Source organism: Solea senegalensis, linkage group LG6 (genome assembly GCF_019176455.1).
Source record: "Solea senegalensis isolate Sse05_10M linkage group LG6, IFAPA_SoseM_1, whole genome shotgun sequence".
NCBI classification, from domain to species: Eukaryota; Metazoa; Chordata; class Actinopteri; order Pleuronectiformes; family Soleidae; genus Solea; species Solea senegalensis.
Genome location: NC_058026.1, coordinates 909,682 through 979,019, shown reverse-complemented (window position 1 = coordinate 979,019; position 69,338 = coordinate 909,682). Strand labels below are relative to the sequence as shown.

The following is a 69,338-nucleotide window of genomic DNA, read 5'->3' as shown; positions in this document are numbered from 1 at the left end:
CATGTCCTCACACAGAGACACTCTACACAGGAGCTCAGTGTCTCTGCATGTCCTCGCACAGAGACACTGAACACAGGAGCTCAGTGTCTCTGTGCATGTCCTCGCACAGAGACACTGAACACAGGAGCTCAGTGTCTCTGTGCATGTCCTCACAGTGTCTCTGTGCATGTCATCATAGTGTCTATGTGCATGTCCTCGCACAGAGACACTGAACACAGGAGCTCAGTGTCTCTGTGCATGTCATCATAGTGTCTCTGTGCATGTCCTCGCACAGAGACACTCACTCACAGGAGCTCAACTTCGTGGCTGAGACACAGAGACACAGACAGATTGCTGCTGTTGTTGCGGGCAAGTGCGTCTGCAGTTATAAAACAAATCAATGATTATTAGACTAAAACATTGAAATCAATTCTGATATGATCATGTACTCAAAACAGACGGAGCAACATAACGAAGACAAGTTAGCTTAGCGTGTTTATATGATATGTGTGTAGTCGAGCTGTGATTTGAACATTTGACATGTTACATCAGGCCGCTGCCTCATGTCGTCGTCTTCCCTCTCTGTGATATCACAGTTGAGTGTCTTCCCACAGCATTGGTTAGAAAACTCGCTTTGTTCAGATAGTTTGAAGGAACTGAAAACCAAAGAACCAACTAAATATCTGTGGTTGGATTAACCGTCAGCCTCCAGATTCATGGTTTGGCCAGCGCAAATGAAAATTCACAGAAGCCTCCTTTAACCATAATACCATATTATAATAATAATATAATGATAATTATAATAAAGAATGGACCAACTAGTTATTGAAACACAATAGTCTCTCCTGTCGATAAACTAAATATGAAATGTATGAAAAAGGTCAGAAAATAACAACAAATTCACATTTTGATGAAAAGATAAAGTTTGAGTGACTCGGTAGCATTGATAAAGTTTCTGTGATTTGTAATTAATACAATGCCCGTGCAAAATCTGTTTTTCTGTGTGTTTTAGTAACTGTTGCTTTGATGTGTTTGAGTGTCACTTGTAGGTGACGGCTGCAGGAAAGAAGCCTCCTCTGAACCAGCTGGTTCAGGTGCGGAGAGACCTGTAACGCCCCCCTGAGGGGAGGGGGGGGGAAACAGTACTCACAGTGCTGTGTGAATGAGAGGGGGAGGGGCTGCAGTAGAGTGGCGAAAGCCAACGTAGCAAGACACCTGTCAACTTTGAAATCAATCGGTTCAGAGATATGGGAATCGGACAGTCGGATAAATAAATAATTATAAGCAAAATGCCAAACATCGTCCATGCCTCGTAAAGTCATTTTAATGCTGACACAAAATAAACCGCTCTCTTAACGATTGTCTCTTTGTTCTTTTTTTTTTAGCTTGAAGCGTTTAACCAGAGGGCAAAACAACAAGTCCCACAGCCGCCCAGACCTCTCACTTCTCAGACTGAGTGAGTAAACATGTTGGCTCATTTTCCACTGTTCCACAGGTAAACGCACAATGAATAAAGTTGCTAAGGTCTAGGGCTGCAATGATGAATGGATTATTAAGACTGTTTTGATAATTGATAGTTTTGAGTGTTTTTTCATCTTCATGAGAGGCTGCTTGACCCAACGGTCTCAGTGTTGTCTCTTTCAAGCCTCTTTCTCTACTCTGTTAATCTTATTTCCTGGAAGAATGGTTGACTTTGATGCTGCGGGCCCACGTGGGGCCATGTGGGGCCATGTGGGGCCAGATAGCGACAGAGATTGCCTGGCATCTTATCAGTGTGACACAGTAAATGCAACTCTCAGTCTCTTTGTTTCTTGACTAGTCTGTGTCTTCTCTCATCCAATCAGACTACAGTGTGTCTAGTTCCGCCCTGGACCACTGTACTAGGTACCTCTTCAGAAAGGTGACAAAAGTTTTGGACTAAATGAAACCCTGTGCAAATCTTAGAGGTGGACTTTTTTGACATTTCTTTTAACATTTGGCCGATTGTTATTACTCAATCAAACAAAACGGTTTTGGTCTCATACAAAAGTTTATTTATTTATTTATTGTTAGTTTTTTGATGGACCCTTTCATGTATTTACTATTTAGTTAATACATCATTTTTTTATTGAAAATAATTGCACTGTGGTTTTTTATTTATTCAGGGACATTGCAAAAAACATTGTAACAAGTTGAACTTAACACATCACAGATGCATTGTATGTAAGATTTCTATCTAAGGCTAATTTGCAATCTCTGTCCCTGGTTCAGTTTTTTACTGTACAATTATCAAAAATAACTCAATACATCAGTGAAACATGTTTACATATATGAATACACAGCATCAAATATCAAAGAGCGTGTGTGAGTCCATAATCAGGGATCACAGATGTGGTTTTGTTTCAGAACAATAATGTTGTTCAATAACTGGTGACTCAAGCAATTTTCGCAAATTATTTTGTGCTATTTTTTGTTGATGTGTTGGTTGTAGTTCCCAGTTTGTACACTGGGTGGCATTGTAATACCAGCAGTGTCTTTCCAGAAAGTGACTTTGACACATTTTATAATATTACTGAAGTAAAGGACATTTACTGTACTTAAGTATCAAAAGTCATTTTGTCATATTATATAAAATGTACCAAAGTTTTTCAACTGGAAGACGACCTTTCACCTTCCAGTTTAGTTCCTGGCTCTCCTTAACTCCATGTTGAGAGTGTGAACGGCTGAATGTGGTATAAAGCAGCTCATCAAGACTAGAAAAGCATCTTCAGAAGCTTCTTCTTCTGATTCTTATTTGGTAGTAATGAGCAACAAAGATCGTGGAACAACAACAGTAACTAAGTATTTGTACTTTACAACATTATAGGTGTGAAGGTGACGCGTCATGTATGACGTCAGTCATCTGTTTGGAGTGTCTTTTAGTGAAGGTCAAGACTTGTTTCTTGTAATGATTTTGAGAGGGTCATTCATGCGTTCATTTCTACTGCACTGGATTATCGTGTAGGGGTCAGCACTCTTGCCTTTGCAGCAAGAAGACCTGGGTTCTTGCCCCCCCTCGCAGGTTGTTCTGCATGTTCTGTGTGTGCGTGGGTTTCTCCGGGTTCTCTGGTTTCCTCTCACAGGTCAAAACCTTGCATTATGGGATTAGGTCATATGGACACTCTAAACTGACCGTAGGTGTGAGAGTGAGTGTGGATGTTTGTTTGTCTCTGTGTTGTGCTCAGTGTGTTGATCTCAGAATCAGAATACTGAATTAATCAAACCATTTGATTTGATTGTACTTGGTCTAAAAACATGTGAGACGTCACATGATACACTGTGTCCTCCTCTCTCTGAGTGTTTCACTTAGATACACTGTTTTTGAAGCCTTTGTGAAGTTTGTGATGATTTTACTGCCAAGTAACTGTCATGTGACTATTTTTGTGTGTTTTTTTGTTCATAGATCTGCGGATAATCTTCTTGAAACTCAGCCTTGACAAACCACATGGACTGTGACGTTACACACGCACACACACACACACACTTTCGTCGTGTTCCACTAAATTAACTGTTCAAAATTAATGTTTTTGTGACGTTGGTCAAGACATTTCTGAGCTCACACCATGTCTTTGTATCTGTTTGTACTTCATGCTGTTTACATTTGTTTAGAAAGAAAAATATTTAATTCCACTTTGAAATATTTTCGTTTGTTGTTTATCATTACTACATTATTATTATTATGCTTATTATTATTATTATTATTATTACATTATGCTTATTGTTCTTATTACTATTACGTGTATTATTATTATTAATAATAATAATAATAATAATAAGAAGAAGAAGAACAATTATAATAATTGTAATAATAACACCTGTTGCACTAAATAACGTTTGTGTTAAAAAACAGGATAAAAAATATTTCTTATTTATTGAAATAATTGTTATTGTCATTTATCAAAGTACATTTTCCAATAATCACAAATTTGAATTTTACTTCTTCATTTCTCAACATTCATCATAACTAATGCACTTATTACTACTTAAAAATATTGAAATACTTAAAATGAGTCAAGCCACTTTTCTTACCTTTACAGCGCCATAAAAACATTTAAATGGTTCTTTCTTCGTCACAATGATGTTTAAAGTAATGCACAGAGTAATAGAAAAACAGCTTTTCTTTCACTAGTTTGGACTTTCTTTTTAATTTTCTACACACTGGTGCTGAGAAGGTTCTCACAAGCTGCTGTTCCTCATGTACAAATATGATGTGTGGCTTATTGAGAAACTAAAAAAGTACTTTCATCCCTAACAGCATCTACTCAGACTGTATTTCATACAAAGCACTACTGCTTTGGAAGTTGGAAATGATGAAGTGTTGCTTTTGTGGCGCAAACCTTTTTTTTCTCTTTGTATTAGTAAGATCTCGATCGTTTGGCCCTAAGACTGTAGAGCAGCCATTCCCCAACGTGTGTGGTTGTGTGTGTGTAAAGTAACATTAGAACTCTGTACATCCGTTCTGTCAAAGTCATAACTGGGATGTTTGTTTTGCATAAAAAACAATTCAACTAACTTTGTTTAATGTATTGTTTGATTTTGTGAGATGAATTGAATTTGCTTTAATCAAACGTTTAACAATTACTGAAATAAAGTGAATGACAAACTTTGTACGATTTACATCGGAAGTCAGAACTGGGAGTGACGTCATTTCCTGAGTCCACAAAGTCCATAAAGACACCACATGGTGTTTACGGTTCAAAAGACTGAGGTACTGTGAAAAGAAAGTGTTTGGAATCCTCATGTTTGGAGTTGGTGATGTTGCTCTGTCGTTTGTTTCACTATAAGTCAGTCGTAGGAATAGTACTGTCCACTTTTATACGCTTACACTTAAGTAAGTAGCTCAATATACATTTGTGTCCAACTTCTCAGTGGAATGCAGTCGACTTGAAGCTGACGTCACTCCCAGTTCCGACCTCCAACTTCCAATGTAAATGGAATGCAGCAGTTGTTCTACAGTCAGCAGATACACAACTCAAGTGTGCGACGGAACCTTTAAATAGTGACACAATTTCACAGTGAAACAAAACCAGAACAAGCCCAAGTATTCACACAGGAGTCTCCTCTGAACCCCTGTAGTTAACAGGAGTTAACTGGTGTGTGTTTTAATCTCATTTAAAGTTCATCTTTCTCCTCTCCTTGACAGTAGCACGCTGACCTCTGGCTGTTCATGTACGGCCTGCAGCCCAGAGTCCACACTGTGTTGAACAAGGTGTCGGCGACAGTTTCGCACGCTGAAAAAGAGAAAGTGGGAAATGTGTCATCATGAAGGCAGTGTCATATCCAGCCTGCTGGTTTTACACGTGTGCTCTCTGACCTTCCACCTTTGACACAAAGCCTAGGCTCTTCTTGAGGTCGGAGCAGATGCTGTGGAGGCACCAGCGGAACTTGGAGTCGCAGCGGTACTTGTTGGAGCCGCAGGTGTCGTAACACATGTCCAGCTGATTGCAACACTTGGTCATCGCAGGGATTCCCATGTCCATCTGCCACAGAACAACAACTGAGGTGAGTGTGTGTGTGTGTCACAGTTTACTGGACCGTATGAAGGGAAACGGGACAGTTACGTTCACCTTGGTCTAGTTATATGGCTGTAAATTCAATATACTTCCCATAGTCATGTTTGAACAAGTGTATTATTGCTTTCAAATCAAATTAGAACCCTAGAATAAGCCTTTTACATGTGTTTTAGGCAAGAGCTTTGTCCTATGGAGGCCACCATCGAAGCGTGCATTCAGGCTTTTGAAGAGGCAACTTATTTATATTTAAATGCAAGAATCACATCTAATCACAGAAGTCTGCAACGTTTTGCTTCAATTGTGGCAAAAAAACAAACCCCTCCCACCCCTAAGTGCATCAGGGAAGTACGGTGGCCTTCACATACCACAGAGCACGTTGCTCTTCTTCATTTGAGTATTAAAGTGGAACTATGCAGGATTTTAACTGTCTCCCCCTGCTGTCTGTTAGTGGAAAACCAGCCTTATAAGATGAGGGCCACTAAACCGACATCAGAGGTCTCACAAGAATCACACACACACCATAGCCGCCTATAAGACCAAGGCATTGATGGAGCGAAAAAAGAAGAAGAGAAAACCGTTGTCAGAGGAAGAGGAAATGTTTTCAAAATGAGATGGAAAAAAATGGTGGTTATTACTAATAAATATAGCAAAGTTCCTACGGTCATGGCTGTCGTGGGAATATGATGGCATTAAGTGGCCCTTAATTAAAGTTTACTTAATAAAAGGGTTAGTTTAAAGCTACAAAACCAAAGAATTTAACAATCATACTGACAAACTTATAGGTACTCCTAAATGTTACACACTGGATCTTTAAGTGTATGTAATATATGTAAATATATATGTGTGTGTGTGTGTGTATATATATATATACACACATATACATATAAATTAGGAGGTTAAGAGGTTGTTAAAAGGGAAAGGCACCAATGAAATACCAAACTCTTTATTTCTACAGCAGTTTGAGCACAGTCAGAGAAAACGTACCCCATCTGGAACAGGAAGTCCAAAGAAGTAGGAGGTGCATCCATCAGGTTCAGGCATCTGGTATCCAAGACGAGGAAGAGGAGCTTTACCTGTGAGAGAATCAGATCAGATGGATTATGTTAGACGGTCAGAGTAATAAACATCTGACACGTTCTGTGTTGTCACCACATGACAGGTCACAGTCCATTTCCAGACCTGCACCTCCACGATAACAAACATGGCGATAAGTAAAGTAAAGTGTCTTAGTCTTTAAGTGAAGATTAAGATTATTAATCTATATGTTGGGATATCAAAGAATCTTGTGTGCACTCATGGTGTATTTATCATATTGTGAATTCCTGGCTTACGTTCTAGCTGTTTTATTTACTGTTTATTTATAGGTTAAAGGTTAATGGGTTAATATACTGTGACACAAGATGTCATTGACATTCTTTTCTTTTTCTATCGTATCACAAGATGGCGATGGTGGTTTGTGTGCTGTGTTTTTTTTTAACTTGTTAATTCTGTTTTCTGCAGACACGCTTGAAACAGAGGAAAGTTAAGGATTGCAACAAAATGTTATATTGTTTATCTTCACACATTATTATTATTTGTAATTTATATGTTTATATTGAATTGTTTCTCCAGCTTTTGGTCAACTGAGAAATAATCATGATGATAATAACAATAACACCATGTACACATTTTCAAGTTAAGAAAGTCAAGAAAACTGAGTCAATACATCGATAATAACATATTAAGTAATATAATATAAAAAGTAATGTGCAAATTTTCTCATGAAAAAGATAAAAACATCGACATAAAATTTAACTTACATTTTGAAAATAAATGTTTAAAAGAATGAATTAATAAAAATAAATGTGAAAGTGTGCACATTTAACAAAAGCAAATGGAATAATCAAATCTATTAAATAAATCAGTAACAGGAGATTAAATATGGGGGTTTACAGACAACTAAAAAACAAACTATAAAACCTCTTTTAAAATCAAAGTTAAACGAGAATTTGGGGTGATGGGATCAATTCAAAGGCTTACAAATATAAACCTTTTGCTAATTGTTATTTTTCCTTGATGTTAATTCAATCCAAATATTCATTAACTTTACGTTTAAGTACAGTAACAACATTGTTGTAATATTATAGTAATTCCATCTCATCTTCAGTAGCTTGGTAATCACATTGAAAATATTCAACTTTATAACTTGTTATTGTAGTTTTTGGTTCCTAAAGATTTGATAGTCTATAGTCATTGCAAAGCTATTGGCTATTATTAACATGTTATTACTGTCATGTTAACTCCTTATTACAACAATATTGCATGTTGTTGCTGTTCTGTAATGTAAAGTATTACTGTGTAGTATTCTTTTATATTCTGTTGTGAGTTTTATATCTGAAATTCTTGTGTCTCTGTCACTATTTGTACTATCTATGCTGCTTTCTTGATCAGGACTCCCTGGAAGAAGAGATCTTGTATCTCAATGTGACATACCTATGTGTATATATATGTGTGTGTGTGTGTGTACAAAATAAAATAAATGTAAAAGTACCACTCACCATATCTACAGCGGTACTGACACACTCCATCACGTCCACCCATGAACTCCAGCATAGAGTCAAAGTAGCTGCCGACAGCCTCAAAGCTGCCTCTGATTGAGCCCATTCCCCATTCCTCATTATCGTCCTGCGTCTGCGCTCCGTCTGAAGCCTGGCCTGATGATGACGATGGAGGTGGAGGTGCAGCAGAGTCCCCGGCCTCCTGACCGACAGCGCCGATGGTGAACAGCCCCAGCAGGAGCAGCAGAGGAGCGAGCAGAGGCCAGTGACGGGTCATCCTGGAGCTCAGCAGGTCAGTGTGAACACTGGAAACGCAGACACGCACGGACAACAGTGAAACTCTGAGTGACCTGAACTTTGAGCCAGGCACAGGAACAGCTTCACATGTGGAGGAACAAAGTCCAGCTTCTGTATCTCAGTAGCTTTTCAACATCACACAGTTTTTTATCGTCTTTCCTGATTGACCAGTGGCTGTGTTTGCTGACTCATACTAAGCCAATGAAGATTTACATTTATACACTTTAATCTCATCAGTTTCAGATTGAATCAGACTTAATCCGTCTTGTTTAAAGTACCTAAAGGGACGCTTGAGTAAAAGTACCAAGTATCATACCAGAAAATGACTTTGGTAGAAGTTGAAGTCACTTTTTATAATATTACTCAAAGACTTCCTAAGTTAAGTCTTTGTTATTTTATTACTAATAGTGTTAATCATCCGTTATAGAGCGACACGTGAGAGCTGTGTCCTTTTATATGGTCATTCCATACAATTACCATCTTCCGTGATCTCTCGCTAAACATTTACTCTACTTTAGTATCAAAAGTCATTTTCTGATACTTAAGTAAAAGTATGACAAAAGTGAGGAGTAAGGATTGAGCCATGGTGGCTCAGTGGTAGGGTGAGGTGTCTTTCAACTGGAACGAGCTGCGTTAAATTCCTAGCCCTGCTTGTCTTTATGTGTCTTTGAGCAAGACGCTGAACCTCATGTTGAAGCGTGTGAATGTGTATGAAATGTCATGTAAAGCAGGTCATCAAGACTAGAAAAGCTCTATATAAATACAGACCATAATACCAACTCTTCTTCTTTATTTAGTAACAAGTAACAAATATAGTTAAAGGAAATGTAGTGGAGTAAAAGTTGCTAGAAATATAAATAAGGTGAAGTACAGATATGTGAATTTATATTTCTAGCAACTTTTACTCCACATTTCCTCCAACAATCTGTGTTACCAAATAAAATAATAATAATAAAATAAAATCAGAAGAGTTGGTAATTGTCTGCAACATGAGGTTAATTGTTTTGCTGTCAGACGCAGGGCCGGGAATTGAACCCCCATCCATTGAGTTGAAAGACAACTTGCCCTACCACTGATCTAAAACGTCTCACTTTTTTAATACTTTGACTTCTTCTTCCTAAACTTCAGTATATTTTTATCCACATGAGGGAGCTGTTTAGTACATTTTATATCAGAAACTTTAGTACAGTAAGTCTGTTAAGATGCTTGTACTTTTACTCAAGTATTCCTTTTTAAGTACTTATACAGCACTGATAAAGTGTTGCTTGCTTCGTGAAAAGTGTTGTTTGATAACAATGACACAAACGGGCTGCTTTTTGCCGTGACGCATGCGCAGATACGACATAATCACAACATAGTGGGCGTGTTTGACCAGGGACGTCCTTTTTATTCAAGAATAGCAACATACAGACATTTAGCCATAAGGATATACAGAAATGAGTATATATAGATTAATACAAAGTGCATATCAGAAATACACGAAACAAGTAATACAAATCACATATATACCAAATAAAAAACATAAAAATAAATAATGCAATTTAAATGAATAAACACACAAAAAGAAAAGTATCTATGTACAAGTTGAATTCAACTGTGAAACTGTTAATGTTAGGGAAGGATTTACAGAATCCTGCTTTATCAATATTGAATTTGCTAATTGCAAGAATGAGATTTGCCATGTGATTTAAAGATTTGTTCAGTGACGTCCTTTCCTGACGTTGGTCCAAAACACGGAAGAAGAGCCGAACGCTGAAGTGACGTAGACAGATCCACGTGAAGTGACGTCACTCCTGCGGCTGACAGCTGGTGTAGTTAGCTTCTTTGCTAGCGTGTCTTTTTCAAACGTCGCTGCTTCTTTCTTTGTGTTTGGAATAACAGAGAACACGTGACAGGGGAAATAACATGGCGTTCGCAAACCTGTTCACTGGATTGTTTTCGGCCAACACAGACACGAAGAGCCAAGCAGCCATTTCACACAGGTACGGTACTTAGCCTATCGATAGTTAGCTTAGCATTTAGCCGTGGTGCGTTTACGGGCCAGTGTTGTCACCGTTGGATCTCGTATGTTTTCCCCCCCAGCAACGAGGTTAGTGATGGTGAACGAGGGAGCAACAGAAAGAGGAAAAGAAAGAAGAGTCAGACAGAAGATGACAACACAGTGAGTCAAACTGGACAAACTCTCTCTCTTTATGTAAACACCACTAACAAAGAGAGTTCAAATGTAGTGGAGCAAAAGTACAAGTTGCTAGAAACATAAATGACAAAGTCAACTACAGATACCTGACTTTAATATCAATAATAATAATATAATATCAAGGACTGTGACATGGGAAATGTTTTCACGGTAAAAATATATAGGGCTCAGACAATTACTCGAAAATTGATTGTCAATTCTTTTAAATAATCGATTAATCGGTTTTAGTGTTTTTTTCAGTAATTGAAAACATGTTTTCGGATTTTCTCTGGCTTCTTTGCTCCATATAACAAATCAAATCATTAAAACTGAATCATGGACAAAACAAGACATTTGAGTTCATCATAATTTCCAGGTGATGATCGACATTTTCTGAGAGAATCATTAGTTGCAGCTCTATTATAATTAAAGTGACGGTAAACTGAACAGAAAGAAAGAAACCGTTCACACGTCTGAGGCGGAACACTTACAAGTTATTTTTCATTTGGCAGAAATTGAAGATAAAATAATCATATCGGCTCATCCCTAATTTCTTCATGCATAGTGAATATGAATGACACGTTTTATTCTTAGCACTTGTTTGGCCTCTTAGAGTGGGCATTGTTCAATTTGTTACATTTCTTCCCACAGAGACAATGTTCTCAAGCACAGACGTGGCGACCTTACAATACCAGAAACTGTCAAGCTGGAAGTACTGACCTCACCAAGGAAGTGACCCGTAACAACACGAGCCACAAAGATCAGAACAAGCAGCAGCAAAATGACAAGGAGAGCCAGAATAATCTGCATCAACAGAATGAAAGAGGAAGAGGAGGCAGAGGAGGAAGAGGAGGAAGAGGAGGCAGAGGAGGAAGACGGGGTAGAGGAGGCAGAGGGGAAAGAGGAGGCAGAGGATATGGTAAACAGAGACCTGACAGACAGGTAAGCGGGATACGTAATCTTTTTCTGTTAAAAAGTTAGACTGAAATCAAAACGATGTGTTCGCTGTACCTGGGAACTTGGAGTGACGTTGTCACCTGTTCCAGTCGAGAAGTCAGAAATGAAACTGTATCTCAGGCTAGCTTTGAAACAAGTGCTGTTAATGGGAAACGTTGTGTGTGGAGATGTTTGATGGAGCAAAGATAAAAGATTAAACATTTCAAATGTGGGCTGTCAGCAACGGACGAGGTAAAGTCACATTTATCATCTGTTATTTGTTGAGATCCTCTTCATGCCTTAGGAGAAAAAATACAAAGAATCAAAACGAGTGGATGAGTTCATGCTTATGCTCATGCTTATGACCTCTTAGGATGTCCAGGTAAAATCAGTGAGATTCATGACTGAAGAGTTCAAAGAGCAGAATGCTTTGCTGGTGGATGGACAGCTTCTTTGTCGACACTTCATTTGGGGACGATGCATCAAGGTCAGTCTTTTGGCTTTTTGTCCACGTGAAAGTGACGTGTCGGGAACCCTGAAATACTACACTACATAGACAACAGTATAAGAACGCCTGACCATTACACCAACAGGCTCTGTAATGACGCCTTCAAATACACATATGGTACTTTAATATGGAGTAGTGTTTCTATGAGACAATTTGTGCTCATTGATTCTGTAGAGCATTTATGAGGTCACATCTCTGAAGGTGTGACCAAACACTTTAGTCCATATCGTGTTTTTGAAATACGTTCCAGAGTGAAAACTAAATGTCACGTTTTCAACTAATAAGGAACTTTTGGGGAAACAGTGATGTCATAGCCCCACTCCTCTAACCTTTACCCCCACTGGACACATTTCTTCTTGCCTTTGCCATTGTTGGTGTATTTGTGTAGCAGTGTTAGCATATTGTTTTTGTGTGGATGAAGACTTTAACCTGTTTGCAGGGTGACGACGAGTGCCAGCTGAAGCACATTCAGGGTTACAACGGTCTCATCAAGGAAGTCTGCAAATTTTACATCCAAGGATTCTGCACGAAAGGGGAGAGCTGCCCGTACATGCACCATATCCTTCAGTTCAGCTTCAATAATGTGTCCTATCAGAAAATGTAAATGCTTCCTTAATTCAACTGCACAGTCCTTTCCCTGCAAGTTCTTCCATAAAAAAGGAAAGTGTCTTCAGGGAGCGCAGTGCAAGTTTTCCCACGAGCCACTGAATGACACCACTAAAAGACTGTTAGATGAGGTGTGTAAACATTGTAGTTTCTGAATATTTCATAGTGCTTTGCATTGATGTGCTGACAAATATCGCCTCTCATCGCAGACACTGAAACGAGACAGTGAACTCTATGAACTTGCAAAAAAAGCCGAGCAGGAGTTGTCGGAGCAACCGGAAAAGACGACTGAAATTCCTGAGATCACCAGAGAAAAGAGAACATCTGATGCACTAATGCACCCACTCAAGTATGTTTATTCTATTTTTTCTGTTTAGTCAGCAAAATAACAAAGAGTATAAATAAGAGTGAAACTTCTTTAAAAGAACAAAAATAATGATTATAACATTCCTACCATGGAATTTATCTCAGAATTAGAAAATAACCTTAGAGCAGAATTAGATTAAAAGTATTCTAATTGTTGCAGTAGTTCTTACAAAGTGATGATGTGTGGATATAAGCTGTGATGCATCTGTGATTCATTGTCTTTTGATATTTGTCACTTTTCAGGCCAAACTTTTACAACAGTGCAGAAACAAACACTGAGGCAGATGTTGCAGCTCAGGCACCAGACAGTTCACAGCCTCACAGCCACACTTGTGCTCACCTGAATCCCGAGGAGCCAGTGTGTTATTCAGTGGAAGCAGTGCTTGGACCTCAGCTGTTAAAACCGTTCCCGAGTCTCTCTGCTCCAGAGAATTCCTCTGATTGTGCTCCCTACTCTGTTGAAGCCGTCTTGTCTTGTCAGTCAGCAGCAAGTTCTATACCCGCGTCTTCTCCTGCACAAAGTGTGTTATATACTCCACTCAGAGCTGATCCTCTGATGCTCTCGTATTCTCACAGTTCCAGAGGAAAAGCAACTCAATGCCAAGAAAACCTGTTTAAAGTTCCAGAGACTAAGCTCCCTGTGGACAATGAAGATCATAAAAAACATGTTGGGGCAAAGGTGGCGTCCATGAAACCTGCTCAGAGATGGTCTGATGAAGTCAAGTTGGACATGGCGGAGTCTGAGTCTTGCACAAGAAAAAGACGTGTTCAGGGAAGCTCTTCCCTCCCAGTCAAGTGTAAAGATGAAGCGGAGTTCAAAAGCACGTTATATTGTCCTGCTCGTCCCTCACAGCTGACGCCACGTGTCTCTGGTCAGACGTCTGACTCTCAGTCCTCACCAAAGCCTCACTGTCCCTCATCAGGGTTTTCGCAGTTTAAATGCAGAGCTGCTCGTCCCATTCAACCCGTCTCCAGCTACAAGGAGACGAGTGATTCTGAAACTCAGCCACAACTCAAAATACCCCGATACAGCGTCAGACCTGGCAACCAACAACAGGATTCTACTGGTGTGCTGTCAACTGCCTGTAATCAGACACAGAAAAGACCATTTCATAGCCTTTTTGCAAACCCCATCAATGACGGTCTGAAGCCAACTCCTCCGTCTCCTTTACGGTCCACACCCCCCAGACGTAAAGACAAAGGTGTTAAAAATGAGGCTGAACCCGTCCGATCCTTCCTGAGCACGTTAGCTGCTCCTCTCAGTCCTGCAGCGACGCCTCAGCGAGACACAACTCACGACAAACGCGCTCCTGAGAATGAGAGTGAGCTTTTGTCCGAGGCTGTCGGTCGAGACGCAGAGCAGCAGGTGAGTCTCACCTGTGGCTTCATGTCAGCTGCTCTCACTGAGCTGTTGCCCAGTTCTACGACGCAGGCTCAACAACACAAGTGTGACACAGGTGAGGTTTTAATGAAGCACCTGCAGCTTTGATTACCTCATGCGTTCGTTTGTCACTAAATGACATGATACAAGAACTGTCTCAGATTTTTGGTGTCAGGTCTCTGTGATGACGTCTCCTGGATTTAAACGCTGTGTTGTATATTTGTATTTGTAAAATACAATGAATATTATATATTGATTAGAAAATACATAGAATCTACAAAATTGTATTCAAAAAAAGTCACTTCAATAATTGTATTATAGCAGAATTTGACCTTATTTAAGTCAGTTCCATTGTTTCTGACCCCTGTAAATATCCTTCATCTAACATTAAAAAGCCAAAGAAATGAACCAGATGTGATCTGACATGATCACATCTGTGTCATGTGATCATCTAATGTCAGATAATTTTCACTCTCACTCTTTGAGAAACACAAACATCTCCAGAGAAGTGACCTGTGTGCAGCTTTATATCCACATTTATTTTAAATTTATCGGGATATAGCCGGAAATTATCCAGATATTATTTCTAAGCCGTATCGTCCAGCATGACCCCCTAACCCCTGACTCTTGGTGTTGTCGTCCTGGAGAAAGTCCAACCTGGTCATTTGTGGTTTTCTAGTCTTCAATTAGAGATTGTGGTTTTTTTTTATCTTTTTTTTATTTATTTATTGTTATTGTTATTATTATTATTATTATTATTATTAATAATAATAATAATAATAATAATAATAACAAATATAAAAATTTAATAAATGAGAGATTGTGTGTTTTATTTTTATTTATTTGTTTATTTAATTATAATAATAATAATAATAAAAATTAAATAAATAAATCAGAGATTGTGTTGACTGAGATAATAATAGAGGATAAGATTATTGGCCTTTGTAATGTGTGATAAATGAATCTTTACAATGCTCAAATTCACGTCGCAGGTCCTGCAGCACCTGCAGAACCTTCAGTTCTGAAGAGTCTCTTTCTGTGTCTGAGCCCTTTTGAAGACGACAGACAGCAGAACGTCCCTCCTCCAGGTTTGCTGCCAATCTTCCCAGTTAAAGATTTATCTTTTTGTAAATCCCTGTGTAAAATGTGATCATTGTTTGTTTTCAGTCAGCGAGAAGGAGCAAAACAGCACTGGTGAAGTCTCTGTTCAGCAATGACGGAAGAATAAGAAAAAGAAGAAAACAAAGGTCAGATGGAGGTCACGGCTTTTCTCACCCACCACACTTCATCAGACTCATTCACAAAAAAAAGTTGTAAAACATTGTTTTCCAGCTGGAAACTGAAGGTAAACTGTAAACTTGTAAACTGTTTTCTCTCCGTACCAAAGTCCATGGAGATAATCAGCGATTTTACATACGGCACAAAGGTGTCAATCCGCTGCTTCCTCCCTTTCAAATGTCTTATTTTGTGACTTTGGTGTTTGATTTACCTCAGACCTGCAGTTCCTGTGTCATCGTGCGCTAAAACACTGGTTTTCTCCATGGACTTTGGTGCAGGAGTGTGAGCGGTTTAAGACAGAAAAAGAGTTTGTTTGTTCATCATCTGCCCTTCAGCAGCAGACGTGTGACGGTGGGGTCACAGTGGGGTCAAATATCAGCAGGAGCGACGCTCGCACAGTAACACAACAGACGCAGAGACTGTCACACACCACAGAGAACGTGGAGGTCACGCCACTCAAAGATCTTTTTAAAACTGTAATTATTTTTGATTTGTCTCCAACACAATCTTGATTAAAGACTTTTACTTTGAAGTAATTATTTTGTTTGCACTGGTGTTGAAACCGTTAAAGTTTAAGTAGACGTTTCACATTTTATTCATTCAATTCAATCCTTTTTAGTTTTAGAGCGCCGAATCACAACATACATGATCACATATATTATCTAAAAGTAACTTCAAATAGCTCAAAGAAATCTCTTAATGGTTCACAAAGCCGTCACTGAAGGTGCTAATTGTGGTATTACTTATGATGGTGGCTTGAAAAAGCAATAGTTAAGAAAGTCACTAAATAAATAACCACATAAAGATCAATGAAAACCATTCAGAATGCAAAAATAAAACACATGTTCCTCACTTTATTTTTATTGGTAGAAAGCAGAAGCATTTAATAACAACAACAACAACAATAATAATAATAGTACATTTTATTTGTAAGCAGCTTTCAGACTCACACGGTCGCTTATTTAACAATATTTATACACATCTTAAAAATACACGACATCAGCGAACCAGCGTCAGCGTTTATCACACGATCAGACGCTGGACACCAAACCTGGACGAAGGTGAAAGCGGCGTCATCGACGGAATCTTCTCTGCTCAGATGTGGTTGCCTGAACCTAATGAAGTAGGTTAACTAATCATTAACTAATGATTACTCATTGACTAATAGTTTAATATTTGATAGGTAACCATTTTGTCATCATTCTCTCATGAAAACCTTCTTTAATGAGTACCCTTAATTATTAGTTATTCATTAACTATTAATTAATGGATCAATAGATTAAGAGATATTAAGTAACGCTTTGCTCATAATTACGTTTTCATGGCATTTGGTTACTGTGTACATCAGTTAATCAGTTAATAAACAACTAATGATTAATTAATCCATGTTTGCTGTGTGTACCACAAATGTACTAATTAACTCTTAACTAATCATTGACTCATGGTTACCTCCGAATGACTTTTGTTTACGGTGTACTAAATATTAACTAGTAATTAGATAATCCATAGGTTAATCATTAACTAATCATTGCCTCATGGTTACCTCCTAATGACTTTTGTTTACGGTGTACTAAATATTAACTAGTAATTAGATAATCCATAGGTTAATCATTAACTAATCATTGACTCATGGTTACCTCCGAATGACTTTTGTTTACGGTGTACTAAATATTAACTAGTAATTAGATAATCCATAGGTTAATCATTAACTAATCATTGACTCATGGTTACCTCCTAATGACTTTTGTTTACTGTGTTCCAAAAATGAAGTAATGATCACTTAATTATTAGTCAACAATTAACTAATGATAAATTCATTCTAGTTAATCTAATTAGATAAACTAATTGTTCACTCATAAGTTAATAAATACGTAATCATTAACTAGTCAATGTTCGGTCAATGATTAACTAATGATAAGTCACTAGTTAATATTGTTTCATACTTTATTCTCCATTGATTTTCTTCATCTCTGTTGTTTCCTCTAGCGCCTCCTGTGTGTCAAATGTGGAACTGATGCCGTTTGCTTCGACGTCATCAAGCAGCACTTTGTCCTCTGAAGGTGGCTCGGGTTTGTCCTCAGTCTCGATTGTGGGGGCGGGGCTGGCGGGTTGCATGAGGGCGTCGCCCTGGAGAGCAGCAGCTTCCTCCTGATCGTCATAATACTTCTTCCTCTTGAAACAACCCAGCTGTGAGAAAATCATTCAAATCATTTGAAGTCGGCGCCTCAGCTCGGAATGTGAACTTTGAAATGTCGTCTCACCTTGAACATGATGATTGTGATGATGATGAGAAGAAACACTCCCAGTACAACTCCAGTCACAATGATCAGCTGTTGATTCGGGGGAATGATGAACTCGACACGAACTTCACTCTGTTGGCAGAAGAAAATGAAGCTGAAGCTTTAAAAGTGACCATAGTTTGGACTGTTTTTGAAAACGTGAAAAACAAGAGTGTGTGATGACATGACACAGCCTCCAGGGCCCCGACAGGGCCCCGACAGAGGCTTCACATAAGGACCAGTGTTACTTCATGGCTTCAGTCGACCTTTTACTAACTTGACCTGCATCATTTGTAGTAAACACATATTATAACCTGTCCGGGGTCACATGTGCGTGATTATATCACTTTACTTTAGCACTGCACACAAACGCATCACTGTCAGACGCAGAGAACCCAGGTGAAAAGACACAGAAGCAAGTGGAATGTTTTTAGGGACAGTGAAGATCTACAACACAGTCGTGAGACCTGAACATGCTGCGGATTACACAGGATTACACTGGATTAGAAATGAGCATATTCCAGAGAGATAAAGTAAGAGAGTGAAGGTTGACATGGTTTGGTCACAAGCAGACGAGTGACACTGATTATATTGGACAAAGGATGTTGAGGAAGACCACAGAGAAGGTACGTGGATGTTGTGAAGGAGGACATGAGGACAGTTGGTGAAACAGAGGACAAGATGGAGGCAGATGATCCGCTGTGGCGATCACCACTGATTAAAACGCATCATTACCCTTTTCCTTGTTGGATCGTTGTCTTTCCATGAGCTACTTTCAGGAGACGACGTCCGCGTGAATCCATCATGGCTCTACATGATCAAAGAACACGATAAATGAGTCCGTAAAACAACAGTGACATCAGTGAAGCCACGTTAGTCTGGTCAAACCTTTCGCTGACGAGAATCCAGCACATATCGTTTCCTGTCGCATGTGACGTGGATAAAGCTTTTGAATTGAACCTCCGCACTGTCTCCAGTGTATCGCTTCAGAAATGCAATATTCTGCAAACAAATGCAGGACCATCAATAAAATACTGAAAGAAATCCTGACTGCGGTGTGTTTGTTGCCACGTTACCTCTGCGTGCTTCTTCAGATCCTTGAATTGTACGTTTCCTGACAATAGAACTTCGGTGTCGGATTCTTTTTCCAGAGTGAACGTGTCACACGCGACGGCTTTGCAGTTTTTATCTGGCGAGCAGTTCTGTAACACAGCAGCACTTTGTTTCTTTGATTTATTTCTACTTCATTGAATGACTTTTTTCACCATAAATAGGTTTTACTCACTTCAGAGTCAACGTCGCTGACACTGCACTGAGATTTGTTCTTCAAAGAGAGGAAAGAATTGTTATCTCTGGCATTAAGAAAATGTTTTATGCAGAACACCAGTATCAGTGTGAACAGTGGTTTCACTAACACTGGGTCAGGGCCCACAGCAGGTCCCCCAAAAAGCTTTAGTGAAGATTTGTGTGTAAATGCATACAATGAAGTCCTTCATTTCCCTCTGTCAACTGTGTTATTGTATCAGATACAGTTTCAGCTGTTAGAGATGAGTTGCTACATTTGCTCGTATTATGATTCATCTTTAAAAAGTGTTGAGTGGTTGAATCACCTGCTGGACGGAAACTTGATAGTCCGTCATTTCAAAGTTATGTTCCAGTTTTGTCGGGAAGAACAGGGACACGTTGACGGGGAAAGACTTCCAACCCTGATTAGAAATCTGTGAAAGGTGAAACACACTTGATCCATTTTTATAATAAAGAATGTTCCTGTTTTCCTGCTAAGCGTGAAATAAGACGACAATTCACAATAGTTCTCCTAGTCCTTTCCTTTCACTGGGTTTCTGCGGGTCCTTAAAAAATCCTGTTGTTTTTGTTTTAAAAAATAGTTCAACACACAGAAGAAATAGGAGTAGAATAATTCGGCCTAAATGATACTATTCACTAAATAACCTACAATATTAGCAACAATATCATCAAACCAAAATTGAAATGTTGAAAAAACAAGCACCAAAAACAAAACAGTGCACATGAATCCCTCATTTACATTCTTTTCATTTAAACGATAAATGAAGTAAAAAAACAACCCTCTTACATTGTGATTTCCTTCCCTTAATTCAAATGTATTTTTAAATACAAAAAAGTAATGTGATTACTTGAAAATGACGGCCTTAATTGTACTTAAAATTTATTTAAATCCTGTAATCAAATTTCTTAAAAAAATATTTAGTATACATAAATATATATGTATATACATGTATAGTATGTATATATACTGTGTATACTTTAAATGATCTTTAATATTATTCCTCTTACATTGTGATTTCCTTCCCTTAATTCAAATGTATTTTTAAATACAAAAAAGTAATGTGATTACTTGAAAATGACGGCCTTAATTGTACTTAAAATTTATTTAAATCCTGTAATCAAATTTCTTAAAAAAATATTTAGTATACATAAATATATATGTATATACATATATATATATGTATATATATATATATATATGTATATACATATATATATACATATGTATGTATATATACTGTGTATATATAGTGTGTATATATATATAGAGAGAGAGAGAGAGAGAAAATATACTTTAAATGATCTTTAATATTATTCTGTGTATTCATAGGTTGGACAAATAATTTGGGATAAAACATTTTTTTATAAATAATTGATTTTACCGGTGTTTGTGGAGACGATGGAAGGACAGACAGTTGTTTTTTAAAGAAGGCTTTACCTTATATATAACCTGCACTTTTTTAGGTGCATCATCATCTGAAGTGAAGTTCAGATACGTGGTGGTTTCTTCTTTCCTGAAATGAATATTACATACAACATAAATTCATCAAATAACAGAAACTGGTGTGTTATTAGTTATACTTACACTGTCACCACCATTCTGATTTCAAATTGTACCGGAATGACTCTGGTGAGGGAACTGTTCGTGGTGATGTTTGTGTTGTCACTGAGGATGCACAAAAGCAGATGTTGTAAATATATTAAAGCGGGACTAAAACCAAAGTACCTGGGTTTCTAATAATGTTGTTTATTAATCCTGGTTCAAAGCTTTACTGTGTAGTGTAACATATTATATAAGTCTCTGTAAAGTCTCTATAAAATCTCTGGCCAAACATCAGTTATTGCATTCAAATGTTGCCATTGGATGGCAAAGCCTGCTCTTTAAAAACAGACTCCTGCTCAATAACAGTTCAGGTGAATAGTAGAGTAGAGAGTGAGTAGTAGAGTAGAGTGAATAGTAGAGTAGATGGTGAGTAGTAGAGTAGAAGTTGAGGAGTAGAGTAGAAGTTGAGTAGAGAGTGAGTAGTAGAGTAGATGGTGAGTAGTAGAGTGAGAGTGAGAGTAGGTAGGTAGTAGAGTGAGTAGTGAGAGGAGTAGAGTGAGTAGAGTGGTGAGTAGTGTAGTGAGTAGTGAGTAGTAGTTAGTAGAGTAGAGAGTAGTAGAGAGTGAGAGTAGTAGTGAGTAGTAGAGTAGAGAGTGAGTGAGTAGATAGTGAGTAGTAGAGTAGATAGTGAGTAGTAGAGTAGATGGTGAGTAGTAGAGTAGAGGTGAGAGTTGGTGTAGATGAGTAGCAGAGAGTGAGTGAGAGTAGATGGTAGTAGGTGAGTAGTAGAGTAGATAGGTGAGTAGAGAGAGGTAGTGAGTAGATGGTGAGTAGAGTAGATAGTGAGTGGAGTAGAGAGTGTAGTAGAGTAGAGAGTGAGTAGTTGAGTAGATGGTGAGTAGTAGAATAGATAGTGAGTAGTAGAGTAGATGGTGAGTAGATAGTGAGTAGTAGAGTAGGGTAGTGAGTGTAGTTGAGTAGATGGTGAGTAGTAGAATAGATAGTGAGTAGTAGAGTAGATGGTGAGTAGGTGAGTAAGAGTAGTAGAGTAGTGAGTGTTGAGGATGGTGAGTAGTAGAATAGAGTGAGTAGAGTAGATGGTAGAGTAGTGAGTAGTGGTAGAGTAGATGGTGAGTAGTAGAGTAGAGTAGTAGAGTAGAGTAGATAGTAGAGTTAGTGAGTAGTAGTAGAGAGAGTGTGGTGTAGATAGTGAGTAGAGTAGATGGTGAGTAGATAGTGAGTAGTAGAGTAGAGGTGAGTAGTAGTAGAGTGAGTAGTAGTAGTGTAGTAGAATAGATAGTGAGTGGTAGGTAGAGGTGAGAGTAGAGTAGTAGAGTAGATGGTGAGTGAGTGTGAGTAGTAGAGTAGATGGTAGTAGTGTAGTGAGTAGTAGAGAGATGAGTAGTAGAGTAGATGGTGAGTAGTAGTAGAGTAGATGGTGAGTAGTAGAGTAGAGAGTGAGTAGTAGAGTAGAGAGTGAGTATAGAGCACGTTGCATAGATTCGTTTGAGGTCGTAGAAAAGTCTTCGACATTGTTCAACCTCTTATCACCTCTCTGCTGTGACTGGAGTCGTCACCCATAGCTAATAAAATGCTACCGCACTGAAAACAGCTAACTGTAGCTTGAGGCTAACACCCTTACTTTGACAGGCAGACACTCTGTGTCCTGGTGTAGAACACAACACATTATGACACTTTTCCACTACATGGTACCGACTCGACTCGACTCTATATGGACATTAGAATCAGTTCATTCCAAACATTTGTTCACAGAATGGTTCTGTACTTGGTTCTCACAACTGCTGCTTTCACCCGTGCTGCTACATACAAGTGATTTTCTTTGACAGAAATCTTGGTCTTTTATTTCCGAGGCATCGTGTCGTCATTTGCTTAACTTTACTCGCTCATTGTTCTGCATGGAATCTCACGTTAATGTCAGAGAGAGACAGTGGACAGTGTCCACAACACCACTTGTAATCATGACTCCATGTTTGTTGTGTGTAGGCCTAGTTTATCTCCATCAGGTAATGCAGGGCATGAAACAGTAGGTGGCGTCGTGACAAACTATCAGCTGAACCTAAGCACCATCACGTCTATTTACGGCCATTTTGAAAACGTACCAGTGGGAACCCTGATTTAAATAATGCAGAGAATCTGTTTTCTACCTTCTTCCAGTGATGGTCATTGACAGGGTGTCATTCCACTCGTAGCCGGAAATGATGTAGAAAGAAGAATGGAATGTTGCCTTCACAGGGAAAAAGACAGAGGTGTCAGAGTTCCACATGAGGGAACGTTGAAAATGTCAAAGGTCAAAGTCAGTGCAGTCATTCATGGAGTTTCACTTCTGTGTGTGTGTGTGTGTGTGACTCACAGCAGATCTGCTGCGATAAACAGGAAGACTGATGCCACATATGGTTTTATCGAGCGCTTCGAGGTCGCTGCAGCTGTGTAGCGTCTGCTTCGTCGCCTGATTTAGACAAAAACACACAAACTGGATTGAGCTGAGACGTTGACGTTTAAAATTTTAGCCAAGTTTAAAGGAAGGTGGTGTTTTTTTGCCGTGCATTTCCTTGTGACAACATTCACTTTCTGTGCAAGTTTCAAATCCTCCAGAAACTTCTGTTTCTGTGTTGACATGTGACTTTACTTTAGGAGTTCTGCAACAATTCATGCTACTGCTTTTATAAATGACATTATAATACTATGACTTTTTGTCCCCCCCCTCTCCTCTGTCCCCCATGTGTCCTTAAAGCAGCAGAGACGGATGGCTGCGCATCTGTGAGATTATTTTAAGTTTTATATCCATGCAACCATCAGAACCATATTTATCCAACATATCAGAGAAAAAATGCAGTGTCCATCAGATCCAAATGGATTCTCTGTCTAAACAAGCACAAAGTGCTGAGGTGTCCACACAAAGTACCATCTGTATTACTCAAAGACTCGAGAATATCCCAATTTCTTACCAACTCATTTCTTACTTAATTAGCAAATAAAATGAATTCAACTGAACAAATATCTCATTTTTAAAAATACAGAGTAGAAGAACCATTTTTTTGTAGTTCTACAGTTGTTATAACGTAATGTGAGAGCTGTGTGTGAAGGAATGCAGGGACGTGATAAAGTCACCTCTGTCAGAGTCATCATGGAGAAGGACAGGCCTGGAGGATAGTACATGGTAAGGCTGGTGTTGTAGGAGTCGTCACCATGATTGGACAGTTTCACCATCACATTGAGGTAGTTTTCTTCTGCTACCAATAAAGTCGGTGTCCTGTAAGAGACAGACTTTCTTTTTGTGCTCAGGTGATGATAAAATGTGTGTTTGTCACGTGTAATGTAATGACAGTGGCGTCTGTGCTGCGTTCGTCACGTGTAATGTAATGACAGTGGCGTCTGTGCTGCGTTTGTCACGTGTTATGTAATGACACGTCTGTGCTGCGTTTGTCATGAGTTTGTCCGTGTAATGTAATGACCATGCTAAAATTGTAATCCCGCGCTTATGTAATGACAGTTGTGCTGCCGTGTAATGTAATGACAGTCGTGTAATGTCTTTGTGTAATGCTGACAGTTGTAATGTAATGTAATGACAAATGTGTCTGTGCTGTCTGTTTGTAATGTAATGACAGCGGCGTCTGTGCTGCGTTGTCCGTGTAATGTGCATGTCCTGTGCGTATCTGTGCTGCGTGTCGCGTAATGTAACAGTGGTGTCTGTGCTGCTTGTCATGTGTATCATGTAATGTGACAGTGGCTGTGCTGGCGTTTGGTGTAATAGATGCGTGTGCGTTGTCACGCGTGTAATGATTGCTGCGTTTGTCGCGTGTAATGTAATGACACGTGGCGTAATGTAATGACTGTGTGTAATTCCATGTGTAATGTAATGACACTGTGCGCGTGTCACGTAATGACAACGCTGTCGTGTAATTATAGCGCGTGTGTAATGTAATGACAGCGGCGCGCTGCGCTGTGTATGTAATGCGTTTGTGCCGTTGTCACGTGTAATGTAATGACAGCGCGTGTAATAGCTGCGTTTGTCGCGTGTAATGTAATGACAGCGGCGTCTCGCTGCGTTGTCACGCAGTAATGTAATGACAGCGCTTGTACGGTAACTGCAAGGCGATCATAATGTAATGACTGCGGCGTCTGTGCTGCGTTTATCCGTGTAATGTAATGACATCGTGTTTGTCCGCGTGTAATGTAATGACATCACGCGGTAATGTAATGACAGTGCGTTTGTCACGTGTAATATAATGTCACGCAATGTAATGACAGCGGCGTCTGTGCTGCGTTTATCCGCGTGTAATGGCGTGTAATGTGTAATGTTCGGTTTGTCACGTGTATGTAATGACAGCAGCGTCTGTGCTGCGTTTATCCGTGTAATGTAATAACAGCGTGCTGTGTAATGTAATGACCGTTTGTGTAATGTAATGACAGCGTGCGTAATGTAATGACACGTGTAATGTAATGACAGGCGTTTATCCGCGTGTAATGACATGTAATGTAATGTAATGGCGTCTGTGCTGCGTCGCGTGTAATGTAATGTATGTCACGTGTAATGTAATGACAGCGGCGTCTGTGCTGCGTTTGTCACGTGTAATGTACGCACGTGAAGTTGAAATCCACCTCGAGCTCGGCGATACAGGTGTCGTCTTTTGCACACTGCTTTTCAAAGGGAACCTGTGAAGACAGAGAAATGGCAGCTTATTTGAATGTGTTTTGTGACCAAACAGAACAGTATTAAAGTCATGCGTGTGATTGCTTGCTGCCTCCTGCAGGGGGCGCTGTTCGTACCTCAATCACATCCTGGCTTCGACTGTCCACGTTCAGCACGGCTCTCGTTCTCTCACTGTCCACTTGAGAGAAGTTTAATTTAATGCTGATGGGCATTAAAGTGTCTTTCACACATTTCTGCAAGAAAAGAAGAGTTTACTGATGCTGTGTGGGCGTGGCTGATGCTATGTGGGCGTGACTGATTCAGTGTAGGTGTTACTGATGCTGTGTGGGCGTGGCTGATGCTATGTGGGCGTGACTGATTCTGTGTAGGTGTTACTGATGCTGTGTGGGCGTGACTGATTCTGTGTGGGCATTACTGATGTTACTGATGCTGTGTGGGCGTTGACCCAGACCTCAGTATGGCTCGCTAACAAAAAGCTTGGAGCAGAAGTCCTCGCTTGATAAAAAACCAAAATCAAGATTCTGCTTTTATTCTTTGTTCCAGTGACCTGGTTGTGCATTAAACAAGTAAATACACTTTGTCTGTCTGTCTGTCAGTCTGTCTACTTGTTCATCGCATGAACCCTCCACTGGTTTGCTTGCCAGGCTTTGACCTTCGACCTTTGTTTGGATCAGACATGCATAAGACTAGCATCACTTAAGAGAAGAAGAGGAAGTGAATTTCCGTACTGGCATGGAGATGTTGTAGCTGAAGCAAACTTGAACATCCTTCAGATTGAAGGTAGATGTAAGATTCCTGGCTTTATTGTCACCTCCAAAGAAACCTCGATACATTTGTCTCATCGGATCCACGTTGAGCATGTATGAGATGTTCATCCCCAAACTCATCACCCCTGTGAAGACATGCAGCAGCAGGGTTTAAGATCATCTCATGGCACAATGTTGTAGATTTACCAGCTGTTAAAATGGATTTCCTTTCTACCTGCTTTGCTTTTTGTAGTTTCCACCATTTTGAAGCAGGCTGTTAAGTTTCCCATTGGCAACATTTCATCTGTTTTGGCCACACAGTCAAATCTCTCAGTGCTTATCACCTTAGGTTGGAAAGAGACATGAGTTGTGACGTTGACGACAGGCCTGGACCTGAAAGACACCCATTAACATTATTATATATATTATATATATATTGAAGTGTCAGTGGTGTTTTTCCTTTTGTTTTCAAAAGTGTCTTGCCCAAGGACACGTCAGCATGTAGCAGGGCCAGGAATCAAACCCTCAACCTTCACATTGAAAGACAACTCCTTTTGGTGCCTTGTTTATCTTAAAAGCTTTTTGTCGTGCTCAATGTTCACAGGCGTCTGCAGCTGCTGTTCCTTTGTTATGTAGAGTGGTGTTATGTCACATGACCAGCACAAACAAAACCGTGGTTATTTGAGTGATGGTGGAGGATTTCTATTGTCTGCTCATTCACCTTTGACCTCTGGTATCTACCCGAGAACAGCTGCTTACTGGATGCCATCTATGCACTCGAGATAGTTATGAAGATCCTGGTAAATAGTACCAGGAACTATTTTTAGTACCTGGTGATCAGACGAGGTTCCAAGCTTGCTTCAAAGCAGGTACTATGCGGTGATTGGTCAGACTGCCGGCTGCTGAGTCCCGTCACAGGAAGGGACGTCCCACACACAAATCAAGCCGAACAGCACCGAACTTTAGATCACTTAAAACTATTTAACAATCCTAACAACGTGGGTTAATCTCCAACAACTACCAGGGAAACCTCAATATTTAACAGGAGTCTTTTAAAGTGGAGTGGTGTATTTAGGGACAGCGCCGCTGATCGCGAGCCACAGACGTAGGAGGCTGTACTCTGGTACTCCGGAGACGTGTGGACAGAAATCAAGCCGAACAGTGCCGAATTGTAGATCAGTAAAAACTACTTATCAATCCTAAAAACATGGGTTAATCTCCAGCAACTACAGAAGTCTGGTGTAAAGTCACTAGTCACTCGTGTGTGTGTGTGTGTGTCGCATATAAAAAGAAGCCACCGCAGTTTCATTCAGCCTTGCAGTGGTGACTCCGCCCACGTTAAGTAGGTACTTTTTTGTAGTGGAGATGCAACCTAATGGTGCCGTGGCGAGGTGAGAAGAGCCAGTGGAAATGTGCCATTAGTGTTTGGAGCAGCTTAGAGAGAGAGTGGGTCAGAGGCACTGTCACGAGGATCTGTTAGTGTTTTGGTCTTTAGTCAGTTCTTGTGTTAGTTTAGATTTCACTTCCCCTTTTATTTTGGTAAACGTTCATGTCTTCATGTGTTTTGAGACATCTCCCCTCAGTCCCTCATGCACTTCACCTGGTGACCCTTCAGTAATCACTTGATTCCCTCTCCCCTGTATAACGTCAGTTTATGCTTCCAGAGAACACGTCAGAGTCCAAGTCTGTTTCACCTTTTGCTAAATTAGCTCTCGTGCCAAGTTTTGTTGTGTTTATTTTGATTTTGTTTGTCTGTTCCAGAGGAAAATAAAAACCCTTGAATCCTTCATCGAGCCTCGTGTCTCATGCATTTGGACCCAAGCAGTGTATTCGGCTTCCTAACAGACGATGGTGTAGTCAAGCTAATAAAGTCACTTTCTTTGCATTCATTTGATTCACAATCTAAATACACTGTGGACTAGGAGTGGGCGATATGACCTAAAATTAATATCACGCTATTTTTCATCTTTTGAACGGTATTAGCCTGCAGAGTGTGAACCACATATCTGACGCCATCTCTCTCTCTATGGTTTGAATGGGCACCATGTCCTTTGGGATATACTGTATTGCACAATTGCCCTGGTAATACTTTCCATTTCTTACTACCCCTGTCGTAAACGATGCCTGCAGTGAAAGCTGTGCTGGTCCCACTTGTGCTCGTGTTGGCCCGGGTTGCCTCTTCATATTCACGGCCGTGCGTGTTTTTTAAATGATGAAACGGGTGTTTCCACCTCTTGCTGTCACAACACGGCGGCAAACCTTGCATATTACTGAGGTTTGCTCCGTGTTGGATGATTTAAAACCGAACCAGAACCGGAACGAGAGTTTTCTCTCCAGTGGCCTCGGTCTCTCCGTCTTGGTTCCGTCACTCCACTCATCTCTTTTCAGACAATATAGGCTACTTCGATATTTCTTTGCGATGTTAATCCACTCGTTTCTTTATTGATTACCCAGGTTAAGTGCTCCTTACGCTGATTTAATGGCCACTCCCTTTTTACCATCTGCAGAGCTGATACGAATATGTTTTACTTTTTTATTTGCAACAAGATAGTGAGTAAGGACAGGTATTCAGACCACAACTGAACGTTTGAAGAAAATGTGATGCCTTATTATTTAGAGTTAGGCTATTATTGATGTAAATGCAGCCGTTCAATGCGCACAATTGGTTTATTACGGTATTGACGATAGTGCAAAATTCATGTTGTGGCGCAATGTCACACCGGTGATGACTATGACACCGGTGTACCGCCCACCCCTACTGTGGACTTCTAAAGTGTTGTGAGTTGCATGATAATAGAATTTTAAATGTGATTAACTATTGCACTTCCGCCAATAATTGTTTGACAGCCTTCGTTTCTACATATTGTACTTAGGCAAATCAACCTTGAAATCTAAATATCCACACACACTCTGCAGTGACACAGTGTTTATACCTCAAGCAAACAGCCGTGCCCTGTGATCCAATCACAACATCTGGGAGTCCGTCCTCTCCCAGGTCGATGCCTCCATCGATGGCTTGTCCAAACAGTCTCAGTCGAGGATTAATTTCCTGAGCGCTGATTCTCTGAAATAATTAGTTTGAAAACAGAATTATTTGCAAAAACATTCTCACTTAGCAAGATTAACTCACTCATGTCCTTCACAGAAGAACAGATCTTTTTAAAGTTCTTATTCCAAAATCTTCTGTAAATACAAATGCATCTGACTTAAATAACCCGCACTAATCCTGAATCACCTGACTGAACGTGCTGCGTATTCCTTTGCATTTGTCACCCAGGTAAATGTACACAGCCCCCCTGTTCTCATCCTCCAGAGGAGCTCCAACAGCAACGTCGCGGAGTCTGTCACCATTCAGATCTGCAAGGCTGGATATGGTGGTGCCAAATCTGCCCACAGACGGCACCGCTATTTTCAGCTCAATGTTCAGTTGTATCTGTGGGAAATAAGAATTCTTCAGTGATTTGTAAGATAAAAAACTCTTAGTTCTCAGAGACTGCACCACAGTCCCCACCTCATCAGTCACAGTGTAGACGTAGACCTGGCCTTCTCTCTTGTCCTGAGGCTGGTAAAACATGGGCGCTCCCACCAACAGGAAGTCAGTGGTACCGTCCGAGTCGATGTCTACTGAGCACAGCTCTGCGCCGAAGTATGAACCAATCTGAAAACATGCAGCACACAAATAAGGATCATGTCAGCTGATACGATGCATTTGTTTTCTCCGGTGTTTCCTCTACAACCACAGATTAAATGAGCCTTTGCATTTTTTTTACTGTTTGTTATATGCTGTATTTATATGAACAGGATTTCTGCGTCTTTTTAACTGATCGACAGTTCGGCATTGTTCAGTTCGATTCTTGTGTCGGGCGTCGCGCTCGCGACTCTTCCAGCGCCGTCACTCTCTTACCAAGCAGCCTGTTCCTGTCACATTTTAGTATCGGCTCAGCTCGCTTGGACCCACGCCAGAGCAGATACCAAAATCCCTGAGCTGAGTTAAGCTAGGTCTGTAATGGAAAAGCACCACAACAGCTCCTGAGGTTAGGATTATGGACTTTGGTACAGGAGAGTGAGCAGTTTACAGACTTTTCAGTTTCTACCAAATAAAGCCTTTCAAATGGTGAGATAAAGTGGAAAACCTTATTTTATTAGGTGATCCTTTTTGCTAGGCGGTTAAAATATGTCTCCAGATCTCAGCAAAGTCTGGTTTGATATGTGTGTGCACCTCATACAAGCACAATTCAAAAGACCTGTACTGTCTTTGGATGAATGAGGATGAATAAATCAATGAAAATGAACAACCTGGTCCCCATCGAGTCTTTGGGCTACAGTCCACTCCGTGCCATCACGTTTGAAGAGTACCACCTGCCCTGTGTGTCTGAATCTTGGTGCCCCCGTGAAGTACAGAGGCGTGTTCGCCATCTGTCCAACAGATATTGAGTATCCTGCAACAGAGACGGTCATCGTCTCGTAACTGTTCATCAGATGTGAAACTTTAAAGTGATTATGTCGTATTGATAGCGTGTAAATAGAGAAAGTACTTTACCAAGGTACGAGTCATTCTGCATGCGTGGATCTTCAATTTGTCTTTCTTTTTGTTCTTGGAGCTCTTGCAGAGAGCCTCTCCAAGTCTTTGATCCCACTGAACCCAGGATCAACGTATCCTGTGAACAGAAATATGCAAGTTTAGCCAGAAGATGATTAAATAATCTGGAGCCAGGAGTAAACAGAGCAGGAGTCGAACCTGCTGAACAAACAGAAATCATGTTGCTGGTGACATTTTTTGCTGGCAGTAGGTTTTACAAGATAGCCTGTTGTCGTGTCAGGGTGACATCTGTCCCCGTGTTGGACAATGCCAGGCCTCATTCTGCACGAGTTACAACAGTGTGGCTTTGTACACAGAGTGCGTGGACTTGACTGGACTGTCTACACTCCACATTTGTCCTCTATTGAAAAAGCATGGCACATATGGCATTGGTTCACCAATCAGAAAATGGTGACCAGCTCACATCAACCCAAACAATCAGTATCTGTAAACGATTCAAATGTGTATTTATCAAGTTGTTTTAAGCGTGTTGCAGACATCAATTTCTAAATGTGTTTGTCTTTAACAAATAGAGTTAAGTTTGTCATTAAAAACCCTTTTTTAATTCCATCTTCTTGACATTAGAAGATAAAAGTATGCATTATTTGTTATTATGTTATCAAGTGAAAGTTCCCTACATATATACATATATGTATATCATTTTTTGATTGTATCAGATTTTATATTTTTGTATGTCCGATATCCGATCCAGTGATTTTGACCAGTATCGGCCCGATAATGAGTATCGTAACAGCTCATACTTTATTAAAAATAGTGTACTTGCATATGAAAAGGGGCATTCAACGGGTCAACGCTAAAATGCTTTAAAGTGATGAAGTTTGTCAGTAAAAATCTGAAACCCTGAAATCCTATCGTTGTCCTTTTGTCTGTTAAATGAAAGTTACGTTTTTATTGTGTTTATAGAAAGTGTCTATAAACACTGCTGGAGATGGGGTTAGTGTTATGTAGAATGCATTATGTATGTGTCCAATTATTTTAGTCCTGAGAAAAGCACAGACTGGACGATCCAGTCAAGGCGGAGGACAACAAACTTGTTTAATCTAACGTCATCTCACAGAAACATGCATGATCTAAGTAAGTGGACTGTCAGTTTATATCTGAGAAGACGGAATCAACTGGCCTCGCACAAGTGACGTATTAAACAAAAGTATGTAACATCCTTTTCCCGGTCAACTCACTCTCATTGGTTACTGCAAATATCAAACATGTTTAATATTTAGGATTTGGATTTAGAAAACTCAGATGTGTCAGATGATGTTAAAATTGCACCAGTTAATCCCTCACATGACAGGATAATTTAGCCAGATAATCTGTTCAAATCAGCCTAAAATCAGAAGACACTAATGATTGACAGGCCAGACTGAGTCTGAAATCTGGCCTATTATCCTGAAGTGTGGGCGGGCTCTAGTTCACAATTTATTAAATGAATACCTACTAAGTATGAAGATGATCAGGTACTTTGCAGTCATGTAAGGTGAACATGAAGATTGAATGTGCTATTATTTTATTTTACTTACATTATGAAAGGCAGCACTGGATCCACTTTGAGACATTTCATTTTCCATGTGTCCTCCTCGAGCCACGCTGGAGCCTAAATTTGAGGCCAATCTGGTTATTATTCTATTCATTTTTGTCTTTCACGATGGTCACCATGTCAGATTAGACTCATGCCTTGTCTTGTTTGTGGGACTGGCAACAATTACAACACTACAATTAAGACCCCAACCAATCAGGGAAGTGGGGCAAGGAGGTAAGGAGTCGATCATGGTCATCACTTTACCACCTAACCGCCACAGCAGCTTCCCTCTTCCTCTTTGGTGTTGGTTTATAAATCAGTGTGACTTCTGAAAACTTACCTTCCATTATAAAGATCTTTTTTTGAAAAGTCTCCAGTATTCCAGTCAGTCCTTTATAGTTCTCAATTTTGAAGGCATATTTGTCTGTTGGTTTTGAAGCAATGTCGGTAAATTTGTCCAGTTTGGCATCTTTGACCTGAAACGTTCAAATGATGAATTATCTGATGTAAGTCAGACGGACAAACAGCAAAGGTTTATGCAAAAATCGAGTCATAATCCTAACTTCCACAACTTCCAAAAGAACACATCTTAGTATCTAATGTCTATAAAAACATGGCTGAACTTCCTAGAATTGTGTATCATCTGCGTAACGGTGGTTCACTGGATCACACATTTTATGTATAAATTTGATCCAGTTGAAATAAGAAATGACACAATGACATCCCATCTTACCGCAATGACAAAGCGAATGATGTGTTTCTCAACATATCTTTGAATGTCCATTGTACTGTTTGAGTCACTGGGATCTCCATCTGTTATCATAACAAGAACTTTAGTTGCATCTGGAGAGGCACCGACTGCTGGGTTTTCAAAGATAGTTTCCCTGAAATGAAACAATAATAATAATAATGATACAAAAGTAGCAATTGAAATGCTTAGAATATACAAAGGTGTTAAAAATGTGCACGAATGAACTAATACATCAACCATTAATCACTTTGAACATTTGAAATGTATAGAAATAGAAATGTGTCCAAGAAAAATTCATACCATAAGTCTTAATATAAAAGACATGCATGTGATAACATCTGTCTCATCCATTGACTAATGCTTGTTTTGTGTGATTTTTTTTAATCAATAACAATGTAATAACTTGTTTGGCATAAAGCAAACTAAAGTTTAGAAGTACCTGTTCTCATTTAAGAACATCCTTGTGTTTCTCTAGATTCAGACCCAACAAAAACTGCTTTGAAATAATATTTTCAATCCCACTTCTTACATAAGGGGCCTTTTCATTCTTGTGCTTTTTGATCACTTTGTCTGGGTTAATGCATATGGCATGACATTTACCAAAGTTTGCATTTTATGTGATATTTTAAATAATGTTGACTTCAGTTCCTATGACAATTAAAAACAGTTTTATTTTCATCTCATGAAATCATGCATTTGTTGTATTATACTTTCCCTCAAATTTATATAAACTGCATATTTTTACTATTCATCATTATTTTGACCCATTTTCCTATGTTCAGTAGAGGACCTGGCAGAGTTGTTTCATAACTGGCTGGTGAAAGCTAATTCAGAAAATACAGAAAATAAATTGCTTTCGTTTTTTGATTTATAATCAGGACTGATGTCTGTTAAAGAAAAGAAAAGCTATGAGACATTTTGGTGCTTACGATGCTGAGAGGGAGAAAATTATATAACTAAAATCACTTTTGTAGGTAATTGGTGAAAAATCCTAACCTGTGTTATACCTCCAAAGTAGATCTCATTGTCACGTAGCACATAGAAAATATTGCATATTTGTTTTTTTTGTGAACCTTAATGTCTCGGAGCGGCATTTTTTATCGCAGACAATAGTCAAACAAACAAAAGATGGAATATGTACTACCATAAAGTTAGGTAAATCAATATTTCTTAGATTTAATGCCAGTTAACCAGTTATCATGACAATTTGGGGGATATTAAGCACAAATTTGACACTTCCAAAAATGAAGTGACATTTCATGGTCTTGAAAATAATGTAATTACATTTTGAAAAACTGGCATTCAAAGGGTCAGTGCTAATATGCTTAAAAAAATAGGTTTGATATTGCTTAAAAAAATCAATTAATTGAAAGTGAAAAAGAAAACAAAGACATAAAATGTGTAATGGCAGTTTTTAGGGAGTGTAAATTTTTTGTACTTAAGGTGAAGAGTGTTATTTTTTAATTTCACTGGAGTCAAACGTGTTCACTTTAACTATTTGTACTCAAAACTGAGATTTCAAATAGCAAATTTATCTTTTAGTCATTTAATCTGTGAAAACTCGTTTATGATACCTTTCCCCATAAAATGCTCATAATCAGTTTTTGTTGGAATGGTCATATAAAAGAACAACAACAAAGAAAGAAATAAACAAAACAAGGAACAAAACAGTTGTTAAACTTAACATTTTTTCTGATTTATTTCAACCTATTTTCTAATGACTACCTTTTATCTTTATCATTAAAAGCTATAAATGTATTAAAGGTACATGTACCCTTATCAACAGTAATTTCATTTCTATGAGCAGTGGAACTGAACTCACAGCACAAATTTGAGGGCTTTGTATGTGCAGGTGAGCATCTTCATGTGCGGCTCTTTTTCAAGTTTACCAACAGCTCTGCCAGCTTGATCGTCATTGAAGTCAAAAACGGTCCTGGGATCTGAGGAGAACTGAACTGCTGCAAACTGATAAAGAGGGGTTAATATAATACAGTATTTATTTAATCACCATGTGCATTTATTTTGACAAAAAACAGCTATAAACCCTTTAATGTTGCAGTGAAGTAGTGACCTTGATTGATGTGTTCCTCAGACTCTTCATTATATCCTTAATGAAAACTTTGTTGTTGTTGAACTCATCCGTTGTCATACTGTTTGATCCATCAAACAGAAAAACAAGGTCCACTGTCTTTTTTGTACATTCTGAAAAAGATATGTTCATTCATTCATTAGCCATGTTGCTACCAAGTGGAACCAAGTTCAGTTTGGTACAGTAGGACACGTATTTCTTTGTGTTTCCATGAGGAATAGTACCAACATCACAGCCCCAACCATTCCAGTTTTGGCACCCTTCCCTACCAGAGTAAAATGGTACAGTACAGGTGGAGCTAGACTGGCTCCACCTATGACAGTCAGCTGATTGAGCTACAGAAACAGAACTCCCTTGTGACCAGTGTGTCTTCAACACCTGCAGTCTATCCTCAAACAAAGCTTGATGTCTGGTTGAGACAAACGGCCACAAACTGAGCAGGGAAATAGAGCTACTGAATGTCCTCCATTGTTGTCTGTTGTGACGCATTTGTTGTCCTCGTTTGTTGTTGTCACACCGCTACGACATTCCATATCTCATTGGCGCGGCCATCGGGCACAGCCTGTCTACCAAGTACTGTTCTCAGCCCAAACACGAGCCTGACCCAGGGCTTTACTGTTCCCAGTCTGACCGGACTGTGCACACTGGAGCCAGTCCCAGCCGACATAGGGTGACAGGCAGGATCACACCCTGGACAGGTCACCAGTCCATCGCAGGGTCAACATATAGACAAATAACCATCTATTCTCACATTCACACCTGTGGTCTGTATGTATACGGTCACAAACCCACGTCTTTGTGTGCAAAAACATTCTGGAAGAGCAAGACGAGTAAAAACCTGGCGCTAAGTGTTTCCTGTCGACACAGTTGTCACTCGCTATGTTTACATGGACAATATCTCATGTAAGACTGGCAATGTGAAAACTCTGATACAATACAGCCCATTCACTAACACATTTCATTCCAAGCAAGAGGGCTGGTTTAAGACCTTGGTACAGGACCTTGTGTCATTGCGTGTGTCTTCTTTGCACAAACACTTACTCCACTTTTGAACTGCAAGTATTTGTGGTGGATTTCAAAAGTCCGGTGCTATGTGCGATCATGTATCGCCCTCCAGTTTTCTGAGTTTCTTGCAGAAATTCTCCCAAAATATGACAAACTCTTAATTTTGGGGATTTTAATATTGATGTCTGCTGTCCATCTGATCAGTTGGCCACTGATTTCAAAAGACTTTTGGCAGGTTTTAATATAATTCACTCAGTGGACAAACCCATACATAAACTTGGACATACTCTGGACATTATTATTTCCGTTGGGCTTTCAGTCTCTCTTGAAATGATCTGGGACTGCCTTCTCAGATCATTTCCCAGTTGTTTTTGACTTCGAAGTCCCTCCATCAGCCGATTGTTCCTTCCTGCTGGAGTTGCACGATCGTCCCTTTTAACAGCTGCTGATTTTGTGGTTGCTTTCAGGGACTCGTCTTTTTTTCATGCTTTGATGCGTCCGTGATATTCGGTCCTCCATGCCACCTGCTCTGGGATTCTGGACAGGCACCCCTGTCTCACTGTCAGATCTTCCTTGTGTGCTACCTGGGCTTGAAAGTTAGTGTAGAAAACTTTAAACTTGTTGAAGATCTTTGTGGGGGTTCCGTTGTGGACAATGATGTTCCATAGTGTGGTCCTGTCAGCTGAGTCAAAGGCCTTCTCGTAGTCTACAAAAACATCATACAGTTGTGAGTGGAATTCTGTGGACTGTTCAACTATAATTCTCAGGGTTGCAATCTGGTCGCTACACGATCTGTCTCTGTTTGGATTCCATGGTGTTTGCTGTCCGGTTAAGGATTATTCTGCAGAGTAGCTTACTGGCAACTGAGAGAAGAATTATGCCACGCCCATTCTTGCACTGGGTCAAATCTCCTTTCTTCGGTATCTTAATGATGGTACCTTTCTTCCAGTCTCGAGGTATCTTCTCTTTTTGCCATATTCTGCTGAGTGGGTGGAGGGCTTCAACAGACAGCTTGTTTGCCTCTTTCCAAGCTTCAGGGGTTAAACCATCCTGTCCTGCAGCTTTACCATCACCAAGTGATTTGATGGCTTTACCAATCTCTGCCTTGCTTGGTGGTCCGGTGCATATATCATGCAATTCTGTTTGAGGTTCAACTTCCAGTGGGTCTGGTGGTTGAGGATTTCTTCAAAGTGTTCTTTCCAGCGTTCCATTCAGAAATAGAACACTTGCATAATTTCTGACGGAATAACAACAGAATCGCTGCGCAACGCAAGCCCAGTCCGCGGAAGCTGACGCCTTGACTAAAGTGGATGCGTATCACATCTGACACCGTGAGAGAGACGCATTGAGTGGAATTCTTGCAGAAGACACTTTCCTGAGCGAACGGGACATTCAGATTCAGAAGATCTGATTTGGACTGCAGTCTAATCCCAGTTTAGAGGGTTATTGAGCAGCATTAGAGCAGCGTTAGTCTTACCTTGGAACGCAGGTGTGAAGTTGGAGATTTGCTTAAGTTGATCAGTTATCTTGTAACACACACCGCTCAGGTAGGAGTTTTCATTACATTCATGGGCCACATTCGGACTGCAAACCTAAACCAGAACATAACAAAAAACGTATGCTCAGAATTTAAAGAAATGTCATATAAAACATTATTTTTTATTGTTACTTATTGAGGAATTTGTGATTTTCTTACAGTGAACTGAGAGTTTGCAGAGTCAGCGGCAATCGACAAACCAAGGTGCTTCACTGGATTTGTTTTGTCTGAAACGGGAGCAAAAACCCATACTTCTGAGGACTCTGCTGTGACAGACTAAACAAACCCTAACCACTTAATGTCTAACGCTAAGGACTACCGTGAGAAAAGTACACACAATATTCTGTATTTAATTTTCCTTTTTTTTAGAGATGTGAAACTTTGTTACATTATTATTATTCTTATACTCTTATTCTTACCATTAATTGTGTATTTATTAGTAATGAGTTTATTCATTTATTTCATTTTCTCTCTTTTTCATTTTAAAGAGTTTTTGGAGTCAGTGAAATGAAAAAAATGTTAATTAAAACATGGAAATCAACTTCCTTTGCAAACACAGAATAAACCAATGCGTCGTGTGTTCTCAACAAGAGTTTGAAAACGATATATAGACACAATGAAAGTGAAGTCAAGTGCATCATTTAGTTGTTTTGTTTTCAGAGAGATTTTAGGCACAACATTCTGTTTTTGTTGAACTGGAATCAGAGTTGTAAACGCTCATAATGCACCAGTGTGTTGTTGTGTGTCCTGTTATTACCATTGAGTGCCTGTATGGTTGTGTCTCTTTGTTTTCATTACCTTCAGAATTGAAGCAGAAGGTGCTTTGGTTTCTGTCCACTTTGCAGACTCCTCCGGATCCGTTGAGCTGCAGAGGTGCAGTGACGATGATCCTGCAGACAAGGTCCATGACCATGATCATCTCAACCTGTGTTTCTCAAGCTGTCTATATAGTCACCTACTTTTTAAAGATAGCAAACTCTTGTGGCCTAAATAACAATATCTAATATAACTTATCTAATATAATTCTTAATTGGTAAATGTTTGGACAATTACAGTAGTTCCATCTTTATTTGATGCATCTAATTTCAAACATCACAGGTCCCTAGACCCATCTGTGGGTCCCGATCCAGTCTTTGAGAACCACTGCAGCTTCTAACTTAAAGGTTCAGTGTGTAAAATGTACATAAGTAAATAATCATATTTGTTTGTTTGTTTGTTTTTCATTACCCCAAAATAAGTATTTTATATTTGGAGCTCTATGGAGGCGGCCACTTTGGACCACCTTGGTTTTACAGTAGCCCACAATGGACAACGTTGTTTTCATTTTCACTCAAACTCAAAAATAGACGTACAACCTATAACGTTTAATTTTGCACACTACGTCCTCTCTGTTCAGAAGATGTCGTGTGAGCTCTCTCCCTCTCTCCCTCTCTCTCTCTTCTGTCTCTACCTCATCTCCCTCTTGTCCTTTCTCTCCCCTCTTTCTGTCCCCCACCTCTCCGCTGTCCCCCATTTTTCCTTTCACCCCAACCGGTCGAGGCAGATGACCGCACATCTCTGAGCCTGGTTCTGTCAGAGTTTTTTCTCTCCACTGATGCCTAGTGTTTGCTCATTGTGTGAACTGTTGATGTTGTCTATGTACAGAGCCTTGAGATAGTGTATGTTATGATTTGGCGCTATACAAATAAAATTGAGTTGAAAAATTGAATTGAATTGATCGTACAGAAGTTTCTGCTCAAAGCAAATGTGAGGAACAACACGTTCCCTAAAGGAAAAAGTATTTAAAAATGTAAACTTACCCTTTGTCCGTGTCGGAAATGAACTGAAGCACTTTGTATCCAAAGAAATCCTTTTGTTCACCAGTGTAGACGTCGGGTTTTGTCATGTCAATGTTGAACGCCAAAGAAAGAGGCATAGCTGCAATTATATATATTTCTTATGATTCTTTAAAAAACGGGGGGGAAAGTACAACAACAATCTTTAATCTAAATATGTGACAATTTGTTTTAAATGGGTAAATAATTAATACTTAATTCACCAAATTCTGTGACTAATTTACTTTAGTTTTATTTAATTAATTAATGAATGAATGAATTAATTCATTTGTCTGTCACCTATCTTTTTTTTCAGTTTCTATAAAATAAATCATATACAAATAACTCAAATAATAACTTTTTAAATAAAAACTTGATTTCTAATGTGCACAAAAACACTTTATATTTTTACATGTACTGTATAGTTATATTTATTTACCCACAAGAAAGATTAATTTCACTTTATGAATCATTTCAAAAACCCAGATAGTCATAATTTTTATTTATAATTATATATTTGTATATACATGAAATAATTGAGACCCTCTCTGAGAATATTGGTCCACAATAACACTGTCAGTCTCTTGTTTAAAAATATGTTGTTTGTTAACAAAAGTAATATACATGTAAGTATAATATGTAAAATATTTGAAATTAGTGAGCAATTAAAAATATCACCATTTCAAGATTGATAATGTTGTGCAAAACTTATGGTATATTTATATATAATATAGAACATACTCTAAGAAGACTCTGAAGACACTCAAACATATATACAGACTGCAAAAAAAACCACCGCTGACACATACGCAGTAAAATGTATTTTCTCATCAAGATTTACCAGAAAAATAAAGATTAGATATTTGATAAGAAAATACATTTTACTGCGTTTGCGTGTGTGTGTGTGTGTGTGTTTCCTGAATGATAATTCAAAGTGTGCAGTGCATGAGTTTTTGGTCAAACACTTATTCTATCGCACTAAAAGATAGATTGTAAAAAAGAAAGATTTAAACATTCATATATGTATATGTACATGTATTTGTATATATGATACATTTGCATATATATATATAATATTTCTATACATATATGTTTCAAACATTAACAAAAAAGAAGAAGCGCACACTTACATGAGGCAAATGTAAATATATGTAAATATCTAAATATCCTTTTCTTTATGTTACAGAACCCTCATAAATGATCTCTGCTGTAAATGATCTCTAATGTTGTTAGTAAAATGTTGGTTTACATAAATGAAGTAAAATGATTGATTTAAGCTGCAGAAACTCACAGGAAGCTAAAATATCTGTAATTATACTTTTTTATAATTACAAAAAACCCAAGAAAAGTCAATTCATTTAAAGTTTGAAATACCCAATAAAATCATTTATCCTGTGAGGAAAAAATGTGCTTGTAATAATTGTAGTTAAAGTCTTACCCAGAGCCAAGAGGCTGGTGAACAGGAAAAGGCGACACTTCTCTTGCATGTTTCACACGCTGCTGCTGCTGCTGCTGCTGCTGCTGCTGCTGCTGCTGCTGCTCTTTTGGCTCAAATGCACAGTATATGCAATACTTCCTGTGTGCTTCATAAATGAGGGTGTTTCCGGAACAGGTGGGGCATTGTGACACTTCTGTTTTCCTTACAAAAAGCACTCTTTTTAGTCTGGTTACAGACACACACACACACACACACTGGAACGATGTCAATGATTCTTCATGGGCGAGCAGCGTCACCCAAAACTAACATTTCTTTTCATTTCCTTTTACATTCATTTATGTTTGTTTATAGATTACAGAGAAAAGTTAATTCAGAGTTTTCTTCTGTTCACACTTTATATAAAATCTTGTATAATATAGTGCGGAAATAAAAGTAAACCAAACGATGTTACTGATGTACGGAAGCACACTGCATTCACTTTGGTTTGTTTTTTATTTATTTTCATGGTTGGTTTTTTCAGAGTCATTTTTTTTCATAAGGTCATATTGTTTTGTAACAGGTCAGATTTTCTGTCAATCACTCTAATCGCACGATACGTGGCTGCTGATTGATCCAAGTGACACACGTGGCTCCATTGGCCCGTGGACTTACCTATCAGAATGTCTAGTTTTGTGTCCCTCTATGATTGAGTGAAAATGTCGGGGAAGATGTTTGAGAGTGGTGCCCAGAAAAGAAAATTAAAAATTAAGAAAGAGTTATTAAAGAGCATCCCAAAGCTCACTGGACTTTTTAAACCAGCTGCTGCTGCTGCTGCTGCTGAAGATGGACCCAGCACCGGAGAGAGTGGACCAGGCTGCAAACCAGCCAGGGGGAGACGAGCCCCGGGGCCTAACATTAGATTAAGGCGGCCCTGGACACAGCAATGTTGGTCCAGGCTGGGTCGTGATTCAAGAGACAATCATGAGACTGCTGAAAATATGGGAGTCACTCGCAGGTTGAAGGTTTTCTTGAGAGTTTTCGATAATTCAGAATTTTTTTTACTCATTTTTGAGTTTGTTTGTCTTTTAAATGAATGCAATGCGCTCCTGTACTGATGTTCACAACATCTATTTATTTACATATTGACTTATGTTTTGCCTGATTGTCCTCAACATTTACAACAATGATTTAAACTTTAATCAAAGAGTTCATTATATTTTTTTTATTTAGAGGGGACATATTATGCAAAATCAACTTTTTAATCATTTCAATACTTATATTTGGGACTCTGGAGGCCCCACCAGTCGCCAAAGTGTGGAAAAAGAATACTCAGTCATGTTTCCCCTTAGTGTAAGTATAGGTGATAAAACACTCCCTGCGCTTATGACGGCAGCATGCGCATTTCACCGTGAATGTTACCGCCCACCAGTAAGTTTACTTCGCGAGCTCCACCTTAGCTCCACCTTGTCCCTGCGAGAGTGCAGGCGAGGGAGGAAGAGCGGTATTATGTCAACGCGGAGGGACAAGTGTGCTGTTGGTGGCTGCACAGTGGAGCACAGTGTTTTACAGAGGATTTTATATATGAAGCTAATGTGCCGGATAAAGTCAGCAAACGTGTGTTCGTGTGTTCGCACCACTTCACATCAGTATTTAGTCAGCGACGTACAAACACACACATTGTTAAGAAAAGGTCACATAGAGGTCATAACTGACCATTCTGACACGTCCTAATTAAACATATTTGTTCAGTACGTCCTCCATGACCGGAGCAGCGGTCGCCACCGCTGATTTGACCAAGGCATGTCACTGACATGTTCATTAGGACACCAGGGAACTATTTTAATGGGGGAAATAGGGTATAATATGTCCCCTTTAATGTCCAATCCAACTTTATTTATAAAGCACTTTAAAAATGGCAGCAGAGATACATAAAATACAAACATAAAACAGACAACAAACCAATAAATTACTGTTGAAAATATAAAAACAACCCAAATAAATACAAAGTCGTACAATAAAAGAAAAAAAAATCACAAATAAAAAGTAAAAATGCTGTAAAAATGTTTTTGTTTCATTTTTGCTGTGATGTGTAACCTGATACATTTATTTTCCTTTTTTTTTTATTTCTAAATGTATTTAGCTTTTATTAATGTTTTTTGTTTTACTTAACCACTGTTAACCACTTTGCTTTCCTTCACTTAAGGTCCTAGGCGAATACTGAGCCGATACGTGACGTCAACAGACTGCCGGGCACTGACTGGTCAGAGAGTGTCGTCCCTGGAAGAGTCATGGACACGACGTCCGACACAAGAATCAAAGGCAACAATGCAAAACTGTAGATCAGTAAAAAAACGTGTGTTAATCTCACACATTTAGCCAGGACATTTCTGAAATCTCAGTCTGGTGTATTTAGCGACAGAACTGAGCGAGCAGTAAGTATGAGTTGGAGTTTGCATGTGTGGGGGTTTTCTCCAGGTTCTCCGGGTCCCTCCCACAGTCCAAAAACATGCGATATGTGGATTAGGTCAATTGGACACTCTAAATTGACCATAAGTGTGAGTCGTGGATGGTTGTTTGTCTCTGTATGTGGCCCTGTGATGAACCCCGCCTTATGCCCTCTGTCATCTGAGCCATGTGAGTATATTTCTAAATTACAATGTTCTTTAACTGTATCTATTTTAAAAAAAAATCAGACCTGCTATTATTTGTGTTGTTTGGAAACTTAATTTTCTTTAACTAGGAACAGGAGTTGAAAACTAGCAATATCTATAACCTCGATGTACAGGCTGGATTTGTACTATGGTGATTAAACTGGTTTATTCCTTTAATTCAAAGAAAATAAATTAGGCCACTTTTGTTATTTGCTATTCCAAGGTGGTGGGCCCCCCACATCTAATTCAGTGTAGGGCCCCATAAAGGCTTGAGCCAGCACTGGACCTACCCTTGACCCTGACTTTCTTAAATAATGGTGCAACGGATCATCATTGATCCGTGACCCGTTCGGATCAATATCTTCGGTTCGGCACACACGTGATCCGAGGATTGATTTATGAAGAAAACAAAGTTGTGCGCGTGGTCAGTCCACACACAGCGCGGAGGAACGGAGGAGCTTGAACGCCCCGCGTCATTTCAATCCCCTGATCAAATATAATGACGAAGGAAAGAGGTTCGTGGATAAAACCGTGACGGTGTGTCGATGACAGTGGACACGCATTTGAAGCGACATCACCGCGGTGTTTCACTGACAGGAGTGAAAACCAAGGCTGCTCAACAACCGCTTATCACAGCGGCATTGAAGCACAATCAGACATTACAAACGCTATCGGTGCGTTTACAGGTGCAGACACGAGGCCATATTCGCTCGTGCAAAGTGAGGCGTTTAAACACATGCTGAAAGTGCTTCAGTGAATAGATTGTGCCAGACTTTTTTTGCTGATCTGAAAAATGATCTGATCCGTGACTCTGATCCGTGAGTTTTTCTTAAATCTGGATTGGAAAAATTAATAACTACATCATTAATGTGTTTGTTCTACTATTCAATATCAACAAAAATCTGCAATGAAAAAATATTACACCAATTTTATTCAGGACCAGTGTGATCGTTACAATCATGTAATCATGTATGAGACTTTCTGTTCTGCTTTGATTCTTATCAACTGACTGGTGACATCACACAGGATGTGAAAACATGAAGTACAGCAAAATAAATGAACATCCTTTTGGTCACTCAGGCTTTTGAACCTTGAGAGAAAAGTCGACCACTGGGCAGCCTTGTGTTACACAGCCCAGGGAAATGATGTCGACATGTGGTGACAAATACAAAGACAGGTTCTCTGGGTCGATGCCTCCACTGGATTCTATCAGCACAGTTGGGAACTCTGTCTTCAGGGAGCGAGCTGCAGCGTGGAGCTCCTGCAGGGGAGACAGAGGTGTGTGTTTGTGAGGGACATAAGCCGTGAAGATGAGACATGATGTGGACGCTTCTTTCACCTGAGGTTTAAAGTTGTCCAGCATAACAATATCTGCTCCAGCTGCAGCAGCTTCTCTGCCCTGCTCTGCAGAGCAACACTCCACCTCGATCTTACTGCTGAAGCCACACACGGAGCGTGCAGCTTTCACTGCCTGCACAACAAACACAGTCATTCATCCATTCATTGGTTGATTAGAGCACTACAAAGAGAAAGAAAAATCATGTATATTTAATTGTATCACTTCTATTTGTATAATTGTGCGTGATTTATTATTGTATTGTATCTTATATTTCATATTTATTATATGGTATATACATTTGTTATTATATCATCATTTTTACCGTTTCGTCGCTTGTGATTCTATTGTATTGTAATATTTCTAATGTAGGCTATGAGACACCATGAGACCATGTCACATGGTGTCTCATCGTATAATATAACCCTAATCCTAGCCCATATCTGTCATCTCATATTGTTTTGAATGACACAGTTACTTAGTGTGTAAATATTTCATATTGTCAAAAACCAGCCAGGTCGAGTGTTTTTGGATTTTGAAGTAAACTCAAACAAAGAAGAATGCTATTGTGACTGACACTGGAGTTCCCTGACAGGTGGGGGAGGAGTGCAGTCTCAAGATCAAACCAGATCGGCCGCAGTACAACCTTAACACGTCACTGGACCTTGAAGTGTTCATGACTTGCTGTTTCACAATTGGCTGATCAGTTTATTACAAATCTTATTCATTATTCATTTCATCAATGAAAATGAACAGAACTATCAGCCGCTCACCTCACTGATACTTCCTGATGCCCACACATGGTTGTCCTTCAGCATCACCATTCCACTCAGGTCCTGTCTGTGCATGGCTACGCCCCCAACCAGCATGGCGTACTTCTCCACCAGACGGAAGCCCGGCGTGGTCTTACGTGTGCCTGCCACTTCTCCATGCCATCCTCCGGCCGCTGCCGCCGCCTGGAGCTGAGAGCAGCGAGTAGCGATCCCCGAGGCTCGGGCCAGGCAGTTGAGAGCTGGCCTCTCCCCGAGGAGGAGGCACCTCGCCGGGCCTCTGACCACAGCGGTCACTGTAACAGCATCTGGACCTGTGGAGGTTAAACAGATGTGTGGGAAAACCTGGAGACCATCGGTCTTTTTGCTGTAAGGAAACAGAGCTAGCCACTATCCCGCCCCAAAATAGCTTTCTTTTGGTCAGCTACAGGAACTCTCTAAAGTTCTCAGTGTGAAAATAGCAACCATTTTTAGCCGTGTGAAAGCAGTTTGTGTTTTATGAGTTGAAATGATGTTGCACACAGTGTGCACCTCCCTTCGCTTCACTGGCTTCCTGTCCTCTTCCTGCCGTCTTCTCTGAATCGTTGCACCGTCAGAGCACTGAGGTCTGACTTAAAGGTTGAGGAGACTTGAGGAGTCTTTTCTGTGGTGGTTCCTAAACTCTGGAAAAGTCTGCCAGACCATATAGGAGGAGCCATATCAGACCCTCAAGACCCTTTAGTCCTTGCTAAAGAACCATTTTGGCTTTTAATCCTTGTTGAGCATTTACTCATTTTATTTGTTGATTGATTTAACCTAAATTTTGATTTGATTGAGCTTAACCTTACCGATGTCAGCTCCCTCCTGGTAAGTCCAGTCCACGGTGCAGCCGACCTCGGTGAACACCGCTGTGAAGAAGGGCCTTCCTGCCAGAATGCTGTTCGGTGTCTTACACAGCAGCCTCGCCTCCACCTCCCGGGACCCCACACACACTCCTGCAGGATCAAAGTTGGGTGTGTCCTCTGCCAGCCACCGTCTGGCCAGTTGTGTCAGTGTGTGAGGAGGGATCGCATTTGCTGCCGTGTGTGTGTGGGGAGACATTCTGAAGTCACAAAATAAAAACTGTGACTGTGTATGTTTGTGTCTCATTGTCCATTTGAAAGGCTTTAACTTCTTAATTTACAATATAATACTACTATGTTTGTGTTCATGAGAATTACAGAAAACTAAAATATGATTTAAACAGTTTTAATACAACTACATTCCACTGATTTACTGAATGACATAGATGTGAAGGCAAAATAAAATTGTATTTTTATTGCGCCAAATCATAACATAAAGCACATGACCTCAAGGCACTGAACATAATTACAATATTATAGAAAGAAAGAAGTGAAACCCAACTAACATTTAAACAGTTAGTAACTGAGTCTGTTTAGTGGACCCCCCCCCCCATACATCACCTGATGGACAGACGTCATTGATTTTTTTTTATATAATTTCTTCATATCTTTGTTTTTTGTGATTATTCCTCTAACATTATACTGACTGTATAATGACTATATCATTATGTTTAGTTAAATAACTGTGGGTAAGATGGCTTTAAGTTTCTTTGCAACCAAAAAGAACAACCTTAGGTAAAAAGAAAAGAAGAAGCACTGAGACTGTCCCAGGAATAAAACCTGGACAAGAACATTTTAAAACATGATAACCATTCATAATACATTTGATTTGCATCTGCAGTGATTCCGGTTGTTTTCTCCTAAACCTGCATGAACATCGAATGTTGCCATTTCTACTGCAAGGTTCTCAACTGATCAACTTCACAAATGGAGCATTTTCTTTGACAGGACCAGAATTAATAAACACAAGTGTGTGAGTGACTTACTTCCATCAGTGGCTTTCCTTTGTGTGTTGCTCTCAGACTGCAGTGTTGTAACACTGTGCACACAGAGTCGCAGGAAACATGATGTGGAATTTGCCCTGTGTCCATGTTGGAATGTTTACAAGTTGGCTTGAGAGCATTAGCACTACGATTAGAATTGACTGACAGGCAACAGGAGCAGGCCTGGAAATCCACAGAGTTGTTGTTGACCAAACTCTTACATGATAGATTTGTGATTTCAGGTTTATTAAATGACTTCATGACATGGAATTCTTTTTTTATTTGTGCATCTTTGCACATAAGCCTCCACCGTCCTATTTCCTAAAACTGCCAGTACACCAGTGATGTTTTCAGGCTTTTACAGAGGGCTGCTTGTGTGTTACATTATCAAGGCTGTTTATCTCAGTGTTTGTACGGTGGAAGGCATCTTGGAAACCCGACGCAGCGTAAATGAGGTTCCTCTTAGTTTCCGAGCTGGAAAAGTGGACTTCAGGGAGAATTCCTGTGTAAGGACTGCCCCATGACCTTGGAAATTCTGAGTTCTGGCTACAAATTGTACGCTGCATTATTTGTCGTTTTTGTATCAGTCAGTCTCGTCTAAAGTAGCTAAAATGGATACTTGAGTAAAAGTACAAGTATCTTACCAGAACATTTCTTTGGTAGAAGTTGAATTCACCTTTTACAATATGTAAAAGTCTTAAAGTATATGATATTTACTGTACTTAAGTATCAAAAGCAATTTAAGTAAAGTGAAGTAAAAGTAAAGTGATCGAGTAAGTTGCCTTTCAATTGGAAGGTTGTGGGTTCTGTTCCTGGCTCTGCTGGTCTGTATGTGTCCTTGGGCAAGACAAGCTCCTGACTGCTGTGCTGGCAGTGTGTGAATGTGGGTGAATGACAAAAACTGGAGTGTAAAGCAGCTTTGAATGGTCGTCAAGACTAGAAAAGTCTTCTGTGATTTTATCTGGTAGCAACGAGTAACTAAGATAGCTTGGGGAATTGACAGACAGACAGACAGACGACTTTATTGATCCCTTTGGGAGGTTCCCTCGGGGAAATTAACAATTGTATATTGGAGTAAAGGTTGCTACGTGAATTTTGTACTTAAGTATAGCAACAAAGTATTTGTACTTTTGTACTACTCGCTGGTATTGGTTCATTTGTTGTCAAAACTTGGTTGTCCCTACCAACACCAACATAGGATTGCAAAATGGCTGCCACACTACAAGCACTGCTACTGCTAATAGCACTTGTTATATTTGTATTTGTTTCCCAGTAAACGAGTCGAACACATTTACAGACACTTTTATCCAAAGTTAGTATCCATGTATTCATGTTTTTAAATGAAGCACTTTTTGTTTGTTGTGGCTATACAAATAAAGTTTGTTTGATTAATTGAGTATTACTTTTGTAATATTATGACAAATGTATTTTTTTAAACTGTGTTTACCTGAGTGGAGTCTGAGAGAAGCACAAAGACAGGAAGTGGAGTGTGAAGCTATTTCAGTGCTTCCGGTCAGTGGCCTACTACAAAACAGTGGCGCTGACGTCACACAGCTGCTGTTCAGTCGGCTTTGCGCGCTCCCGCTCTGGGGCTTCTTCTTCCTCCTCCTCCTCCACATCCAGAGCAAAGAACCAGGAAGTGAAAGTACACACATGGAGGGTGTGTCTTCCCCTTCCAGTGTATGTCTTATTTTTATAAACACAGTCCTCCTCGGATAATTAAATGGGGGACTCGGCGAGGACCAAGCGGCGGGAGCAGCTGAAGCGCTGGGCCGGCTCCTGCACGGACAAAGCGTCCGCCGTGCCCCGGCGGAGGTGGCCGGGCGATGCCGAAGACTGCGAAGGGGAGCTGGTCGAGCCACCGAGGGAGCAGGCAGTGACTGCGGTCTCGGATGAAGTCAGCCCCCTCCTCAAACGACGGTAAAGGAAACCGTCTCCTGTTCAATTGTTTTAATAGGAAGGGCTAGGCTAACAGCTAGTTAGCTTAGCTTTACCACGTCAAGGTGCTGCTAAAGGAGGAATGTTGTGCGTGAGCTTTGGACAAAATAACACAAAACAAGCTCGTCAGCTACTGATAACGTCACTTGTTAGTGTCTGAACGATTCGACCAAAAAAATGTTTTCTCGATTATTTTCAAACAGTCGATATCACGATAATTACAATGAAAATGAATGAAATGAAAGCTTTTTTTGCTCATGGGTGATTCTGGCATGTTTCGTCTGTTCACGTATGTCACATTGAAGTACTTCATTTTTCACAGTGAAAATGTCACATACCCTCAATGACATCCTTCCTGTCCACAATCGTCACGTCAAATAATAATAATAATAATAATAATAATATAATGATAATAATTACTAGGACAAAGTACTTTTTCTCAGACATATGTACAGAGTTTGTCATTACTAATGGCTGTAATTCACATCACTATTTACATATTGTGATGATCTGCTACTGACAAGTATGATATGTTTCTATAACTTTGTTGCCACTGAGAATTAAAGCAGCAAATGATTTTGAAATTCTGAAATTGTGATTTGACACACGTTTTGATGTTAAGAAATATTGCACCTTCTTTGATTTGAAAAGTTGCCATAGGCCGTATTGCAATCTTGATAAAATGTTGATTAATTGTTCAGCCCTGATTTGCAGTGATGTGCAGTTTGTCAGATGCCATGTTTTTGTGATGTTTCAACCTTGAATTTCTACCCAAACTGGTGACAGTTCAGAACAGTCTGTTACACAACGTTTATGCAACATATCTTTCAATTAATTTGTGCTGATGTGTTAACCATCTTGCTCAGTGGTGTCAAACACATGCGGCCTCCCGCTTAATATCTTGTTATAATAAAACTAGGGCCTGCAACCTCCTCTTCTTTTAAACCCAGAGGCCCAGCTGTCAACGACGGGATAGAAGAAGATCAATTTAAGATCATATTTCCCACTTGTTTTCCCCCAATGTTTTTCTTGTTTGTGCCAGACTAGACACTTATTGGCCCCTGGGTCATTTGAGTTTGACACCGCTGATCGAGCTAAAACTGTCCATTTAAAAACAAAACAAAACCATAAAGCTTATTTACAGATTGTTTCATTGGTTACGTCCTTGTCACTTGATGGTGGAGACATATATCTTTTTTTACAGGATGTTGCCTGTGCTTATTGAAGCCAAAATCCAGTGATTTTGGCCAGTGTCAGACCAATACCTATACAGAGTTGTGATCGACCAATATGGGTTTTTCTATGGCAGATGAGCTGATTTTCTTCTGATAAAATGGTTTAATGATAACAAATGATAGAACAAATTGCTTAACTTTAGTAACAAGTTATTGAATAACACTGATGGTCTATTGCTGCAATTTACGTTTTATGTCTGCACAGCAGTGCAATTATATACAGTGTTTTCAATAAAAATGAAATATTAAATACATTAAATCCATTAAATCCAAAACCTAAGAAGAATAAACTTTTGGACGAAAAAAAGAAAGTACACAGTCAATCTGTGCTTAACAATATTGGCCTGAGTAATTGGCCAAACTGTTTAATCGGTCAACCTCTTATACAAAGTATCGCAATGGCTTATCCTACGTTTGTTCTTACTGGATTTGTTTTCCTGTACAGTGTTGCTCTCTCTCCTTCCTCTTTGGTTTTGTCACTGTTTTGTGAGACCACAAGGATTTTTGTTGAGTAAATTCCCTCCATGACAATATTTATCAGCCTGTGTCCTCTGTCTCCAGGAAATGCGTGAGGTTTGACAGGGCTGCAGAGTTCCTGGCTGCCTGTGCTAGTGGGGACACAGAGGAGGCCCATGTGATGCTAAAAGAGGCCAAAGAATCCAATAAGACCAACGGTGAAGATGTGGGAGACATTATCAATTGCTCTAACGCAGATGGAATCACAGCTCTACACCAGGTGTGGCACTTTCTCCCCTTTACATTTTTAGCATTTGACAAAAGAATAAGACACATTTTCAGCTGTGTTCTTAATGTCTTGTCTGCAGGCCTGCATAGACGGCACCATGGAGATAGTGACGTTCCTTTTGGAGCACGGTGCGAACGTGAACCAGGTTGACAGTGAGGGATGGACACCGCTGCATGTCGCTGCCTCCTGTGGCTACCCTGAGATTGCAGAGTGTGTAGAATAAGTGGCCTCTACATTGAGCTTTACATTTTAGTGCCCTGTTGCTGCGTAATAATACACTGTGTAGCACTGTGAGGATGTCCGTGTGCAGCATGGGTGCTCGGGTATTTTTCCATTCAACAATACTAACATTGTTGTAGTTGTTGGCAGGATAGCAAGTCAGCTAAAGCATGAGTGTGCTGGCCTGCTACACAAACACAAGCAACTCAAAAGATTAAGACATTTATGTACTTAAAAAAAAAAATAATAATACCGTTTGTTTTCACTGTTTCATTTCAGTTTTGTTTGTCCTGAATCTACGGGTTAAAATGATTCTCATACTCTCTGTGTTTTGTTTCGTCAGTTTCCTTTTGCAGCACGGCGCTTCCCTGTCTGCTGTGAACTGTGACGGTGATGTTCCTCTTGACATTGCTCTGGATGAAACAACTGAGTCTCTTCTTCAGCATTACACTCAGAAACAGGGTGAGTGGCGTTCACTGACGACCACACAGCCCTTTTAAAGGTGGCCCTTTGTAAACAGGCTTCACAGTTTAGTTTCACATGTAATTGGGTCTGTTTTTGATGTATTGAGTTTTTCTGTAAGTGTAACAAAATTTCTTAGTGAGAATTGAGGATGAGGATGAGGAATGAGGATGAGGAAGTGGCGTCTAAACTATCTTGATCATGGATTACATTCATGCGTCTTTTAACTGCTCTACAGTTTGGCGTTGTTCAGTTTTGATTCTTGCGTCTGACGTGATGCTCACTGCTCTTCTAGTGACGTAACTCTCTGGCCAGTTAGTGGCCAGCAGTCAGTTGTGTTAACCATGAACAACCCGAGGGAGAAGTTCAATGGAATGCATTTTGAATGTGAGTTCTCATACTGTGGATGCATCAAATCTAGGAACGCATGTGCTCGAGCTTTCTGTTCATGTGCAGGTGTGGACTTGGAGGCAGCTAAGCGGATGGAGGAGGAACAAATCATGAAAGACGCCCGCAATTGGCTAACTGATGGTCCACCTGCTGACGTCCGACACCCCAAGACCGGGGCCACCCCACTGCATGTGGCTGCAGCCAAAGGCTACTTGGAGGCCTTAAAGTAAACACCCCCGACTTGTTTTTCTACCTGTGGCTGCGTTTTGTGTTTATTTGTTGAGGATTTATTTGAACATGTTGCTGGTTCTGCTCTTGTGTTGTGTCAGAATACTGTGTCAGTGTGGCCTGGATGTGTCAGCTGTGGACTTTGATGGCTGGACACCTCTCCATGCAGCAGCACACTGGGGTCAGGGGGAGGCTTGTCACATTCTTACTGAACACCTGTGCAATATGGAATCCCGCAGCAATGCGGTGAGGACCAAAAATGTTGTCGTCTGATGTTTGAATCATCCTGACAGTCGCATTGATGTTTTTGTTGACACGTCGCCTCCTCTGTCACAGGGTCAGACGCCATTTGACGTTGCTGATGAAAGTGTCGAGGAACTTCTGGAGGAGCTTTCACAGAAACAAGCGAATGTGAGGAAGTGTTTATATTTTCTTTGGTCAAATGTTTGTGAATTAGAAGCGCGGCTGTCTTGGTCACTGACTTCTGTGTCTCTTACTCATTCAGTGGCGTAAGGAACAGTCCAATCTTGACAGTAAAAACCAACAACCATCCACTGCAAATGCACAAAACAGAAAGCGGAGGTCAGTGGCTGCCTGGAACTCACCTTACATTTTCTATATTCTTCCCATTTAAAAACATCTCTATTGTTCCGTCCCATGAACAAGGACAAACTGAAAATCATTTAACTGAAAATGAACTCCTGATATTTTCACGAGTGATCCAATCACAAGTCCTGGCTCTATCTTCAAGCTCAGGTCTGACCACGCCCAGTGCGTCCTGACTACATCTTCAGATCCCGTCACAAAGTTCTGGGGACACAGTCATACACGCATCAACACGATATGTTCTTATTATGCCTTTGAGCCCAGCTTCTTGATGGACGTCTGACCTACTGTAGTGTTTCTACAACAGCCTGAACAGACAGTCCGGAGGGAGGGAGAGAGTTCTTATACTCTATCCTCTTATACACATTTGGTAAAGTGAGGGAAGACTCTGCACTCTTACCACTAGATGTCACTAATTCTTACACACTGGATTCTTTAACATTACCATAGTAAATGTATCGGAATATTATAGTTGATTAGTAACCGGCACTATGACATTTCAACTTTGTAACAAATAAGGAAATTGTGTTTTTAGAAACAAATACAGTCAAAATGTAACAAAATTAAAGACGAGATTTTATTTGTTTGAGGTCAACATCTGTTCTGTTCATTGGTTCCAGGAGCTCGGTGTGCAGGATGAGCAGTAAAGACAAGATGAACGTGCAGGACCAGTCTAAAGAGAGGGGCGTCTCTGGAGACCTGGAGCTGAGCGAAGAAAAAGACAGCAGTCCCGGTAAAAACAACAATCACGACGAGTAATGCTACAATTTCTCTGTAAATGCGACGCACTGTGCTGATGCCTGGATATTCTGATTCCCCTTTCCTAGAAAGCTCTATCGTGTCTAGTCCAGACACTGAGAGTGTGGCCACGTCTACAGTGAGTCCAGCTGACAAGGTAATGGTCAGTGAGCTCAGTCAGTCTACGTCTAATACTGAACAATGACTGAACAGTTTCATCAGTTACTCTGATAACTCTTGTCTATCAAAGAAAACCTGTCATTCTTAGTTCAGTGTTACCTCAAAAGTGAATTCTCCCAAGCTGCATTAAAACATGTAAAAACTTTATTTCTTATGTTTCTCGGCAGCATAACATTTGGTGATAGCAAAATGACACTTGACACTGCTGTTGTTTTGTGGTTCAGACACCAGAGGACAAAGACGACGAGGAGAGGGAGCAGGACAAGGCAAACCGCACGGCAAGAGTCCAACCCACGCCTCAGACCAGGGACGCCAACGCTGAGAGTCCCAACAACCCCAACGCTGACAGGCGCAAGTATGAAAAAGAAAAGACTCATGTTCATCTTCTTACTTTATTTACACCCTGACATAGATTTGTAGTTACGAAACAAACTTAACATGGTACAAGATATTATAGACAAAGCAGATAAGAATATGTAGTCGGTGCTCAGAACATATGCAAGGGATTTTAAACAAAGAAGAGAAAACATTAAATTGAATAAAATAAAAAGATTTCTTGGACAAAGGAACAAAAATAAAATACTTCCTCAGGAAGCAAGATAAAAAATTTGCTTTAAATTGAGATTAGAGAAACGGCTTCAAGATGCATTCAAGGAAACTTCCAATTCATCACTTCTGCAAAGACGTGTGCCGTCGACCAACTCGATGCTTACTGCTGATCATGATCATGAGATTATAGATGCATCACAAATGAATGTGAAAGGTGCTTCATTCTTACTATTGATCACAACTGTGCAGAATGTCATGCTGTGAGTAAACTCTGCCTTCAGGGTTATTCTAAAGCTGCACAAGCCAAATACATGTTCTTTTTAAGCAATTATAAACATAAACAACATACTAACGGGAAGTATATAATCTTTTTTTGTGGTCTATGCAATTTTATGTGTCGTGATTTTATCCATTTTCCTCCAGATCCTAACATGATTCACTATAAACCAACACCCTGAAAGTGCACAGTCAATAACCATAACAATACTGACAGTTTAAGTATTAGTAGTATTGTATAGTATAGTATTATACTGTAGTGTAGTGTAGTATTGTCATAATATTAGTGAGTGATTTGTGATGATGTTTGTGAGTTTAGGTTCCAGGCTCCAGTCAGAGACGAAGAGTCTGAATCTCAGAGGAAAGCTCGCTCTCGGCTGATGAGACAGTCTCGCCGCTCCACACAGGTAGAGCTGCAACGATGAGTTGATCATCACTCTGTTACTAAATTAATCTTCAACTGTTTTCAGAGTATTTTCTTTCTTTCTCTATTTAACAAAGAAATGAGTCATTTTGGTTTGTGGACCAAACATGGTATTTGAGGAAGTCATCATCATTTAGGTTCCCAACCTTTTTTCTTTGAAGCCCCTCTTGCTTGTGTCCACGACAAACCCTAAGGCGGACTTGGACCCCAGGTTGGGAACCATGGATTTAGGGGAATGTCAATTGACCTATTTCAACATTTTCTGGACCAAACCTGATTAATCAATAAAATATTAAGTTGAAAGTAATCAATTGGTGGATTTTGTTAGTATTTGATCAAAATTAGCTTTGTTTGACGTTTACTTCCACCTTTTATTGCTTTTCCAAAAGAACAAGAAAGGAGGATTGGAAATGGAAATTCTATGATAAATTGTAAAGCATCATCTGCCATGTTGACTCATGTCATCGTCCAAACTTAATTATATCCCACTGTAAGAAAACAAGTGGAGATTCTAATTGAGCTGAAACGATTAATTGATGAATCAATTATTAATCGATTACTACATTAATCGACAACTATTTTGATAATCGAATAATCGGTTCGAAGCTTTTTTTTGAGAACATTATCATTTCCAGGTTTGACGAACACCGATCCACGTTTTTTAAGGTTTTCTGATATTCTGAACACCAAATGATGAATCGAGAAAATAATCGACAGATTAATCGATTATGAAAATAATCGTTAGTTGCAGCTCTAGATTCTAAGAAATTAAGACATAATGATCCGTCCTGAGGATGTGGGTCGCACAAAAACATGGGATCATGTCCTTGAGGGTTCTCGGTGAAAGCATTGTAAGACAAATGAGTGTGTTTGTTTGTGCTGAAGGGGGAGCTCGGCCCGGCCCTGTCAGCAAACACATATCTCCACTCAGCGAGCCCACTTCACTCCCAGGCTCCTTCAAGCACCAATAAATCAAGCAACCCTATAAAATATTAAATCCATCTTTAAGTCAAACAGGCTTTAGTTTACTGTTATGAAATCATTCAGTCACTGGGTCAATCATCTTTGTGCATCACACATGTAAGAACTGTCAGCTCATCGTTACATTACACTACATTAACTGCAGCGGTTGTAATTGTGCTGTGTTTGTGTGGTCTGTGCGTTCAGGGTGTGACTCTGACAGACCTGAAAGAAGCAGAGAAGGTTGCGGCGAAAGCTGCGGATCCTCCGGCTCGCACCGTCCAGCCCGTCAGCCCCATAGTCACCGTCACACCTGCTGAAAGGGGTGAGTGAGGATTTTCTTTTTTCTCTTAAACTAAAGTGAAGTACAAACTGCAACAAGGCGGTCGTTGATTTTCTAAATTCGCCACTCGCTACACATGCTACACGAATGCTTGAACAATAACCAGGGTCCTTAAACTCCTTGAAAATTGCCCTAAATAGACACGGGTCATTGAAAGTGCTTGAATTTTGTGCAAGAAAGAAGTGAAGTTGATATTTCGCTAAATGTCTCCCTTGTTTGTTGACACCGCCTGCCCTGCATCGACGTAGACTACAACAAACATGGAGTCATCATTACTAGTAGTGTGTGGACAATGTCTCTGTGATTCCATGCAGAACAATGAGAGAGTAACGTCAGTGACATCTCAAGAACAATCACGTGTCCAGATGCAGAGAGCGCCGCACATCACACCTAAACTGTCTGTTCACCCTTCACACTGTGGGCATGATTGTGTCACTTCTGTTTAATGAAGGTTTCTCGTCTGAAGTGTGTTTGAGAGGAAATGGGTTTTCTCACATTAGCACTCGAGGCTCTTCAAGCCTGAAATGTGGTTTCGCTGTCAGATCGTTTAGTTTTGACCCCTCCCTTTACTTCACCCTTATTTGTATTTTCATGGGGACTGAGTATTGTCTGAACAGAGCTGTTAGCTCAGTAAACGCAGCAGGACCAGGAATGTCTGAGTCTGCAGCTGATACAAACACTCCTGTCACAGATGAGAGCGTTTCCTGCATCTCAACACATGTTTGAGTTCAATCAAGAAATCATTTGAGCTCTGCTTTCAGTTTCAAAAATGTATGTTGAGATATTGCTCCTCGTACTTTGGAACTCAACACTGTCGTGATGAGAACTCAGGTGTGTTTTCTGTCCATCTTCACGATCTGCAGAGACGGACGCGGTGAAGCAGGTGGAGCAGGACGGAGACAGGCGTCTGGCAGTGAAGGACAGGAGGAGAGGCAGGAAGGAGAGACGCTCCACTGGTATCGTTCAGCCGGGAGACGTAAGAAACCATCGCACAGTAATCACAGTCAAACACACGCGCACACACACATACACACACACGATTGTGTATCTTTTTTCAGAATGAAGATGAGGACGGTCATCTGGAAGAAACACTCAGTATTAGCACTTCTGGGTGAGTCATGTGCAACTGTCTTCATTTTCAAAATGTCAGTGTGTTAACATGATTATTTTGAGATTTGAAGTCTTACAAATGTCCAAATCTGTTCTGGTATTTAGACGATCATATAGATATAACAATAATCAAATAAATGGAGATAAAAACGGAGCGGTACATTTAAAGACGTCACCTGCAGCCAGACTTCTAATGGACAATAACACAGGGGCCACATTTTATCATCTATTTTCTCTAAATAGGAACAGGACTTACAAAACTGACATTGTGTTCTATTAAAGAAGAGCTGAAACGTTCACTAACAACTCCTAGTCGCTGTTCTTTGTATTAGTTTGTCCACCTTTTATATTAAGTATTTGAATAATGATACAAATACGTGTTATTCATATAGTGCCTTTAAAGTGTGCTCACATATGTATTTAAGTCAAAAAAAACGCTTTTCATATGTTTTACAGGATTAAAAGTCAAAAAATTGAATTGATTAAAAGTCTGAAAAGGTTTATTTACTAAGAGGTTTTTTAACTTTTTAATAAAGTAATAATTAAGTAGTCCCCGAGTATCTGACCGTAGACCTGCTCCCACAGACTAACTTCCGTGTTTTCTCCTGCTTGTGTTTTGTTTTTGCAGCATGTTTGTGTTGATGCATGTGTTTTGGTTTTCAGCAGATCATTTTTCTTATGCAGTGTGTTTCTCAGGTTCAGTGTGTTTCTCACGTTCAGTCAGTGTGTTTCTCACGTTCAGTCAGTGTGTTTCTCACGTTCAGTGTGTTTCTCACGTTCAGTCGGTGTGTTTTTCACGTTCAGTGTGTTTTTCTCAGGTTCAGTGTGTTTCTCACGTTCAGTCAGTGTGTTTCTCACGTTCAGTCAGTGTGTTTCTCACGTTCAGTGTGTTTCTCACGTTCAGTCGGTGTGTTTTTCACGTTCAGTGTGTTTCTCACGTTCAGTGTGTTTTCCCCTGCTGGCCACTGTAGAAAAGGCAGTTTACAAAAAAAGACCCTTTACATATATGGAAAGATAAAAATAAAGATGCTTTACTTATGTTCTAAAGTCCAAAAAGACGTTTTACATGTTTAAAAGTCAAAAAAGCAGCTTTTTGTCTCTCAGATGTATAAATGTAAACTTGTTCTCACATGTCTCTGCAGTGAGACTCACCTGGGCGACTCGTCGGCTGACTACAGAACGGTACGTTAGTGAAACACACCCGAGGGCTGAATGTGAGTCGAGGCATGATGTTCAACACGCTCTGTAGAAAAGTGACCAGGAACTACTAATACTGTATGTGTTCCATTTCTTTTTCCACAGCTGTACTTGAAGGTACTGCAGGAGAACCTGGCTCTGAAGGAGAAGGTGCAGGAGATGGAGCTGCTCCTCAGCCAAAACAAAGTGGAGCTGGAGAGACTCCGACAGGTTCGGCAGGTTTGCTGCGTCTCTGACCTTTAACATTAAAAGAGCGTGCGTGTGTGTGTGTGTGTGTGTACACTGTCTTATTTTGGGGACTTGTCTTCATTATGGGAACAAAAATCAAGTCCCCATAACAGAAATGATTACAGCTGAAGACATGTGGCATGGTTAGGATGAGGTTTAGAGGTTTAGGTTACAGTAAGTCTCCAGGAAATGAATGTAGGTCAAAGTAATGTTTTTGACACGTGTGTGTGTGTGTGCCATTTTCTGTCATAAACATTGACCATGTCAGGACCAGTAGTCCTCATGTAGACCAAAACCTGGTCCTAATGAGGCAGAAACTCATTACTGAGGCTCTGGTTAAAGCTCCTCTCTATTGCCCCCCCCCCTGTGTGTGGATCTTGAGTGTTTTACTCCATGTGCTCAGTAAGTGTCGCTGTCACTCACATGAGTTTCTCTGTGTGACAGAATCAAGAGAGCAGCACAGACAGACCAGCCCTGCTGGAGCTGGAGAGATTTGTACGTATCATTCTTTTCACTCTTCACTCTTCACTCTTCTCGTTGTGTGTTTGATTTGCATCAGAAGTCAGAACTGGGCGTGAAGTCACCTGAGAGTTGACAGATCTGCTAAATCAGAATCAGATAAACACACGTCTCTTCAACAACTTACCTGCACTTTTCACATGAATCAATCCTTAATTAATGAATCACATTGACTATGTTGAAATGTTTAAGCGCCATGATTCCTCAGTGGACCTTGGACGTGCCTCGGCCCTCGGTTTTCAACACACAAGTGCAGTTAACAGTAAAAGTAGCAGTGCTTGTTGTGCAGTCAACGTATGTCAGGGTCTGTGTGGTTGCTTTGATTTTCTGACTTTGAAGAACTTCCGACTGCAACTGTAATGCACCAAATGAGGAGCTGCGTCCCTACGGAGCTACAGGCGTTTTGCCTTCCCTCACAAATGTCTTAGGGTAACCCTCACCCTCTCACCGTGCCTGCCCGTGCACGGCACCTGCACCCTGGGAGAACTCCCTGGCCCCGTGCCTCAGGCCAGCGCTCTGACCGGGGAGGGAACACTTTCCCACCATGACTCTACACAGACTCTGTATCTTCGTGTTTTGGCATTTCAACCTTACAGAAATAATGTAGTAATGCAAAAGTATTTTAAAACTGGACTGAAATCCTAATTAATGTCAAACCTGTGTGTGTTTTACTGTCGACAAAGATTCACCAGGTTTGAGTGAAAGTGAAACAAACTGCTGTAAAGAGAAGGTGAAATGATTTGCTCTTGTCTGGCAGGAGAAGTTGGCCCTCCAGAGGAGAGCAGTGGAACTGGAGGACGAGCTGAAGGTAACAATCACGCAGTGATGCACCTGTTTTTTAATCAACATTGCTAAATTATTATTTATTCATTTAAACTCTGACACATTTTTGTTCTCAGAAACGACTGCTGTGTTTTCAGATACAACTAACAGTTGTAATTACTTTCACATGTTCTCAAACATGTCATCTGTGAATATGAGAAACTGTGTTTGCTTCACATGAACCTTTTCTGTGGAGGGCTGAGGAGAACGAGTCGTTCAGAGAAAGTAAAACAAACTCACAACTGTTTCATGAACACACGCTCACTATGAAAAACAAAACCTCAGCGTAAACGAGGCGCCGATGAGGTTCCAGGTGAGCTGAGCCGATCATGAGACGACAACGCTGTGTAGATCGATCCTGAAAACAAGCGTTAGCAGAGGAGTCTGGACTGCCACAGCACAAACCAGAGACTGTCAGACAGTCTGTGATGAACTCATTCTAATGATCCGTTCACTCAAAACAACTGGTTTAATGTTGTCACCACAGTTTCACACAGACCCACAAAAAGACCAAAGTAGAGTCCTGTGGAGTGGAGTGGAGTAGTGCTAGAACTGTATAATGGAAAGGCACTGGAAGGTTGGCAGTTCAGGTTACCCAGACCAAGGTCCTCCTAGTCTCGGACGGATCATGAGCCAGCGGGCCCCTGGGCAAAGACTGGAAAGGACCCCGCCACCATCCAGCACATAAATAGACAGTAGTTATCAGTTATCAGACATATCCAAGACAACAGAGCCTTTGTACTGCTGTCAACTCTGTAGCAGAGGTTTGGCTTCAGTCTCAGCTGTGCTGACCCTGGATCAATAGACGTGGTTACTGAGAAACGAATAATGACCCCGTCCTGTGTGACCCTGTAGGTTCTGGGCGACCTGAGATCAGACAACCAGAGGCTGAAGGACGAGAACGCCGCTTTGATCCGAGTCATCAGCAAACTCTCCAGATGAACCTGGAAAAAAAACTACAACCCTGCAACGAGATAAAAAGTATTAATGGGATTTCTGTTTTGTCCAAGAACAGAGAATCAGCATCAAACACCTGCAGAGCACATTCAACAGTAACTGAGAGGAAAGATTTCAGGATTAGTAGCTTGTTTTGGGCCTTTTTCTTTATGATTTGGCAAATCTACTGTACAACAAGCTGAAGTGCTGCACCTGCTGTGGACTGACGGGATGTTCCTGCTCGCATCCACTTTTATATTATTTTACATTTTTATTATTATATTGTTGTATTTTTAAAAAAGGAGAAACTGGAAATATTTGATGTGCTTTGCTTCTGCAAGACTTTGTATAAAGATCTGTATTATGAGACTTAAAGCCACGCACAGTGTGGCTTCACGCCTGTTTCACATGTTAAACTAAATGCCAGTTGAGAGTGGAGGAACCTTTATTTTGAAGCCATGGGTTTCATGATTTAACCGTAAATTTAGTGATCGAGTAATAATGGAGTAATCGTTGCAGCCCTAATTGAACCATTAACTCCTCAGGAAAATGTCAATTTCTCATAGACTTCCATCCAAATACAGTTCCTTTTGCAGCTAGTGGAGATTTGCCATTTGTGTCAGTTTAAGTGGGATTATAATTTATAATTTACCAAATGGACACGACTTTAAACTTGTGGTTGAGACGTGAACTGCTCAGGAGAATGGTTACTGACGTTTTAGATCGAGCTCATTTTCCTTTATCAAATTCAAGTGGAGCTCGAGAGGAGTCGCCCCCTGGTGGCTATTCTAATATATTCTTGCTTCCTGATTGAAGTCCTTGAGAAAAAAAGACTTTTTAATGTTTTATGGTCAAACAGACTGAAACCTTAAGATCCAGGTTATATGCACTGGCTAGATTTGTAACCACACAAATCTCCAGTCTTCACATCATGCGTATGTTTTTATTCACAATCTGTGTTTAATCGTAACACGTAAGTCTGCTGTTTTTTTCCAATCAAGGCGATCATGAATTAAGAATATATTGAGCAGCCACCAGGGGGCGAACTCACACCTTAGAAATCCACGGGCCTCATTTTGAACGTGAATGTGCAAATCGTCGTGTTTCCATTGTGAGGAAAAATGACAATCTGAGTCGCCTGTCTCCACAACAATTAAGATTTCTTGTTTCATTATTCATCGCTTGATATGAATCTACATTACTGTACAACAATGATTCATCCATTCACTTGTTGTAAATGTATTGTTTTTCTTACTTTATTCGTTGTTTTTTTCCCAAACTCTGTTTTTGTTTTCATGGAGTACAAGTACATGAAGAAGGCACCCTGGATGTATTATAAGAACTGGAAAGAGCTCCGCCCCCTTTGCCTTGAAGATATTTTCTTCCAGTGGCCACTTGTGGAACTGCAAAGAGAAATACTCAAACGGCCCAAAAAGCAATTTTCTCTTGACCACAACAGTAAAAGAGACTAAAAGTGTCCACACATGGAGACATGGATACAGGCATTTATAGATCTTTATATTTTTAATTCATGGAGTTTCATATTTGTAAAACCTTCCTAAAGTCCATAAAAAGCCCAGAAAATTCTTACTTCCCAGAGTGACGTCACAGAAAAACCGTACGATATGAAAACTTTATGAGAAATGTGAATAAATGAAGGTGATGGGGAGTTTTTCTTTTACATTTTTTAAAGCGTTACGAAAAAGCAGACATTGGTCATTTATTCGTCAGCCATTGCCATTTAAATGCAAACTTATCGATGTACTGGTGTTGTACTAAAGTCGTACTTTAGTATGTGGTCCAAAATCGGTCAAAAAAGTCATAGTTTAGTATGTCGTCCAAAAAGTGACAAAAAAGTCATGCTTTTGTATATCGTCCAAAATAAGTTAAAAAAGTCATACTTTTGTGTGTTGTCCAAAATAAGACAAAAAATGTCATACTTTAGTATGTTGTCAAAAACCAATCAAGAAAGCCATAGGTTAGTGTGTCGTGCAAAATCATTAAAAAAAGGTCATACTTTTGTATGTCGTCCAAAATGAGACAAAAATGTCATAGTTTAGTATGTCGTCAAAAATGAGACTAAAAAGTCATAGTTTAGTATGTCGTCCAAAATGTGACAAAAAAGTCATAGTTTAGTATATGTCAGTCAAAATGTGACAAAAAGTCATAGTTTAGTATGTCGTCCAAAATGTGACAAAAATGTCATACTTTAAAATTTTGTCCAAAATGTGACAAAAAAGTCATAGTTTAGTATGTCGTCCAAAATGTGACAAAAATGTCATATTTTAGGATGTCGCCCAAAATGAGACAAAAAATATTGTAGTTTAGTATGTCACACAAAATGAGACAAAAGAGTCATAGTTTAGTATGTCGTCCAAAATGAGACAAAAAAGTCATACTTTAGTATGTCATCCAATATAAGACAAAAATGTCATAGTTTAGTATGTCGTCCAAAATAAGACAAAAAAGTCATAGTTTAGTATGTCGTCCAAAATCAGTCAAAAAAGTCATACTTTTGTGTGTCATCCAAAATAAGACAAAAATGTCATAGTTTAGTATGTCATCCAAAATGTGACAAAAATGTCATACTTTAAAATTTTGTCCAAAATGTGACAAAAAAGTCATAGTTTAGTATGTCGTCCAAAATGTGACAAAAATGTCATATTTTAGGATGTCGCCCAAAATGAGACAAAAAATATTGTAGTTTAGTATGTCGTCCAAAATGAGACAAAAATGTCATAGTTTAGTATGTCGTCAAAAATGAGACAAAAAAGTCATAGTTTAGTATGAAAACTCACCAAATTTTGCAACCCCATCAGACCTGGTGTAAAATTACGTATATTAATGTTTCGGGTAATGTGCGTTAAAAAATGAAAGTGGGCGGGGCAAATAACTGCTCCACCCCCTAAAACTTGTGGGCCTGAGGAGCACGTTTAATGTACATGCACTAAACTTGGTACACGCGTTCTTTAGGTCGGGATGGTCAAAAAAGTCAGCGTAGCCTATGCTCTAAAACGAACAGGAAAGCCGCCATCTTGGATTGAAAATTCAATTTTTGCCGATTTTGGCCATATCGCACCATCGGTATTTGAACGAACTTGTCCTAGAGCTTACATGGGATCACGTTCAAACTTGGTGAGGTCACTTTGGACAAGTTGAGGATCTAAAGTTGCTAAAAACTTTTTAATAAGTATCATGGTGTACGAGAAAGGGGCCGGCAAAGTTGGTGAAAATTTTTATTTTTCGCCACAGGCAACAAAACTCTTATAACTTTGCGATAGAAGGTCACTTCCCAACAAAATTACCTAGGGTTGATGATGGACCATTGCTGAAGAAGTCTGTGGAAAAACTGTACATTTTTAGCACAGCGCCTCCTTGTGGTAACAGAAAATACAACAAATACACAATTTAGGTAATAACTTTTACATATTTAATCGTATCAAACTCAAAATTTGTGACAACATTTAAAACACATGAAAGATGATGCGTGCTTATTATGATAACAAATGGCGCAACGGTGTTGCCATAGCAACACTGCAAAGTCAGATATTTGTGACAAAAAAACAAACTGCTACAACTGTGCGAAACTGAGTCCAATCTGAACCAAACTTGCTAGGATTGATGATAGTCTGGCCCTGAAGACACCTATTTGAAAATATTCACTTTCAAAAACAGCGCCCCCTTGTGACAGCAGCCACTATGACACCTGATATTTGAATGAACTTGTCCTAGAGTTTTTGTGCGATCACCTTGAAAATTAGTGAGGTCACTGTGAACAAGTTGCCGAGCATAAGTTACTGAAAGCTTTTTAAAATGTCGCTCGGTGAACGAGATAGGGGGCGCCAAAGTTGGTGTTCATTCATATTTTTCACAACAAAAGGCAAAACTCTTACAACCCGTAAAACTTGTCCTCCTGAGGAGCACGTTGAATGTACATGCACGAAACTTGGTACTCACGCGTTCGTTAGGTCCAGACGGTCAAAAAAGTCAGCGTAGCCGAACCTCTAAAACGAACAGGAAAGCCGCCATTTGGATTGAAAGTACATTTTTCGCAGATTTTGGCCATTTCGCACCAATGGTATGTGAACGCACTTGTCATAGAGCTTTAATTCGATCACCTTCAAACTGGTTGAGGTCACTGTGAATAAGTTGAGGATCTAAAGTTATTAAAAGTTTTTTAAAATGTCACATGGTTTTTGAGATAGGGGGCGCCAAAGTTGGCGTTCATTCATATTTTCACAACAAAAGGCGAAACTCTTACAACCCGTAAAACTTGTCCTCCTGAGGAGCACGTTTAATGTACATGCACTAAACTTGGTACTCACGCGTTCCTTAGGTCAGGACGGTCAAAAAATTCAAAGCAGCCTATGCTCTAAAACGAACGGGAAAGCCGCCATCTTGGATTGAAAGTACATTTTTTGCAGATTTTGGCCATTTAGCACCAATGGTATGTGAACGCACTTGTCATAGAGCTTTCATGGGATCACCTTGAAACTTTGTGAGGTCACTGTGAACAAGTTGAGGATCCAAAGGTATCAAAATCTTTTCATTAAGTATCACGGCGAACAAGAAGAAGGTCAGGAAAGTTGGCGAAAATCACGATTCCTCGCAACACACAACAATCTCTTATAACTTTGCCATGGAATGTCAGATAGTAACCAAACAAGTGACAATCGATGATGGGCCCTTGCTAAAGATGTCTATGCAAAAACTGTAAATTTTGAAAACATCGCCTCCTGGTGGTGGCAAACACTAGGAAGTCTGGTATTTCGCAACACACAACAAACTCTTATAACTTTGCGATTGAAGGTCAGATCTTAAACAAACTTGTGATGATCGATGATGGGCTTTTGCTGAAGATGCCTATGCAAAAATTGTAAATTTTGGAAACAGCGCCACCTGGTGGTAACAGAAAGTACAAGTTCACAATTTCCCTTATAACTTTAACAAATGTCCTTGTATCAAACTCAAAATTTGGGAAAACATTCCAAACACATGGTAGATGATGTGTGACTAATATGATAACAAATTGTTCAACAGTGTTGCCATGACAACACTACAAAGTCAGATATTTGCGACAAAAAACAAACTGCTACCACTTTGCGAATGCTATTCCAATCTGAACCAAACTTACTAGGATTGATGATAGTCAATCCCTGAAGATGCCTGTATGAAAATATTCACTTTCAAAAACAGTGCCTTCTGTTGACGGCAGACAATATGACGTCTAGTATTTCGCTACAACAACAAACTCTTATAACTTTGCGATGGAAGGTCAGATCTTAACCAAACTAGTGACGATCGATGATGGGATCTTGCTGAAGATGCTTATGCAAAAACTGTACATTTTAAAAACAGCGCCTTCTGGTGGTAACAGAAAATACAATTTCACAATTTCCCTTATAACTTTAACAAATTTCATTGTATCATACTCAAAATGAATGAAAACATGTAAAGCACATGGTAGATGATGCTTGCTGAATATGATAACAAATCGTTCAACGGTGTTGACATAAGAACACTGCACAGGACCCACTCTACTGAGTGGTTTGTCAGTGCAGTAACCTTTGTTAGCCACATGATGGAGGCATTTGCCTACAAATCTATCAAATCTAACATTTACAGTTTCTCATGCTGCTCTGAAAGGGAAAGATGGGGCAAAAGGTACTGCAAGAGGGGCCAAGGAAAAAAACAACAGGGAAAATGGGAAGAGAGAAAAAGTAACAGAGGGAAAAAAGAGAAAATGCACCCTAAATTCTTATACCATCAGATGTTCTATCACAAAAATAACAACTTATAGATGAAATCACACTGTTAGACCTCAGACCCGCCCTGAACATGTCTGTAAAGGATGACCTCCTTACAGGAAGTACAACTCCCGAAACAGGAAGTTAAGTCTGACATTCTCCGATCCACACGAAACTTGTTATGTAAGTCAAGGTACCTTCCCTAAACACGTTTACGGACACGCCTTTCACCCAACAGGAAGACGGCCATTTTAAAAGGACCCGCCTGACATTGCGCGGGGATGCAGCTGAAAATAACCTGTACCACAAGCGGTGAATGAACGGAAGATGAGGAAGAGGACTCGCGCTGCGACGTGGACGCACAGGGACTCGTTATTATTATTCCTCTAAATGAATCGCCTTTTTGAGGCCTTTCCCATACACGAAAACTCACCAATTTTTGCGAGGGCATCAAACCTGGTGTAAATTTACGTCTGATAGTAGTTCGGGGACACTGCGTTCAAAATTGAAAGTGGGCGGGGCTTACGAAAATGAAAAACAGCTTTCATCAGGCCGATTTTTCTCGTGTTTCACGTACATGCACGAAAATTGGTACACTTGTTAAGCATGTCAGGACGGTCCAAAAAGTCCGTGCTAGCGCCGCTGTAAGTCCTACAGGAAGGCCGCCATCTTGGGTTGAACAGCCATTTTTGCCCTATTTTGGCCATTTTGCAGCAATGGTATGTGAACGAACTTGTCCTAGAGCTTACATGGGATCCTGTTCAAACTTGGTGAGGTCACTGTGGACAAGTTGGGGATCTAACGATGCTTATGGTTAGTTGAAATGTCGCATGGTGTACGAGAAAAGGGCCGGCAAAGTTGGCGAAAATTTGTAATTTCTCGCTACCCGCAACGAAACTCTTATAACTTTGTGATGGAAGGTCCGATCGTAACCAAACTTGTGGCGATCGATGATGGGCCCTTGCTGAAGATGGCTATGCAAAACCTGTCAAGTTTGTAAACATCGCCTCCTGGTGGTGGCAGAAAATCTAAAAAAAAAAGTTACTTTTACAATTTCGGGAATAACTTTTACAGAGATTATCGTATCAAACTCAAAATTGGTAAAAATCACCCTACACACAAGGTAGACTATGCGTGCTCAATATGATGGCGTAGAGTTACATGATGTTGCCATGGTAATGATGCAAAGTCGGATTTTTGCGACAAAAAAACAAACTGCTACAACTTCGCGAATCCTAGTCCAATCTGAACCAAACTTGCTAGGATTGATGATAGTCCGGCCCTGAAGACGTCTATATGATAATATTCACTTTCAAAACCAGCACCCCCTGGTGACGGAGACAATATGACCTCTGGTATTTGAATGAATAAATCCGAGAGTTCTTGTGCGATCACCTTTAAACTCGGTCAGGTCACTGTGAACCAGTTGAGGAACTTAAGTTATCAAAAGTTTTTTAAAATGTCTCATGGTGTACGAGATAGGGGGCGCCAAAGTGGGTATAAATTCCTATTTTTCACAACAAAAAGCGAAACTCTTATAACTTTGCGATGGAAGATCCAATCCCAACCAAACTTCCTATGTTTGATAATGGGTAGTTGCTGAAGGCCACTATATTGCCGAAAACAATACATTTTGAAAACAGCGCCTCCTGGTGGTGGTAGAAAATACTAAAAAAAACAAACTGTTACAACTTTGCCAATCCTGGTCCAATCTGAACCAAACTTGCTAGGATTGTTGATAGTCTGGCCCTGAACAAACCTATGTGAAAATATTTCATGTCAAAATCAGCGCCCCCTGGTGAAAGTGGACGGGCCAAAAAACTGCTCCACCCCCTAAAAATTGTGGTCCTGAGGAGCACGTTTAATGTACATGCACAAAACTTGGTACACGTGTTCCTTAGGTCGGGCCGGTCAAAAAAGTCAGCGTAGCCTATGCTCTAAAACGAACAGGAAAGCCGCCAGCTTGGATTGAAAGTAAATGCTTTGCTGATTTTAG

The 69,338-nt window shown here is 39.9% G+C and overlaps 6 protein-coding genes across 11 annotated transcripts in view; 3 read left to right on the top strand and 3 right to left on the bottom strand.

The window, feature by feature from the left end:
- Positions 1-4,509, top strand: part of LOC122770729 (zinc finger protein 318-like) — a 10,243-nt gene extending 5,734 nt beyond the window's left edge. Inside the window, exons 5-6 of the mRNA XM_044027797.1 lie at positions 1,365-1,435; positions 3,401-4,509. Coding sequence (XP_043883732.1) covers positions 1,365-1,435; positions 3,401-3,434 — 105 coding nt within the window. The 3' untranslated portion in view covers positions 3,435-4,509. The remainder of the gene's footprint in view (positions 1-1,364; positions 1,436-3,400) is intronic.
- Positions 4,510-4,541: 32 nt separating this feature from the next.
- Positions 4,542-8,379, bottom strand: LOC122770757 (group XIIB secretory phospholipase A2-like protein). The gene is made up of 4 exons (XM_044027845.1): positions 8,048-8,379; positions 6,495-6,583; positions 5,312-5,477; positions 4,542-5,228 (listed from the first exon to the last, which is right to left on the bottom strand). The coding sequence occupies exons 1-4, from the start codon at positions 8,322-8,324 to the stop codon at positions 5,110-5,112; spliced, it is 651 nt and encodes a 216-aa protein (XP_043883780.1). The 5' UTR covers positions 8,325-8,379; the 3' UTR covers positions 4,542-5,109.
- A 1,752-nt stretch (positions 8,380-10,131) lies between these two features.
- Positions 10,132-16,340, top strand: LOC122770726. Of its 2 annotated transcripts, XM_044027792.1 has the most exons (11): positions 10,132-10,326; positions 10,427-10,505; positions 11,172-11,462; positions 11,830-11,943; positions 12,404-12,521; positions 12,592-12,701; positions 12,780-12,919; positions 13,180-14,393; positions 15,310-15,405; positions 15,485-15,564; positions 15,812-16,340. In XM_044027792.1, the coding sequence occupies exons 1-10, from the start codon at positions 10,250-10,252 to the stop codon at positions 15,532-15,534; spliced, it is 2,289 nt and encodes a 762-aa protein (XP_043883727.1). In that variant the 5' UTR covers positions 10,132-10,249; the 3' UTR covers positions 15,535-15,564; positions 15,812-16,340. The 2 variants fall into 2 exon arrangements, with proteins under 2 accessions (XP_043883727.1, XP_043883726.1); XM_044027791.1 differs by having other exon boundaries at positions 10,133-10,326; positions 15,485-16,340.
- Positions 16,341-16,500: 160 nt separating this feature from the next.
- On the bottom strand, positions 16,501-41,010 carry zmp:0000001082 (integrin alpha-D). Its single transcript, XM_044027785.1, has 31 exons — positions 40,891-41,010; positions 39,438-39,555; positions 38,437-38,528; positions 37,798-37,865; positions 37,579-37,693; positions 35,079-35,209; positions 34,830-34,972; positions 32,990-33,140; positions 32,597-32,732; positions 32,258-32,331; positions 30,681-30,798; positions 30,437-30,579; positions 29,652-29,798; positions 29,376-29,573; positions 29,074-29,204; positions 26,376-26,533; positions 26,123-26,286; positions 25,511-25,627; positions 25,326-25,396; positions 23,852-23,993; positions 23,094-23,189; positions 22,888-22,967; positions 20,765-20,845; positions 20,618-20,693; positions 19,485-19,592; positions 19,160-19,198; positions 18,951-19,076; positions 18,763-18,876; positions 18,610-18,684; positions 17,857-17,967; positions 16,501-17,782 (listed from the first exon to the last, which is right to left on the bottom strand). The coding sequence occupies exons 1-31, from the start codon at positions 40,937-40,939 to the stop codon at positions 17,540-17,542; spliced, it is 3,615 nt and encodes a 1,204-aa protein (XP_043883720.1). The 5' UTR covers positions 40,940-41,010; the 3' UTR covers positions 16,501-17,539.
- A 3,423-nt stretch (positions 41,011-44,433) lies between these two features.
- LOC122770746 (nicotinate-nucleotide pyrophosphorylase [carboxylating]-like) lies at positions 44,434-49,145 on the bottom strand. Of its 4 annotated transcripts, none has more exons than XM_044027829.1 (5): positions 48,938-49,145; positions 46,454-46,681; positions 45,630-45,940; positions 44,860-44,991; positions 44,434-44,781 (listed from the first exon to the last, which is right to left on the bottom strand). In XM_044027829.1, exons 1-5 carry the CDS (start codon positions 49,143-49,145, stop codon positions 44,593-44,595), a joined length of 1,068 nt encoding a protein of 355 aa, XP_043883764.1. In that variant the 3' UTR covers positions 44,434-44,592. The 4 variants fall into 4 exon arrangements, with proteins under 4 accessions (XP_043883764.1, XP_043883766.1, XP_043883763.1 ...); XM_044027831.1 differs by lacking the exon at positions 48,938-49,145 and adding an exon at positions 47,494-47,509 and having other exon boundaries at positions 46,454-46,707; XM_044027828.1 differs by having other exon boundaries at positions 44,434-44,991.
- A 68-nt stretch (positions 49,146-49,213) lies between these two features.
- ppp1r12c (protein phosphatase 1, regulatory subunit 12C) lies at positions 49,214-62,947 on the top strand. 2 transcript variants are annotated; one of them, XM_044027796.1, is made up of 20 exons: positions 49,214-49,410; positions 51,225-51,399; positions 51,488-51,618; positions 51,971-52,089; positions 52,546-52,705; positions 52,809-52,953; positions 53,044-53,118; positions 53,213-53,289; positions 53,934-54,046; positions 54,141-54,208; positions 54,456-54,586; positions 55,376-55,463; positions 56,648-56,765; positions 57,647-57,759; positions 57,842-57,894; positions 59,036-59,075; positions 59,196-59,300; positions 59,763-59,813; positions 60,595-60,645; positions 61,515-62,947. In XM_044027796.1, exons 1-20 carry the CDS (start codon positions 49,214-49,216, stop codon positions 61,599-61,601), a joined length of 2,097 nt encoding a protein of 698 aa, XP_043883731.1. In that variant the 3' UTR covers positions 61,602-62,947. The 2 variants fall into 2 exon arrangements, with proteins under 2 accessions (XP_043883731.1, XP_043883730.1); XM_044027795.1 differs by having other exon boundaries at positions 59,196-59,309.
- Positions 62,948-69,338: the final 6,391 nt, after the last annotated feature.

What these genes read in the sequence shown, in the direction of transcription:
- LOC122770757 (XM_044027845.1), bottom strand. Translation starts at nt 8,324, where the DNA reads ATGACCCGTCACTGGCCTCTGCTCGCTCCTCTGCTGCTCCTGCTGGGG. An exon ending in TCAGTACCGCTGTAGATATG is followed by an intron (nt 6,584 to 8,047) that starts GTGAGTGGTACT and finishes ATTCTCTCACAG; the next exon opens with GTAAAGCTCCTCTTCCTCGT. An exon ending in CTTTGTGTCAAAGGTGGAAG is followed by an intron (nt 5,229 to 5,311) that starts GTCAGAGAGCAC and finishes TCTCTTTTTCAG; the next exon opens with CGTGCGAAACTGTCGCCGAC.
- LOC122770726 (XM_044027792.1), top strand. Translation starts at nt 10,250, where the DNA reads ATGGCGTTCGCAAACCTGTTCACTGGATTGTTTTCGGCCAACACAGAC. An exon ending in CTAAAAGACTGTTAGATGAG is followed by an intron (nt 12,702 to 12,779) that starts GTGTGTAAACAT and finishes CTCTCATCGCAG; the next exon opens with ACACTGAAACGAGACAGTGA. An exon ending in GCAGAACGTCCCTCCTCCAG is followed by an intron (nt 15,406 to 15,484) that starts GTTTGCTGCCAA and finishes GTTTGTTTTCAG; the next exon opens with TCAGCGAGAAGGAGCAAAAC.
- zmp:0000001082 (XM_044027785.1), bottom strand. Translation starts at nt 40,939, where the DNA reads ATGCAAGAGAAGTGTCGCCTTTTCCTGTTCACCAGCCTCTTGGCTCTG. An exon ending in CACCAGCCTCTTGGCTCTGG is followed by an intron (nt 39,556 to 40,890) that starts GTAAGACTTTAA and finishes ATATAATTGCAG; the next exon opens with CTATGCCTCTTTCTTTGGCG. An exon ending in CTTCACACCTGCGTTCCAAG is followed by an intron (nt 35,210 to 37,578) that starts GTAAGACTAACG and finishes TATCTTTTTCAG; the next exon opens with AATGTACAAAAAAGACAGTG.
- LOC122770746 (XM_044027828.1), bottom strand. Translation starts at nt 49,145, where the DNA reads ATGTGTGTACTTTCACTTCCTGGTTCTTTGCTCTGGATGTGGAGGAGG. An exon ending in CCAGGAGGGAGCTGACATCG is followed by an intron (nt 45,941 to 46,453) that starts GTAAGGTTAAGC and finishes TAACCTCCACAG; the next exon opens with GTCCAGATGCTGTTACAGTG. An exon ending in CATCAGGAAGTATCAGTGAG is followed by an intron (nt 44,992 to 45,629) that starts GTGAGCGGCTGA and finishes TTTGTTGTGCAG; the next exon opens with GCAGTGAAAGCTGCACGCTC.
- ppp1r12c (XM_044027795.1), top strand. Translation starts at nt 49,214, where the DNA reads ATGGGGGACTCGGCGAGGACCAAGCGGCGGGAGCAGCTGAAGCGCTGG. An exon ending in GCATTACACTCAGAAACAGG is followed by an intron (nt 52,090 to 52,545) that starts GTGAGTGGCGTT and finishes GTTCATGTGCAG; the next exon opens with GTGTGGACTTGGAGGCAGCT. An exon ending in TTTCACAGAAACAAGCGAAT is followed by an intron (nt 53,119 to 53,212) that starts GTGAGGAAGTGT and finishes TTACTCATTCAG; the next exon opens with TGGCGTAAGGAACAGTCCAA.